Source organism: Sceloporus occidentalis, unplaced genomic scaffold, assembly GCF_023333645.1.
Source record: "Sceloporus occidentalis isolate IW3139 unplaced genomic scaffold, rSceOcc1.0.p SCAF_3, whole genome shotgun sequence".
NCBI lineage: Eukaryota > Metazoa > Chordata > Lepidosauria > Squamata > Phrynosomatidae > Sceloporus > Sceloporus occidentalis.
The window spans coordinates 74,797,931-74,870,019 of record NW_028316983.1 but is presented as its reverse complement, the minus strand read 5'-3'; the positions used below and the strand labels follow the sequence as shown (position 1 = coordinate 74,870,019).

Genomic DNA, 72,089 nt, shown 5'->3' with positions numbered 1-72,089 from the left:
TCATGCCAATCACTGCAGTGTGTTTCTACTGAGCTCCAATCTTTATTTTTAAAGGAACAGTATCCTGAAAAATCTTAATGAAAGTGTAAGGAGTTTCCTTCCCCCACACGCCCCTCCCAGGCAGTGAGGAGGGGGAATGGTTAGGAAATATGGTACCAACCAACTGGAACTGTAGAACCATATTGTCCCTCAGGACTGATTCCCACCCTTCTCGGTGGGAATCAAAGGTTGCTGCTAATGCTGAGAATTGCCACTAAATCTGCTGTGATAACACAAATGTCATCCATTTGTTTGTTTATTTATTTTTTTAAAACAACCCTACAAAATACAACCCTTCTCAGACGTTAAGTGCTATTGCACTCAATGGGGCTTACAGAAAAATATATTTAGCATTGCAGCCTTAGGTCAAAACCTGCCATTGTGGCTAGAAACAAATAAGAAAACAACTGTAATTCTTTTATTACTGGGGAGAAATGCAAACTAGCATACACCAGTTAGCAATCTAGCCAGGGGCAGGCTGTGGTTCAAGCCAGGGAGGGGAAAACTCATTCTGAAATGATGGGGTGAAGCACTCAGCCTCCTCGGACCACAGGCTACTGGTAAATCAAGCTGCCATCTTCTTGATGCTTCAGAATAGTTTTTGAAGGCAACCGGATGTTCAAAACATTACAAGAGTCTAACTTGGTCCTAATCAGAGTATAGATGGTGGTGGCTAGACCTCTTTAAGGAAAGGTCACATGTATCAACCTAATAATAAAAAGCTGGCTTACCATCGGGGCTTCCAGATATGTGGGGAGGATAAGCTTTCCACACAACTGGCACCCACAACTGGCCAGTACTGGGAGCAGTACCAACACACTCTCCAGGATACCTCTCTCCCTCTTTTCCCATGGCTTATGGAGGCGGTGGCCATTCTATTGAGTGTCAGTATGTTATACTGATGGCATTGTTGTGCACTTCTGCAACCAAGTTGTATGTCTGCAAAAGGCATGGTACTGGAGAACAGAACAAAAAATGGAGAACAGAACAAAAAATGGAAAGCACGTACTCACAGAGGAAGAGATAAAGGAAAGAAAGTTTCACATACTGTTGATGGTCCACAAACTTTAATATCTTAAAAAGCCCAATGCGTTTCAGCCTTGTAAAAAACTGGCCTTCTTTGGGAGCTATTGTAAAATGAATTAAAATACATTTATTATAGTTGTGGTATTGGGACAACACACAAATAATCTCTAAAAATATAATTTCTTAAAAATCAAATATCATCTATTGTCCATATTATTATATACATACCTATTACCAGAGATTTCAGGAGTTGCAGTCTATACTCTTAACAAAGTGGACACTCTGAGTATTAGAAGGAAGAGACTTGGATTACCAATGAGTTCATATTTATTGATTTTTGAAGTAACATCATCGAAGAGAACCAGTGAGAAGATACATGATGCAATCTGTTTGTAAAGTTACTCAGTTCTGATCTATCTAGCTGATACAATATTGAAATTATTTTAGCCTTTTATACCAAACTTTTATATAAGATATTGTATTTCCATATCTTAATTAAAACCCCTTGGTACTAAAGTTTTAAGTTTCAAAATCCATTCTACCTCTTTCTTCTTTAAACAATTCTCATTTTTATTATTTATCACCTCCAGTACCCCAAAACCTATGTCAGTTGCTGCATGTTTCATTTGCTCTTAAACAGAGATGCCTCTATTCTTTTATTTCTCAAACTGGACAGATGTTATGCTATTCTTTGTTTGATGGATCTCAGTGTTCTTCCCGCATATATTTTCTTTCACTTACATTGGATTGTATATATTACAAAAGTACTTTTACACATAGTAAAATGGGATAACTTATACCATTTTTGGTCTACAAAATTGTGAAATCATTTTATTTTGGTTGTTTAATTACCATATACACAGCAGCTTATCTTAAGAGCCAGCAACCAACTTGAATGAAGTCTGTTCAGCTGCCAGTCAGGTCAGAAAGAAAATGTCATTTCCAACCCCTTTCCACCACCAAGTGAGATTGCAATGAAGAATTGTTACAGAGGTCCTGCTTCTGATTGTTGGAGACTCGCTCACTGGTTGGAGGGAGACAGAAATATCATCCTTGCACGTTGATTTCAAGCTAAACAGGCCCATTTTGCCCAATTTGGCTGCTAGCTGTTAAGGTGGGCTTGGAGGCATTTACATAGTCTTACAGGAAGACTACAGACTTTATCACACACAGCTTTTAAACTGCAATTAAAGTTGGAAAATAGTGCCTTAGATTATACTGTTGATGGCAGAAACAGCTCCTGTCACACTAGTGAAGAGATATGTGATAAGGAAAGCTCCCAATCCAGTTAATATCCATTTCCTTTCACTAACACAATGGTGGTGAGAACAAGACTCATGTGATAAAGTCCAATGTAGTTTAACTGAATACAGAATAGTTACAGATCCATTAACTTCATTTTACAAATCCCTAAGTGCAATACAAAATGTCATCCATTAATAATAAATAAAGTTAAAACAAATGTCTGCTGAAATACAATTACTGTAAAGCAATACAAGAAAGAAAGAGTAGAAGAGAAATAAAACTCCAAAGAGGTTTTAGATACATTTTTAACTGATGTCTCAAGCACACGTGTGGGGCACAACCAACTCTCAAACCAAAAGAAATTCCATAACTTGGAAGGGACACCACTGAAAAGCACTGCAGTGTGTGGATCTCAATCAGTACTCTGGGACACCACAAATAGAGCCTCTGGAACTTATTTTAAATTGGGAATGTCCTGGATATGGCAGTTCTTATGTACCCAGGCCCTGAGATGTTCAGAGTTAGTACAAAAAAAATTGCTTGAACACACACAAATATATAAGATTGGAATTGTAAACCCAGAAATTCAGTATTCCTTTATGCCCCACACAGTTTTTCTACTGTCAAAATTGCAACAAAACAAGGTAACACCCAAGGTGGATCAGCAATCTGAGTATTTTTAGTAGCTACTGAGAAGCAGTCCCCAATTACCTGTCCCCAGGCAAGTGTGCATAGGATTGCAACATTGACATCTGAACCAAAAAAGGCAAGATTTTTATTTTGTTTTATTTTGAGCACCCATATAAGAGTCTAGAATTTGATTAGACTACAAGAGAATGATTTCGGACTCATTATGAACTCAGTTCAACCTTGCACTCTCAAAGATTCTCCAAGGCAGTGAGCCTGTTAATAAAGAATTATTTATAATGCAATCAAATACTTCTACAAATCTGACAAACTTCAATATTCTGTCCTTGCTATTATGGTGTGTGTGCCTCTGTGTGTTCCACAATAATGCCTCTGTGTCTAATACAATCCTTGTTTATGATAATTGATTTTACTTGTCCTGCCTTCCTGGGAATAATATGCACATATTTTCCTCCCCTTTTAAAGATCAAATGACATTTAGGTCTGGGTGATTTGAATCTGAGTTGGTCAGAGAATTTAATACAATAAGAGTGAGCTTAAGGGAAAAGCAGTTAAACCCTAGATATATTTCTTATTATTGCATAGAAAACCTTGAATTGAGAGGGAAGTTTGCATCTATTTTCTCGTTGCCTATTTTAAAGGCTGTCAGACTTGGTTAGTCTCTCTCAAAATTAGTCCTTTGGATCATCTTCTTACTAAAAACAAAATCTGAGCTCGCTTTTTTTTTCTTGAAGCGATAGCGGATTAGGGCGAGAAGCTTTGTTTAGCTAAAGCGAAGGATTAAAAGAGATTTGCCCCCATAAAGTTGTGGTTTGATGGTGCTTTTATCCCTGGATGTTGCTAAAGCTGTGTTGCTTCAGGATTAGGAGCATACAAAGAGTTTCCTTGTTCATTTTTAGCAGCCCAGGGAGAGAAGGATGGCAGGGAGGGGGGAGAGATGCAGGGAGACAGGGTACAGAGGCAAAAGAACTGGGCTTCCATGGTCTCACAAAGCCAAAGTTTAAATCCACTGACACAAACTTCACCAGACATGGTGTGAATATAAGATTTTTTAAAAGAAATGCTGGATGGCAGGGCAGAAGAAGATTGTAGTTTCCATAAGACAGTACAGGACAGTGGCCTTTGGTCATGTTTTTCCCTCAAGAAAGTAAATGTTTTATGCAAGATGTAAAAAAAAAATGAAAATATAAAACTCAAAGCAAGCTCTGGTGATGACTGGTTTTGGTGATGGTTCTTCTTAGATTACCTATGTGAGTTTCTTATCTAATTATATCAGCAGTTGTCAGATTTTGTAACTGCAGTTTTTCTGACTTTCTGAAAGCACAAGTGGACAGAGCAGAGCAGTTTATTATATCCTGTGCACATTTTTAATTTGTAGAATTTGTACCAAAGTAGACCATCTAGAAGAAAGATGGACAGAAGGTCTTTGGGTGGTATGCAGTAGCTTGACAAGGATTTCTGACTGCCAGTTGTTTAACAATGAGAGCAATTCTATTATTGTTTCACTCAAACTACACCCTTGAAATGAAGGATATTTGGGGTGATCGGGAGTGGGTTTTCTGGTGGAACTGAGCTCTCAGATTCACAACAAATTTGTGACTTAAGAATTCTTCAAATATAATTATATGTTTTTTGCCCTAGGCTCTGGTTTGTGGGTCTCATGATTGCAGTAAGATACGAAGTAGATTAGGCAGGCCTATACTCTGTCTACCTTTGTTCTAGGACATTGTCACCTACACAGTAGTAAACAGTGTCACCAAGACTTGGGCACTTAGTATTTTTAATTTTCTTTTTGTAAACAAAAACATGGGGAATATAAAATGTCCCAAAAAAATCTGTTGAGTTTTTGCCTTAGGATATTTTTCTTTTCTTTTTTTTTCTTTCCTTTTTGAGAGCCAGCATGTTGTAGTGGTTTGCATGTTGGACTATGACTCTGGAGAAAAGGGTTCGAATTCCCGCCCAGCCCTGAAAACTCAGTGGGTGACCTTGGGCAAGTCAGACTCTCTCAGGCAATGGCAACCCCCCTCTGAAAAAAATTGCCAATAGGTTCGCTTTAGCATCACCATAAATCGGAAATGACTTGAAGGCACACAACAGCAAAAATATTTTTTATTTTATCCCAGTCATATTATATGGGGTGGGAAACATATGGCAAGACCTTGTGACATCCCATCCCATCCGATCGATCCTTCTGAATTCCTTGAAATGGAGTGGGCAAGATTTGAGCGGGGGGGGGGGAACAGAACTCCCCGCGGCACATTGCGGCACCATGCTTGCATCAGCAACACATGGTGCACTCATGGCAGCGGCCGTGCACACCAAGTAGAACCTGCTAAAAGCAAAGCAAAAATTTGGTGCAGAGGGAGCTCGCGCAGTTTCGTTGCTGCAGGCTCCCTCAGGAGCAAAAATAGGTGGCTCCAGCCCACCCTTTCAGGGCTGTCTGTTGAGCCCCAACGATACAGATTTTTGATCTGATTTGACAAGCAAGTCCCTAATAGGCTAAATACTGCAGAGTTCAGCAGATATGGGGTGGGGGATAGAGAGAAAGAGACAGCTGAGAGACAAATACCTGACAAAAATCACAACATAAGTTGTAGTTTGGATCATACTATAGTGTATTTGGAGGAATATGGTTAGTTTAGTTTAGGGTATTTGGGGAAATAATGTTAGTTTATTTGCCAAATATTTTTTTTTAATTAATGACTAATGGCTATTTATTGTATGCTTCTATGGGGGTAAAAGGAATTTTGAAGCATTTGAAAAGTTGTTGTTGTTTTTTAAAAAAACCAGACCAATGGCTTACTTTTCAGACTGATCTTCATCTAATAATGAGTAATTTAAGTTATTTTTAAAATGTTACAGTAGTAATAATCAGTTACCTTTCAGGTCTCTATTATGAATTGCATTGCTAATTACTTTTAGAAAAGGAAACCTCCAACCTCTGGGCAATTCTTTGAGAAAAATCAGCAGTGTAGCTAGACTGGGACTGGAAAATGCTGTGGCACAAGAATAGGAGTCCAGGAGGAGTTCATAAATATTCTCATAATCTAATCCCTCAGACGTTTTGCAAATAATTGCCAGTATCCTATTAGTTGCAAAAACTGGCATTTTCCTCCACCATCTGCAACAACTGACTCACAGTTCTGCTGCAACAGCCTCACTGGATAGCTATTCCATGACTGGTAGAGAGCACAGCGGATCATGCATCCAGCTATCACAGCTAGGCGCAGACTGATGGCATCATCTGCTGAGACCCAAGCAGATCTAGGTGGAAGATATCGTTGATTTGCATTTCGCTAGAGGGCATAGCCAGACAGTTTGCTGAATCTTCACCCTCAATCTCCACCAGCCAAGGAATGGCCATTTGGGGGCTATTGCAACAAAAAACGAGTCCTGAGAGTGGAAAGTGGGGATCCATAGTGGCGTTCCCACCAATGGAACTCTGATACTATGTTGAACAATGCAGGATACTAGCCAATGTTTGAAGAGATCTACCATTTTATAATAAAGTTCCAGGGTATTTCTGAAATTTAAATAGATCTGGAAGAGCAACTGAGAACTCGCTGTACCATACATTGAATGCTATCACAGAATATTAGTAGGATGTAACAAAGAAATAATGTGCAGTGCCTGTCCAAGACATTTTCCTGCCTGATGCATAGCAAGAAATGGTGCCTCCTGCTCACTCAAACAGGATCTAAAGCCAAATAATTTATTTTAGCACATCCAGCAGAAACTCCCTCAAGCACCTCTCCTTTTCCCTTGCAGTAATATTTAAACAATAATTAAAAATAATAAAATGCAATCATATCAAAATGAATTACTAAGAATTTGCTGCCCTTTTGTGACACCAAACATCTACTTGTAAAGAGATGTTTACAATTATGTAATGGTAGGGGTAGCCTTGATTATATGTTACCTTTTATGTAATTTGTATTAACAGATTCTGAATTCTATTTTAATAAAATTAATGTGGTTAAAATAAATACACATAAGAACTACAAAAAGAACAAATTCAGCTCAGAATTACCCATCTGTGTTAAATCATCTTTGACATGAGATAAGGTTCACCATAATAAGGGCATGTAACAGGTGCAGATAGTAGCAGATCCAGCATTTCATACTGCAAAAAGGCTCTCCTGTATCCATTTAAAAAGGTTTTTGTTTTTTTTTTTGGGGGGGGGATTACAACTCCCTATCTCTCCAGACAGTGGCTTCTAGTCACACCAGTGCTAGGATTCTAGGAGTTTTAGTAAAAAGAAAAAGAAATTTGTCTGTTTGCTTTGTTTTTGACATTGCAAAATACATGCACCTTTGTACATAAATGTGGGCATGCATGTATGCATGAATGAAAACATGCAAAGTTATATGTTAAATTTAATTAAATTTAGACATGTCAGCTTCTGTGTGAGTGTGATATCCTTAACCATGGCTTTGTAGTCTGGCACTGCATGGATATTATAATGGAATTCAGTCATAAAATACATATCAAAGAAATAAGATAACAGTTCCTTATCATAGAATATAGAGTTGGAAGAGACCGCAAGGGCCATCCAGTCCAACCCCCTGCCATGCAGGAAATCCAAATCAAAGCATCCCCGACAGATGGCCATCCAGCCTCTGTTTAAACACCTCCAAGGAGGGAGATTCCACTATGCAAAGAGATTTTGTAGCACCTTTGAGACTGTGACTCACTCAGTAAGTGTCAAAGGTGCTAGAAGATCCCTTTACAGACTGATATTCCAGACCAGCATGGCTATGGCTGCATCTACACTGCAAAATCAATGGAATTTGACACCACTTTATCTGCCATGGCTCAATGCTATGGAATTCTGGGATCTGAAGTTTTGTGACCTATTTAGCCTTCTCTGTCACACCAAACTAAAAATCCAAGCATTCCATAGGATGGAGCCATGACAGTTAAAGCGGTGTCAAATTGCATTAATTCTGCAGTATGGCAACAGCCTACGTCTCTGAATTTAGTTCCCTATTAGGTTTGATTCAAAGGTTAAAATACTGGAATTCACAAATTTGTCTATAAACTAGTCATATAGTCTTCCACTGTACTGCATTCCCCTAACAGCAGCAACCCTGTGGAGCAAAAGGACATGGCCAAATGTATCTCTCTGCTGTTTTAATGTACACTATATATAAAAGAATAATCATTTTTGCCAACAGTAGGGGACCAGAAGCAATAGCAATAGCAGCTTCATTTATATACTGTACCATTTACAACTGTAAGTTAATTGCCCCCATCAAGCTGGGTACTCATTTTAGCAACCTCAGAAGGATGCAAGCTTGAGTCAAGCTTGAGCCCTTTTGCTGGTATTGAACTCACAACCTTATGGTTTTGAGTGAGTGGCTGCAGTACAGTCATTTAACTACTGTGCCACTTGGGTTCCTGAAATAGAGGACAGAAGCAGAAGATTCAAAGTAGCATTCTGGTAAAATAAAACCATTCCTTCTTGTTTTTAAGGAAAGAATTGATGTAGCAACTCAACCAGCATTATTGCACTTCTGGCCCCACAAAAATATTAACAGCTTTGTGGCATAGATCTTGCTACAGTAGGGTTTTTATTTTATTTTTATTTTTGTTTGACTGGGACTAGTAATATAGGAAACCCTAAGACATAACCTTGTTAGTCTGGAAAATCAGGATGCAGAGGGATCTTGTAACATCTTTGAGACTAACTGAAAGAAAGACAGTGGTAGCATGTGCTTTGGAAGACTTGAAACTTCTTCCTTGGACACATGCATCTGAGAAAGTAGGCTCAATTCTACAAAAGCTCATGCTACCAGCTTCTTTCTTTCATTTAGTCTCAAGGTACTACATGATCCCTTTGCTTACTAAATATATAGCAGTTATAGATCTATAACTCTGGATTCATAATTGGAATGCTAATCTTAGTATATGATACTACAAATGATACATGATACAAATGCTAATCTTAGTACATGATACTTATACATTATACTGCTAATTAGAGCCTGGAAAAGTTACTTTTTGGATTACAGTTTCCACTATCTCCAAACCAGTGTGTCTAGTGGCCATACTTACTGGGGGAATTGGAAATTTGTACTCTAAAATGTAACTTTCCCAAGCTTTGTTCTTAATGTAACGAACTGCCAAAGCAGTTTGTGTTGCAAAAAAATAAGAGAACTGTATAAAACCATACATAACATGGATGATTTTTTTTCTGCTCGTATACAGTACTAGATCCCAGGTCAGTCAATGAAGCTGAATAGTGAAAGATCCAAAGCAGACAAAATGAAGTATTCTTTTTCTCACACAATGCATAGTTAAATATTTTAAGTCACTACCACAAGACACATGCCAACTTAGAAGGATTTAAAAGGGGATTAGACACATCTGTGGGGGATAACTCTACCAATAGCTACCAGCTATGATGGTTACCTACTGGTTGGCTGCTGTGAGAAACAGGGGGCTAGACTAGAGCAGCTTTTGATCTGTTACAGCAAGACACTTCATATGTTCTTAAAAGCTCCACTGGGAGAAACTTGTTTGGGGGAAGAGTTTGTGGAGATAAACAGGGAGGCTTCTGTATAAATAGATGCTACTGAATTGCTGCAGCATAGCTAACTCCTGACAGCCAAGAGGATCTGAAGGAAGAGATATCACAGTTCTTTCTGTCCATGACAATGCTTTGGACAATTCTGAATGAGGAATCTGGGATCAGTATTTAAACAAAGAAATGAGTTACACCTTTGTTTCTGGTATTCATATTCTGATGCTCAGTCTTGTGAGCTACAGCACTAACACCTCACTATAGGATCAGTACCCTGGATAGCTCTTTTAAAGTTCATTCTAAAACCCAGAGCTGATAGATCCTCCTAGTGACATGGAAGCCTCCAGTTGCCACTGTTAGGAGCATCTGTGAAGGTAAGGCCCTAAAACTGGTGATGGATGACATTTTTCCAGAAACAATTTGAAAAAGGAATTGCTCCTCTTGGTGTTCACCCCAACCTTTTGCCTCTTATAAATAGTTTGCATTATATTAATCCCTCCACATCTATTTGACGAGAAGTGATAGCAGGACAATGTTTTGGAAAAAATTCAGATACAGACTGTCACCTTCCCACCATTCTGTACAAAAAAGTTCTTTCTATTAACATCTAATAGAACTCTTATTTCCATTTTATTAAAATGTCCGTTCAGTCTACATCTGGCATAAATCTTACAGAGATATTTACATGTGCAGTTTAATGATGTTTTAAGTATTCTACTCTAACTTTGCCCAGACTGATTGCCAAAATGTATTTGGATTCAGAGTTTGTTATACTTAGAGAAGGCCTAAATACCCTAAAGGCACCAGAACCTATTTGATCTTGGAAAGTAAACTAGGTCAGCCCTGGTTACTTGAATGGGAGACCACCAACAAATGCCATGTCGTGAAGGCTATATTTCAGAATGAGGAATTGGCAAAACCACCTCTGAGTATTTCTTGCCTATGAAAATCTCATGAAATTATTTGGGTTGCCATAGGTTGACAGGTAACTTGAACATTGATAGACAGACTAAAATCAATCAAGCTTTATCTGTCTAATTTGCTAATTTCCTAGTTCTGGCAAGGGTCCAGATGGTACAGAAAGACCGTATATCTCAATATGAACCTGCCTGCATTTTGAGATCTTCAGGGGAAGGCTTTTTGTTAAGACTATCACCTTCACAGGCATATTTGATGAGGGCACATGAGAGGGCTGGCTTGGTGGTTATTCCTGGACCATGGGATTACTTTCCATGAAAAACAAGGTTGACCCTTTCTTTGCTCAGCTTCCACCAGCAAGCCAATATCTTTTTATTTAGACAGGCTTTTGGCCATTAACTACTTGCTTAACATGTTTTAATGAGAAGTGTTGTACTTTTCTCTCATTTATTATGGTTTAAACTCCTTTCCTAGTACAAAGTGTTGGTCATTACCTTTAAAGCCCTACATGGCTTGGGCCCGAGCTACTTGAGGGAACGCCTCTCCCTACACAATCCGCCCCGCACCCTTGGAACAATGGGGAAATTGCTACTTGAACACCCTAAGGTGAGACTGGCAACAACCCATCAAAGAGCCTATACAGCGATAGCACCTACTCTTTGGAACGCACTCCCGGAAGAGATCTGCCTTAGCAGTACACTGGAAGCCTTTAAAAAGGCATTGAAAACCTATCTCTTCCAGCAAGCATACCCTCCCGACTCACTGTAGAGAAAGTATTCCCCAATTAGATCAATGATACTTCATAGCTGTTTTTAGATAATTTTATTGAATGATTGTAATTACAATTAAATGTTTTTAACTGTTTTTATATTGTATGCGATAGTCTTTGTAGATGTGCACCGCTTTGATCTCAAGGAAAAGCGGTATAAAAATAAACAGTTTATTATTATTATTATTTCAGCTAGTGCTGTTTTAACAAGATAGTTATTTGTTTTATTATTATTATTATTATTATTTCTTTAATGTTATGTTAAATTTTTAAAGCTATATTCTGTTTTAATCTGTGTTCTAACATACCTTGAATGTGGTTCTTGAGGAGGTTTACTTCTGAGCTAACCAATATTGGTTGGGACACACTCAAATCTTTATCCCCAGAGTTATAGTCCATGCTCAAACCACTACACCATGCTGGCTCCCAATGTCTCACTTAAGCCACTTTTAATCATAAAAATATTATCAGATGATTCCTGCATAATGTGTATGAGAATGGATCATGCTCTGAGAAGTAGCCAATTGACCAGGGCTAGGGAATAGTGGGGCTCTCCATGTGTTGGATTGTAACCCCCAGCAATTCACACTACTGACTATCTTGACAAGGGTGGCTGGGAACCACAGTTCAATAACATCTAGAGGAGCACATGATTCCCATCCTTGGAACTGATTAGGGCTGGGGTGATAGATGACTGTGCCAGAGGCATTGCAAGGGGGGTACAGGCTACACTAGGTGACATCCTAAGGAGTAGTGACACCACTGCTTCTCAAACATCTATGTTTTGGCAGAAACAGCTGTCACATTCACTTGCATCCCTTTAACATGCTGCAACAAAGCAGAAGAAATGGTATGAGTGGGGTGAGGCTCAGTGGGAGGAGGAAAGAGAAGCCTCATGGTTTCCATTAAAAATATATTCTTTTATGATTTTCTTTAAAATTTTCATCACACCTTACCAAATTTTCACTTTAACCACATGAAACTATGTACATGTAAATACATTTAGTCTGTGCCTATAATATTGTAATTTAAAGGTATAATTTTAATTTTGTCAGTTGTTTATGTCACAACTACTGACATTACATTCAGTGATATACAAGAATTATGATTTATGAGTAACATTAATTCAAAAACTTTACTAATAGTTCTGGATGGTGTGGTATGGAAGGAGTTCAATGGGGGTGACATCATAAGTTACTGAATTGGGTGATATCATTCCCAGTGGTGCCCCTGGGCTGTGATAAGAGCAGATGTTAAGGCTATACGGCTATATTCCAGCTTTCTCCAGCTTTCATAAATGCTGGACTACAAACCTCTGTTGTCTTCACAGACACAGCAATTGAAAGTTGAGAAAATTGCTATTTTGCATACCAGCAGGGCAGCAGGTAAGAGAAGAATTTCATACCTGGGACTAATCTCGAGGAGGTTTACTTCTGAGCTAACCAATATTGCATTATGCTGCAAAAGTAGCAGAATGGAGTCAATGTTTTGATGTTGTTTCTCCCCCTTGCAAACAATGAATATTGACAAATGGTTGAAGCATTTTCAACTGACCTTTGCTTTTGTCTGTTGATTTATCTTCCCCAAAATACAGTACTCCATAATACTTGTATTTTGTCTCTTTAAAGATTATCTCTGATTGATTAAGCTTCGCATCCACCCCAGCTATAGCTGAAAGACTTATCAAATCCCAGAGAGCAGATTCATTGTGATTTCAAAAGAGAATAGCTCTTTTATCCTGTATAAGTCTTTGTGGCATTTTAGATTTTGTATAGAAAGAAGAATGTGAGTGAGAGCTGTTTAAAAAAGTAGTGGGGGAGGCAAGAACAAAACCTGTATGTGACAATAAGGTCCATAGACAACAGAACACACAAATACAAGTGTACATTGAAACTATGTCAAATGAAAACTATCCCAGTCCATTTGAGTCAGAACTTGGGTAAGTTCCTTTTTTGGACTACAACTCCCAGAATTCTCATAGTCAAAATAGCCAACAGCCAGGGGGTGATTCTGAGAACTGTAAACTAAAAAGGATTTTTCCCCATGCTATAATCATAATTTTGCTGGTAAATTACCCCATCACATAGGGACCAAGTGAAATTAAAACTGTCCAAGTCCATTTTAGTCAGAACATGGGTAAGCTCCTTTTGTGGACTGCAACTCCCAAATTCTCATAGCATGGCCAAAAGCCAGGGGGTGATTCTGGGAATTGTACACTAAAAAGGTTTTTTCCCTCCATACTGTAATCATGGTTTACTAAAAGTGACCAATTTTTATCTGCTGCACTTAGTGTATTCAAGGCTAAAGTATTGCCACAACTGCTCTTTGGCATACCAATATGGATTTCAGTTTTCTCCTTAATATTGGAGTAAGTTCTCTCAGCCTGTCTTAGGAAACTGTTAGGTGTACCTATTTGCATTCCATCAGCTGTTTTACGACTTGAAGTCAGTTGTCCCTCAGAGGAATGCACTGCTTGCAGTTGGGTGTTAAGGTATTAGCTGAAAATCTTTTATGCAGGCCCAGAGTCTGGCTATCCATTCCATGTGTTGAAAGGCACCTATATTTCCCTTTGGCCTAAAAACATAAGAGAAAGGTTTCAGACTGAGTTCTCCTAGTATTGGATGTCCCAAAATATAGTGCAGGAATTATTTTTCAGTTGAAAATATTTTTTTCTGTACAAAAACTCTGTTTCTGTGCGAGAAACCTGTTTTCTGCAGAAAAACAAGTTTTCATTTGCAGAATAATTCCTGCAGAATGGTTGAATATGAGGAGAATACTGTGGAGGAATATTACCTTTCTCCCACAACAGGGAAGAACTACTTGAATTATTTGTTGAAAGCAACAATGAAATACTAGAGGATTTACATCCCTATTTTGTGCAGGAGAACTTCCAGGAGGCTGGGCTCATGGACATTTCCATGAAATGAAATCAACCCATACACCACATATAGCCAGAGCTATTTATGGCACAGCGATTATCCTGCCCCTTAAAAAAAATACAATTGAAAATACTGTCTGCCCCTGTAATAACACCAAGGCTGCTAAGTGGTGAACTAGACTGGGTCTGAAAATTCACACATATTTAATTCCATAAATAGCTCAGAAGCAGGGAGGGAGACTAAGCTAGAGCACCATAATTCTTCATTGTAGCTTTGCAGGCTTAGCAGCAGCCCTACTGCTGAAAAATGCTTCAAAAAACAAAACAAATGATCTTCTAGTTACGGATGTATTGATTTTGCCCACATCCAGTAATAAAGAGCAAGTCACCTGTAGGTAAAACTCTTGTAAAATATGTTTTATACTCTATTAGTTTTAGAGTGAGAGTTATATGCAGCTAAGAGAGAAAAGGGGTGAAGAAAAGATGACAAATATATTTTCTGATAAGGTATTTGAGGCATGTGTTTCCCTGGCATTTGTTAATTTATTGGAAACTGCATTTTTTCCTGTTCTTTTCCTAGAAACTATTTCTAGGCAGGTATTTGGGGAATGAGAATCAGTGTTCTAGATCCTGGTTAACAGACTAGTAGTTGGTTGTAAAATAATATACCTACAAGCATCTGATACACCAAAGAGAGAGTCTAAATATATATATATATATATATATATATATATATATATATATATAATAAAAATGAAACCAGAATTAGAGGCTTTCAGTATCATACATATCATAGACTTAAGATTACGAATGTGCATATCATCAAGTTTGCATATTTAGACGTCCTCCTTTCCATCTGTGCCAGTTTTATACAGTGACTGTTTTTGACAAGCAAAAGCTTTTCTCTAGTTTCAGCATACGTATTTTAGTGTCTGCATTTTTGTTTACATCCATTCTTCCTTTGACTGATGTATGCCTCTGCTGTATCTATACGCATATTTGAAATATTCCAGTTTTCCTATATACAAATAAAAATATGTGCACTTTACTGGTCCGGCAATATGCACATTCTGGAATTCAAAGTGTATCTAGTCTGTATTGAGTTCAAGGAATGCAAGCAAATGTAAGTCTGCCAGAGGAGATTCCTTACATGCACCCAGTCATGACAACAATGTTTTTTGCTGATACACATTAAAAGAATTTCTACATACAGTCTACATGAAGTCCACCTGGTTTCTTAGATTGTTTAGAATGTTACTATGTGGTCCACAATCACATCAGCAAACATGTTGGACTTTAGCTTTTAATACAAGATAAACAATACACCATAAGAGCTAGCATGGTGTAATGGTTTGAACATTGGACTACAACTTTGGAGACCAGGGTGCAAATCCAAATCCCTGCAGGTCCATGGAAACCCACTGGCCAACCTTGGGCAAGTCACACTCTCTCAGTTTCAGAGAAGGCAAAGGTAAATACCTCTCTGAACAAAACATGCCAAGAAAACCCTTTGATTGGTTTGTCTTAAGGATGCCATAAGTCAGAGATAACTTGAAGGCACACAACAACAACAACAACAACAACAACAACAACCAAAGCAGGGGGTGAACAAAATGCCACCCATAAGCTATGTGTATCCCCTGGACCTCTCTTATGTGTTCTCCAAAGCCCTGAAAGCCCTGATAGTCTTCAAAAGCATTCCAGTTCTCTCACTAAATTTTGACCAAATTATTTTGGATACAGTTTCCTGGCAGTTTTTGCCTCAAAGCCATGTGGACAGCACTCCAAACACGATAAAACACCATGGAAGAGACCACAAGGGCCATCCAGTCCAATGTCCTATCAAAGCACCCCACATATGACATCCAGCCTCTGTTTAAAGACCTCCAAAGAAGGAGATTCCACCACTGTCCGAGGCAGTATGTTCCACTGTCAAACAGCTCCTAATGTTGAGGTAGACTCTCTTTTCCTGTAACCTTCCAAAAAAAATGTCATGATAAAATTGCCATAGCATTCCTTGACTGCTGAAAGGTTTCCTGGACATGTACACTGCTATCATTAACCATATTGGATAGGTAATATAACCGCTTGCCATAGAGTAAAACCAGCCTGAAGATCCAATCTTTATCTGCCTGTCTTTCACAAACAAATTACAGCATACTGCTTTTCTGCATTAGAAAATACTGCATTGTTGAATGAAGCCTCTCACATACTTTAAAAACTTTCTGTAGATAGAACACTCACCCAGGAAGGATTTTTTTTAAAAAAATGTGGAAGATCATTTAGATAATTTATTCATGTAACTTCTCCATCAGCTTTCTATAGTGCTTCAGAGGTGAACCAGCCATTCAGAATGTTGTATAAGTCCACCTTCTCAGTAGCTGAGATTGGTGTTGCATGAGTTGGGCTATTTAATGAAGGCCACCTGTTTGATGAATGTAAGGGTATATTTTTTGGGGGGAGGTTTAAAACATCTCACAAAAACAAATGTTGACCAGCTGGGAATGTGCATGTAGGGTGCACATCTTTTTTGGACATGCATGATGTAAGTAGAAACAACCATATTCTCAGTACCATCCTAAGAGCAAGCTTATTATGCCTTTGCACAGGCACATCTTCCATTTTTTGGATAAGCTTAATACTTCAGTATCAAATTCAGATAACTGGGGGGGGGGGGGGGATCATCCCACCACGTAGGGACAAGGGAGCCTGGGAGAAGCCCACATATTGTTCCTCATATGTTAACATAGTCAATTCTGCTGGTTCGGTCTGAAACCATGTGTCATGGTCATCACTTCTGATAGGACTGAAGGTGATATACATGGATTCAGCAGAACACACTGAATGAACATGGTCATGATTGTACTAAACAAACACATCTAGCAAGCTTAACTCTCCCAAAGTTGGAGGGAGAAGAGAACCCATGTGCGTTTGCCCTTGCAGCAAACATTTTCCTTTTAACATGGAAGGTCACCATATACAACGTGTTTCTCTCAACACACTCCATTTTCCCATAAGTAAGATTATCCTTGTGATTACACTGGCTGGCTAGAACATACCATATATACTCAATGATAAATTGACCTTGTGTATAAGTCAAGGGCAGATTTTGAGGTCAAAATTATGAATTTTCATATGACTCACAGATAAGTCAAGGGTAACATTTAGGCGCATGTAACAAAGAATCTAAAGGAAAATAATGCTAAAGAACTTATAAAATGATGGCAAGCATACCTATGTTCACCCCAAAGGCTGTATGGATGAACTATGGTCAATCATGTCTGTGCACTATGTGGCAGAGGCGACTATGGGCAGGGCTAAGAAAATGAGCACATGTGGAAAAAGGTGAAAGGGTAAAGCAAAGAAAATGGTGAGTAGATTAGCAGCAATTATAGCCTATAACATTAATGTGAAACCTTTGCCTGATTTTAACCCAGAAAAGCTGAAGAAACATACACAGATGTCTTATTCAAGCCTTTCAAAGTCCAATTCCTCTCAATGCTCCTTTGAGGGGAAGCACTAAAGAGCCGCCGCCACCATCATCATTTTGCTGCCCAGTCATTCAAAAGGGTCAGAAGTGGCATTGCGGCAGAGAGAGTAAAGACCAGTAGTCCTTTTAGATGCTCCCTGGACAGACTAAGCCCCTCACCTTTTACAACTCCATTCAGAGAAGGGAATGGTTCATGTTTTGACAAGAGTATAGTACTTGCACTCACCCATGGATAAGTCCATCCAGGTTTTTTGGGGTCAGTTTTTGACTAAAATTTTTAGACTTATGCAAGAGTATATACAGTATTCTCAACTTGTGTTACACATCTACACATTGCATAATCCTCTTACTTTGCCATGCGTAATGATACCCTGTGAACAGCAGGCAGTTTTCATATAGGTGAGGTGCTGAATCCACTCTGTGTCCTAGTCCAGACTTTAAAGAAGCCCTCCCAGGTGCTTAACCTTAGTAACCTTGGATAATTGCTTTAAAGTGATCATTTAAACCAGGAATGGATTCACTGCCCCAATGACATGGAAGCCACCAGCCAACCCTGCAGCAAAAGTGACTTCTTTCATAAATGTGGCTGAAATGAACAGAAACAAAATCCTTCTCCATCTTTTGATCTTTATGGGGTGGTGGAAGAGGCAGAAAAGGGAAACACACACCCCACAATCAACACAGCAAGCACACTAACAACAACAAAAGATCCAGAAGCCCTGGAAGAACCAACATCTTCTCTAACTCCTGATGCCGGGATCACCTTACATTGGAAATATAAATCATAACACACATGACACAGCAGTCAAGGTGCCCACTCTGTGTTAAAAAGAGGGCAATCGGTTGCTCATGTCATAAATAAAAGGGTGTGTATGTTGTGGGGTTGTGATTCAGTGAAGGTGTAAAAGGAACAAGCCAGAGGAAAGGCCAGGGCCCTTTAAGGCAGGTACCTTGCAGGGGGGGGGGGGGAGAGGGAGACCTCTTTAAGATGAAGTCTGTGCTAATAACATGTCCAGAAGATGGCTTCTGGCAAATTGCTTTGTTATTCTTGTCAAAAGAGGGTTGGGGGGGGGGGTCTAGTCCCTTGGAAGCAGTCAATTTTAAACCATATATCAAAATGATTAATTGCCCTTAAATGAGCAGATGTTGAAGTACCCTTGAATAGAGGCAAAAAGGCTAAAGACCTCCCCCCCTCCTCACTGCAGCCCTTTTTGGGGAAGGGGGGTTGCAAGCCTAATATATTCATCGAGTTGGCAAAATATCATTAGGGCTATTAATTAGCTGTAAGCACCCAGGCTTTAGGAGAGTTTAGGTCCCTCCCCCCCTTTCTCCTCCTTCCTGCTTTGAAAGGACTTCAGGGGAAATGGGCTTCCTAAGATAAGCATTCTAGCCACTGGAGAGAATGCTTGAGAGACCCCGGCTGCGTTTTACTCCTGTATATTTAAGCCCAGCTTCAGCTTTGCCTTCTTATCCTGGCTTTGGATAGGGTCCCACCCTGCGATCCTAAACACCTTTGCAGGTGGAATGGCCACGATCTGCAAAGCTCCAAGGAAACCTCTTCATAAAGCCTGACCAATCTGGAGAAGTACATTAGTGTACAACAGAAAGGGGCAGCGAGGGAACTTTATGTTTTAATGGACACTTTTAAATTATCTCCAGCAAACCTCCCTCCCCCCCCCCCAAATCCACCCTCACACTTTGAACATGCCTGCTAGCTATATATTCTGGGTGATTCTGGGAATGAAACCTTTCTTGTTACAATGATGGCACACACACACACACACACAATGTGTGTGTTTGCATGTGTGTGTGCATGCAAAGCAAGTTGAAAGTGTGCGGGTGGAAGATATCAAGGGCAGATTTTTTTGGGGGGGCAAAATTATGAATTTTGATATGACCCATAGATAAGTCGAGGGGTAAAACTTAGGGCCATGTAACAAAGGATGTCAAGAACAAAGCCAAGGAAAATGATGCCAAAGAACTTATAAAATTCTGGCAGGCATAACTGTTTGTGCTCACCCTAAAGGCTGGATGGATGAACTACGATACATCACACACACACACACACACACACACACACATGGTGGCAAGACTTTTTGGACATATTATATAATCAATCACGGTTGCATTTGTGGGCATTTGACCATATATAGTCAACATATATTCATTGAGAGAGAGAGAGAGAGAGAGAGAGAGACTATATATGGTCAAATGCCCACAAATGCAAATGTGATTATATATATACACACATACATACATACTATATATGGTCAATTGACTATATGGAGAGTCAATTATATATATATATATATATATATATATATATATATATATATACACACACACACACACACACACATGCATACTATATATGGTCAATTGACTATATGGGGAATCAATTGCAGCTGCATTTGTGAGCATTTAAAGCCAAGCGCCTTGCCATCGTTGTAACAAGAAAGGTTTGATCCCCAGAGTAACCCTAGCAGCAGAGAGACAGGCAAAAAACAGGACAGACAGATCCACACTCCTTCACAAAATACTTTGACTTTCCTCGTAACTTCTCAGATAGGGGGGGGGGGGGGGGGTGTCAAATCAGGAGTTTCTCCAGCCCTTCAGATTTGGGTTTCAGGGTTGAAAAAATCCTTAAAACTCAAGCCTGGTCAGATTTTCTTTTGAAAGAAGGCTTCAGTTCTGTTTTTCAATGAATTCATGGAAGTGGGGTTCGCGTGGGGAAGGTGGGCAGAGATGGCGGGGGGAGAAACTTTTTTTTGGAGAAAAATCTGTTTAAGTTTATAAACAAGATTAAAGAAACAATGTCAAGGGTCTTATGGAAATGGTGATAGTGCCCCTTTAAATAACACAGCAAGCGGAGATTTTCTATATCACTGTGCAGTTTAAAGCTGCCTTGATGGACTGGACATTAGTCCTCCTTAAATCCTTCAGAAAGCAGCTTTAAGGAAAAAGGCTGAGAGGAATTTCTTCTCGCTTTAATTGCTTAAGAAACGGTTCCCACAATGAGCGCTGGCCTAGATTCGCCTCTCATTTAAGTTCTGATTTTTAAAAGTTCACAAGTTAATCCCCTTTCAGTCTCACACGAATGCGGCTGGCACCGGGGACAAAGTGAGGGACAATGTGGGGAGGGGACAGGTTTCAGACCAATTTGGGGGGAAGAGAAGGGGGGGAACTCATTTATCCCCCCAAAAAAATAAAGGAAGGGGGGGAGAAGGGAGTGAGAGAACCGGCATAGTATTGATTTGGTTAAGTAGCTATTTTAAGACCTTGTTATCATTAGAATATGAGGTGACTTTGTACATCAGAGTGAACTATCTGGTGGAAGGAAAGGAAAGGCAGGGTTTCCCCTTCTTTTCCTTCCCATGCCTTTGATGGAGAGACAGTCAACATCTGCACAAAAAGGGGTGTGAAGGAATATATATATATATATATATATATATATATATATATATATATATATTCTTATTAGTGGAAATTTACCAAAGAAATCTGCCAACTAGATAGAGAGAGAATTTGTTTTAACTGTTTAAAACTTAACCAGTGAGCCACTTCTTTGGCAGAGAAACCCAGTGTGTGTTGAAGCTGGGAAATAACTCTCCAAGAAAGGAAATAAGCATTTATTTCCCAATATCTCACCTATTTGTTTCCGAAAAGTACATGAGTTTAATTGTCGGAGAAAACGAAAACAGAAAAGGTTTTTCCCACGGAAAACTGAAGTTTGAAGAAGAAGTGTAGATTTGACTTGGAAAAGACAGCTTGATTCTACTCCATATTCAGACCTGTAATAGATTCTCATTCTCCTGGAAATCTTGACTCAGGTCTTGAATGTGAAAGGTTTTGTTGTTTAGAAAGGAGTGTCTAAAACTAGGGTCTTCAAAAGAAACAAAGCTGAAATGGTCTTTCAGACTTCACCATTATAATAAAGCAAACTCGCCCGGCCAGTTATTTGAAAAGTATCATGGATTGAGTACACATTTTATTTCCATACAACAGGTGGCAAGGTTAATTTCCTCTATGATTTGATTTGGAAAACTTTGCAAGATCGATAAGGGGGGAAGATTAGATAGATAGATAGATAGATAGATAGATAGATAGATATCCCGCTGAAATGTACAAACAAAGCACGTGTTTACACCGATTTTATTTGCATATTTATTTATTACAAACTATGCACGCAAAGTTTGTTGCCCGAGGAGGAAAACTGCCTTTGGTCAAACTGTTAGATTTTATTTTCAGTTCCCATAGGTTCATGAAAAACAAGGACACCAACAAAAGTTAAGAAACAACGGTTTTACTGAGATTCAGGGGAGAAAAGACCAGGTTTGTTTGGTTTTTAAAAAGCGCTTTCCGCATTAAACCCCGCCTTCTAGCGCCTGGAATTGATCGTAAAACAATTTATTGGAAACAGTTTGAAAACCAAACTCTGCCGGTTTTGTTTCAAAAAGTGGGTTTTATCTGCACGAAAGTCCACTTGAATGTTATGAGCTGTATATTATGATGAAATACATTCATGGCAGATTAATTGCAAGGAGAGAGAGAGAGAGCATAACAAAACTTTATATATGTTTTATATAAGACACACACACATATGATCCAAAGTTTTGTTATGCTATCTATATATATATATATAGAGAGAAATATATATATGCCTTGCAGTTATGCATATATATATATGCATAATTGCAAGGCAATTATATATATATATATATATATATATATATATATATATTCCTTGCAATTCTATGTGTATAGAATAACAAAACTTGAGACCATTGTAACCGTTTCCTTTTATTTATCTATTTTGCATGTACATAGGTGAATACTGTTTGCTTTTTTGGTACCCAGAATAAAAGGCTAGATCCCTCTTGGACGCCACAGGTTTCCATCCTGGGTTCTTACTCTTCATAGACCTACCTAAAAGAAGGTCTTAGGTGAAGAAGGCATGGTTAAAAGCAAAGGCCCTAGGAAGTACTTTTTGGATCACCTTTGCCAAAGAACCCCCCGCCCACCAGCGGCACACACACACACACACACACACACACACTTGCTTCTGCCCAATGGAAAGCAGGGCCGGGTGGGTTTTTTGTGGCAAGTGGCCACCAATCTCAACAAAAGGCCAGGGCTCGGAGTAGCCACAGGCTTCCTCGCAAGCCAGCAGACAGATCCCTCCAGGCCAAGGTGAGGACAAGGCATCGGCAAAATGGAGGACGTTCAAGGGGAAATGGAGGACCAGATCAAAGCTCAAAAGACGCTTCTATTGGTTGGATGTAAATTTTAAAATGTGATGTGTTTAATAAACTTTTTTTAAAAAAGACACTTCTAGAAATGTAAACCCATGCTTCTCAGTCAGGCTCAAAATGGAAGACATTCGAGGATGGAATGGAAAGCATGGCCAACTCAAAGCTCAAACACACTCCGAGAAATGTAAATTCCTTCTTTTTAGTCAGGCTCAAAATGGAGGACGTTCAAAAAAAAATGGGGGTCCAAAGCTCAAAACTCACTCCTAGAAATGTAAACCCATGCTGTTTAGTCTGGCTCAAAACAGAGGACATTCGAGGATAAAATGGAGGGCATGGCCAAATCAAAGCGCAAAACGCACTCCTAGAAATGTAAACCCACGCTTCTTAGTCAGGCTCAAAATGGAGGACGTTCAAGGATAAAATGGAAGGCATGACTTAATTAAAGCTCAAACCACATTTCTAGAACTGTAAATTCCTACTTCTTCGTCATGCTCCAAATGGAGGACATTTTTGAATCCCTCCTGGGCAGAAATGTAGGACGTATCCTGGAAAAGGAGGACCACTGGTCCCCTGTCCAAGGCGCCCTTTAGGGAGAGACAGGGCGGTCAGAGGAAGGTGGAAGCCAAGCGCGGCCTTTTTGCGCTTCCTTGGGCTGGATTTGCTATGGAGGAAGAACCCAGTTTGGCAGCGCTTGAAGCTATGGAATTCTGGGAAGGGCAGTTTGTTGTGGCACCAAAGGTCAAACCAGGTGGGCATAGTTTTAGGGAGAAGAAATAGGCGAAGGAAAGGATTTGGGGAGGGGGACATCATCACCTTAAAAGGCTTAATGTATTTTCTCCTTTTGAGACTTGATTTTATTGTATTGATTGCTTTAGAAATACATTGAAAGCAGACTTGGTCTTTTGAGGAAACGCATCCTTGCCTTTCTTCATTTAAAATAACATTTAAAAAATCAAATTTAGATTCCTCTCTCCTTGAACTCTCTCGGTTCTACAAGTTCAAAACTTGAAAAAGAAATGATCTCCCGGCTTCGATGGAGAAGTGCGGCTTCTCTCTACCTCTTTTTTCCTTCCTTCCTTCCTTCCTCGTCGCCTCTTCCATCCCCGCAACTTTCAGTCTTTCTTGTTCCCTTAATTCCTGCCTAAACGGTTTTGCTCTGGGAGAAGAAATCTTTTCTAGAGGAGGAGGAAGGGGAGGGAGAAGAGGGAGGGGGAAAAACCCTCAAGAAGAGAAGGGTATTATTGTTTTAATCCTCTTATCCGCAGTCATTTTAAAACAGGGTGTTTTGGGAACCTGAAATGGCGTCTCGTCCTCCCCAATCCCATCCTAAATCCTTCTGGGATGGGAGAGCCTCGAAAAGGCAAGGAGGACCCTGGCATCTATTAGCGATCCCTGCAAAAAAGGCTTTCAACAACTGCCCCTTTCGGCTCCAAAGGCATGACAAAGCCGAAAAGCAAATAAAACCGACGCCGCAGTTTTAGTCAACTCTTCTGCCAAAAGGGAAAGGAGGAAAGGGGAAAGAAAGGAGAAAGAAGGGGGAAAGAAGGAGGGAAAGCGCGATCTCGGCTGCTTTGCAGAGGGAGAGGGAGAGAAAAGGTTTATAAACCAGGTTTATAAGGGAAAGGAAAAAGAGCGTCACAGAAATTAAAGGGATTTCTTTTCCCCAAAAAAGAAGAAATCCTGTCCTCCACCAACGTGCCACTCCTTTTAATCCCTCGGATTATGGAGGGATCCAATCTTAATCCCAGGCTAACGCCTTCCCGCACATCGCGGCAAGGGGTCAAACCGGGAGGAGGTCACCTTTTGTCCACACGAGCCTAGCAGAGACAGAAGTGCAACGGAAACTACCAAAGATGCATCCGCACGGTAGCAATAATCCGGTTTGACGCCACTTGAGCTGCCATGGAATTCTGGAAAGTGTCGTTTGCTGCGGCACCAAAGGTGCGGATGTAGCCTAGAACCTTAAATGACTTTCCATAGTCTCTTTCCAATAACCATATAGATTTGCGATGGAGTGGAGTGTTGCAACTATAGGTCTACTCCGATGCATTCCCAGACAATTAAGTCTAGGACAAGTTTAAACCTGGGGTGTATGTCAGGGGGGGAGGCGGATTAAGAGTATATAAAACAAAGTACCAGAGTTTTACATTTCTGAAAAGCATGGCACCAGCGCTAGACTGATATTAAATCCGCAAAGGGGCTCAGATAGATAGATAGATAGATAGATAGATAGATAGATAGATAGATAGGCCTGTTACAGACTGCCAAAATAAAGCTGCTTCGGGTCTCTTTAGAGGTATGCTGTTTAAATGATGCATGCATCCTAAGAATCCGGAAGCTGCACCAAAGCTGCACTCCAGTCCTTAGGAATGGAGTGTGGCTTTGGCGCGACCTCCGGACTCTTAGGACCCATGCATCATTTAAACAGCATACCTCCAAAGAGACCCAAAGCAGCTTTATTGTGGCAGTCTGTAACAGGCCATAGATAGATAGGATGGACAGGCTGACAGACAGATACATAGATAGATAGTGGAATGGATGGATGGATGGATGGATGGATGGATGGATGGATGGATATCTAGCTAGCTAGATAGGTAGGTAGCCTTCAATACCTTTCCATAGACTGCAGAAAACCCTTCTGCAGAAACTTGCCGACAAACCCCTATGATAGGATAGCCTTAGGGTCGCCATAAGTCAAATGTAACTTGGAGACACCAACAGCAACAGGTGGATGGATGGATGGATAAATATATAGACAGAGAGAGAGAAATAGACATGAGAGTTGCATTCTGTTCAGAGAGAAGTAGACCGGTGTGTAAATTGTGCTTTCAGACACCAGGGATTTGGGGTGTGGAGCGTGTCCAAAGGAGGGCAACTAAAATGGTAAAGGGTCTGGAAACCATGCCCTATGAGGAGAGACTTGGGCCTGTTACAGACTGCCAAAATAAAGCTGCTTCAGGTCTCTTTGGAGGTATGCTGTTTAAATGATGCATGCGTCCTAAAGAATCCAGAAGCTGCACCAAAGCTGCACTCCAGTGCTTAGGAATGGAGTGTGGCTTTGGTGCGACCTCCGGACTCTTAGGACCCATGCGTCATTTAAATAGCATACCTCCAAAGAGACCCGAAGCAGCTTTATTTTGGCAGTCTGTAACAGGCCTTGGAGAGCTGTTTAGTCTGGAGAAGAGAAGGTTAAGAGGTGATATGATAACCCTGTTTAAATATTTGAAGGGATGTCATATTGAGGAGGGAGCAATCTTGTTTTCTGCTGCTCCAGAGAACAGGACCCGGAATAATGGATGCAAGCTACAGGAAAAAAGATTCCACCTCAACGTTAGGAGGAACTACTGACAGTAAGGGCAGTTCGACATCTGTCGGGGATGCTTTGATTGAGATTTCCTGCATGGCAGAATGGGGTTGGACTGGGTGGCCCTTGTGTTCTCTTCCAACTCTACGATTCTATGACTCTTCTTCCCTTCCATGGAGTACTAAACTACAGTAGTTGCGCTGATCCTTCTGAAGATCCGAGTGAAGGCAAGAGAAGGAAGTGAGGATTGTTTTTCAAAACGCTCAGGCCTTTTGCAACCTTGGGTTTAAATGAACCTGGACGCTCAATAGAGACTCAAAGCGTGTTCAAGCACGAAGGTGTCTCTGCTCTGGGCCCCACAACACACTCTAACTCCCAGAATTCCATAGCCTTGAGCCAGGGCACTTAAAGCGGTGCCAAATCGGGTTATTTCTCCAGTGTGTATGCAGCCCCAGAGGCCTTTTCCAAGAGAGGTGGCCCAGGACCCCCGCGATGTGGGGTCAGGAAAACCCCTTCGGAGGGGGGTCGAAATTGGGGAAGCTTGGGAAGGAGCCCTCTTTGTGGGAGTGTGTGTGACATAAAACAGTGCCTATCTTTCTAAAGAGAATGTTGTTTGACTCTGGAGACCGAAGTCTCGGCCATGGAAAGTCACTGGGTGCCCTTGGGCGAGTTACACTCTCTCAGCCCTGTGAGGGGAAGGCCAGGGCCAACCTTTTCTGAAGAAAGTGGCCCCCGAAACCCCTTTTGGGAAAGGGCTTGAAGGCACCCACCACACACACACACACACACACACACACACACACACACTTTCCCAGAAGACCAAGAAGAGGCCAACATGGGAGCCCTTAAGTCTCCTCAGTTTCCAGCTGGGCTTCCCCTCTGCCTTCCTTTCTCCCGCCAGCCCTGACCTGCCAATGAGAGACTTGGACACCTGACTGGGCTCAATATCAAGAAAGGTAGAAGCAAAGGTCCCCTCCCCTGAAAGAGACCCAATAGGAGGAGGAGGAAGAGGAGGAGGGGAAGGTCGCGGCGTGATTGACAGGCGGCAGGGCCAATGGCAGCGTGGCTGGGGGGAGAGCCTGGCTCGGTGGGAAGCGCCTTTTAAAACTCCTCCCTGCCTCCTCCTCCCCCAGTTCTGTGGCAGCTGGGAAGAGAGTGGGGCGGGGGTCGGAGGTGGCCGCAGGGAGGCCGAGCTTGGCTCCCCATTCCTCGCTGCGAGGGGACTTTGGCGCCTCTTTTCCCTCCCCTGCTGCCCTCAGAGGCCTACTCCCCCCAAGGCGACCCCTTCCCTCGGCCTCAGCTGGAAAGGTAGCCTCCCCTCCGACCTCTTTGGCCCAAACTTCTGACAGGAACAAGCCGCCCAGCGACCCCAAACTTTGCCCAGAAAGAAGGCGCCCAGGGAGAGGAGCAGCGGAGGAAGGTGAGGAGGAGGAAGAGGGGTGTCTTCCCTTTGGGTTGCTCTTGGGGTGGGGAAAGGGCTCCCACAACGCCCTCCGCGGTGAAAGCGGGTCAGTCCCGCAGTGCGGATGCAATTTCACCTTAATTTGATCATGCTTGCTGTCTCGTAATGGTGTAGGTTTGTTTTAAGGAAGGGGAATAATGGGGTTTATTTGATTACGTTATATGTTTTTTTTAATTGAAGTAAGCCGCCTCCATCTAATGGACGAAATAAATTTTCATATGATGATGATGATGATGATGATGATGATTAATTGCTTGCTCCTCCGGAAAGTTTCCAGACTTGCTACGTAACGCTGGCGCCTCCGCGTCCTTTCCGACATTGGCGGAGGGGTTTCCTTGGCAAGGGTTCTTCAGCTGCTGTTTGCCGTCCTCTGAGGCTGAGAGAGTGTGACTCGCCCCCAAGTCACCCAATGCCTATGAAAGAGTCGAGCCCCGCTGTAGGCCGACGCTGAAGCCGATGACTCTTTCGCTTGCTGAGTCTCCGCTGTAGTACATAGAAATATATTAATGCCGTTTGATCCCTGCTTGAACAGCCTTGGCTCCATGGCTACGGCATCCTGGGATCTGTAGTTTGGCGAGGGCCCGGGTTCCCTGGGGGGAGCTTGGGAAACTACAAATCCCAGTCTGCAAAGGCATCTTGCCGCACCTTTGGAAGAGAGAAGGTGAGAGCATGAGTTTTTCCTAGTCTTGAGCCTCCGTCCTCAGAGGCATTATAGCAAACTCCAGGTTTCAAAGTGGCGTCAGACTAAACGATTTCTATCGTGTAGACGCAGGGATGAGGCAGCCTTTCCGATTCGGCCGTGACTCTTCCAGCCAGACTGCTTTCTTTCGTTCTTTCCCCCTGTGCTCCCTTCTTTCTGGCTTGGTTCCGTTTGGAAAACATTAGTTCTCTCTCTAAATGTTGTTTTCCGTCCCCTTTCCCCCTCTTTACTGAAAAGGAGGCAAATCCAAAAGAAGAGATCATTTTTAGCAGATGGGTTCCAGGGATAGAAATAAAATCAAATTAAATCCCGGATTTAATAGATTTGATTCGATAGATTTGAAAGATGTTACTTTTAATGTATGTTTTTCCTCTCCTTTAGCGAGGCGGCGACGAGGTTTTAAATAATCATGTTCGATCCCCAAACTTGTTTGCACTGGGGAAATAATCCGTTTTGACCCCGCTTTAAGTTCCATGGCTCCATGCTATGGAATTGTGGGAATTGACGTTTGTTTGTGGTACAAAGATGGGTCAAATCGGATTATTCCTCCATTGTGGATCAAGCTACAGAAGCGTTATGAAGGGAAAGTGGAGGAGGACGTCCAAGTTTGGTCTCGGGGCTTTTTTGTGATCATTTTAACAAAATGTATCTTTCTTTATTTCCTCTTAAAATGCTCTCGCCCTCCGTCTGCTCCGCGCATCCCAAATCGCTGGCCGGAGGGGCCTCCGTGGTTTCCCTATTCAGGCATCGAGATGGTAAATTTCACCCCTATTTCCATAATGATGTTTTAATAAGCTAAACAGCCCCAGGAGCCTCCAGGCGGAGAGGGAAAGAGGGGCCGGGGAAAGCACCGGGATGAGATTTCAAGCCAAAGACAATATTCCCCCAGCAGCTGAAGGCCAGGAGAGTTCACTTTTGGGGTCTCCTTATCCCAGGGAAAGAGAATTGAAAGCCCTGGGGACCGCGGCTGCAAAGGTGAGAGGCACGACTAAATGCCCTCGAGGGACCCTTCCCCGGCCCTGAATGTCAATCCGTTTAAAGCGCTCTTTGGGGGCCGAGCAACCTCCCTATGGCCCCCAAAACGCACTGCAGAAATAATCCAGTTTGAGACTGCTTTAACTGCCCTGGCCCAGTGTTAGGAAATCCTGCGGATTGTAGTTTACTGTGGCACTAGATCTCTCTGACAGAGAAGGCTAACATGTCTCGCAATGTCCCAGGATTTCCTAGCACTGAGCCAGGGAGGTTAAAGCAGTCTCAAACTGGATTACTTCTGCAGTGTGATTTGGACCTATAAAGAACAATTTGTTCTGGAAAGCTTCTTTTTTATATATATTTTAGGATGTGGGTCCTTCATAAAGGTAGAAACCTGCGCACCAGGTAATTTATGAATGCGATCGTTGCGCTGAGTTTATATGTGGCTAAAATAAATCCGAATACTGGATTCATTTGGCTTGGAGGTGGCACGCAGGTTTGTTGACAGCTTCTTCCTCGCTCTCAGGAATTTGGGCTGTCACTTATTGCCGTTTTGGAAACCTAGCAGTCCTGCTCCCAAAGTACCAGACTCGGTGGGAGCTCCGCTCTGGGCCCCACAACAAACTCCAACTCCCAGAATTCCATAGCCTTGAGCCAGGAAAGTGTTAAAGCGGGGCCAAACCGGGTTATTTCTCCAGTGTGGATGCAGCCTGGCCAGTTGCTGCTCCTAACCGGAGTAGACACATGGAATAAATTCCTGAATCAATGAATGAATGATAAAGGATGACTTAAGTAAATCCCGTTGGTTCGATGGGTCTACTCTGGTTGAGACTATCTGAACACACTCGGTTCGGAAATCCATGGTCCAAAACACCCTGCAGAAATAATCCAGTTTGACACCATTTTAACTACCATGGCTCAGTGCTATGGAGTTCTGGGAAGTGTAGTTTGCTGTGACACCAGAGCTCTCTGACAGAGAAGGCTAAATGTCTCACAAAAATACAGTTTCTAGAATTCCGTAGCACTGAGCCGTGGCTGTTAAAGTGGTGTCCAACTGGATTATTTCTGCAGTGCCAATGCAGCCATAGGGTTATTAAAAAAGCTGCTTGTAATCAGAACTTTGTTATTCTTCGAACAGTTGAGAGAAGTTGCGTTTTCAAGCAACTTCAGATATAAAAACGACAACGGGGCTTTCAAATATAAAGGCGTCCTGGTTTGTCCATCACTGGTTTATCCAGTGGCTCAACAAGTAGTTTAGGCTCGGCGATTCGTTTCTTTCCCCGATTAGTTAAAGCAATGCCCCGAGGAAGATTTGGGAGAAAGTTTGGAAATAGTTTTCAAGTGCGTGGGGGGACCCCCCAAAAGTTAGAAAAATGCAGAAAAACATGCATAAACACAAACACATTTATTGAATGTAAATGTGGCAGCCTGATGTAGTAGTTTGAGGGTTGGACTATGACTGGAAACTAGGGTTTGAATCCTGGCTCGGCCATAGGAACCCACTGGATGACTTTGGGCAAGTCACACTCTCTCAGCCTCAGAGGATGGCCATGGCAAACCACACACACACACACTGAAGAAGCTTGCCAAGAAAACTCCAGGATAGGTTCACTTTAGGATTACCATAAGTCGGAAACGACTTGGAAGCACACAACAACGAACAATTTACCTGAGAGTAAGCCCTTTGGTTGCTTTGAGACTACTGTATTTTTACACGGTTCTCAAAACTCGGTCTGTTCCCAGCTCAGCCACCCCCAAAACGAAGCAAGCCCTGCAGACTTCAGCAGGAGTTTGTTTTCCCAGAAAATAGGTGTTAGGATCGCATCCTAAGCATCGGAAGACCTTTCTTTTCCATTGACTAATTGTGGAATGCAGGAGAATATATATATATATATATATATATATATATATATATGCACAGAAATATATCTTTTCCTGCATTCCACAATTAGTCAATGAAAAAGAAAGGTCTTCCGATGCTTAGGATGCGATCCTGATACACACACACAATATATATATAAATGCTCAACAGCTGTAGCGATTTCTTTTTTCTTCTTACGAATATAGTTGACTTTTACACTAACTGTGATACCTTTAAGACCTCCCAAACGAAAAAAAGGGAAGGTTGTGATATCATTATTTGGAGATCGAGGGGGAAAGGTTTGTCCCTAGCCCACTTAAGCCGAAGCATTTGATTACAAACCGATTTCATTGTTGTTCCGTAGTTTTATAGGACACAATTCTAATCCCGAACCCGGAGTTTTGTTTGTTTAAGTGTGTGTGTGTGTGTGTGTGTATTAGTATGTGTCAGGATACTATATGTATTAGATTGGGTTTTTTCAGTAAGATTATTTGTGTAAAGTGAGCGTCTCTGTCGTGAACTTTTCGCGCCGCCCTTCTCCCCGATCTTCATTCAACAGGATACATTTTTAAAATCCCTTCTTTCATTTCGTTTAGATGTGAAATGTGAAATGTGCGGAAATAACTCTCCTACCCATTTTTCTATCGGGTTTGTCCTCCCTTTCCCCGAAGCTGTGGTTTTTTTGGTCTTTACCGCATCCTTCACAATCTTCCAGTTGAGGTTTACAGCCGAAGTTCTGTAAACTTGGAAGGAAACGTGGTTGTTATTTCCTTTGCAAGGGGCCAGGTCCAAAAATAACAGGCCCTCTTCTCCTCCTTAAAAGCTCTTTCTTAGCGGGATGCAGAGGCAACGACCTTTAAAAAAACACCATTATTTTCGAACAACCTGGTTATTCTTCCTCACCTTAACACGGGAAAAAAACAAAACCCTATTCCTGAGAAACCCTATGGAAGTCGACTAGAAAAGCAGAGGTTGAGGGCAAATCCCCAATCGCGATTAGGAACCTCCATCGCAGTGGTTCCTAATCTTGGGTCTTCCAGCTGTTTTGGACGTTAGCTCCCAGAAGCCTCAGCCATCGCGGCCGATGGTCAAGGATTCTGGGAGTTAAAGTCCAAAACACTTGGAAGACCAGAGTTTGGGAATCACTCTCAAACCTATGCGATTCGCCTCCTCTTTCTCTACAGGTTTTTATTTATCCATTCGCCGAAGAATCCTGTGCGTCTCGAAAGCTTGCCTTGAAGTCAGCGGGCTTCTTTTTTTTCTGGGTAAGTTAGGTGTAGGACTTAAAATCCTTAGAGAGTAGGACTTTAAAAGCCTCTACAGGACCCTTGGGCTGCAGCTCAAGTTTTTAAAAGTTTGCGGTGCGTGTATGTGTGCTTTTTGAACAAGATTTTGAAAAGCGAGAGAAAAAAACCTGGTGGAGTATCATGCTAACCCGCGCACATAGTTCCCATTTCTTTGAGTGGGATGAGCAGTTTCACAACGCCTCGGTCCACACCATTTATCCGTAGGGCGCTTTCGTTCCGCTTTAATTGTCTGCTCCATTTATTTTGTCCCCGGGACTTCCCCGCTGTTCCTGTCACTTCGTCCCAGCTGCTCCGGTAACGACACCAGGACCCCTTCCTTGAGCTTTTACGCCGCATGTGTGTGTGAGTGTGTGTGTGTGTATATGTGGGTCACCCCACTCCCTTTGGGTTCCGCTCGGTTGGCTCTTCAAATTTTCCATGTAAATGACAGTAATAAATATCTAATCATGTCCCGCAGCTAAAGGCGGCTTTCTCAGCAGCCCTCATTAAAGAAACATCAAGCTGAGGAAAGGGGGGAAATAGTGTTTTCCCTTTTTGTTCCTCCCCCCCCCTCGCCTATCCTCCAGACATCGTCTGCATACACATTGGAGAAATAACCCGGTTTGGTACCGCTTTAACTCTTTCTGGCTCAAGGCTATGGAATTCTGGGAGTTGGAGTTTGTCGTGGGGCCCAGAGCGGAGCGGAAGTCCAAAGGCTTTTTCAAATAATAATAATAATAATAATAATAATTTATTATTTCATTTTTATGCCTCCTTTCTCCCTAAAAGACGGCTCACGAGATTAAAAAACACTTTAAAAACATTTTTGGGGGGGTGAGGGGAAAACATTTAAAATAACCTAGTTAAACCAATATAAAATTAAGATTAAAACATACAAAAGTTTTAAAAAAATAACATGAATCCTCCTCCTCATCATCACTATCCGATGCCAAATCTCGAAATGACAGGAAGAAATTAACTGTGTTTTGGTTCAACTGTAGGTTTTAGAGTTACTAGGAACTCTTAGCCAACTTGCTATAATCCTTCAGACACCAAGAAAAAGAGAGAGAGAGAGAGAGAGAGAGATCCATGTAAGATGGACTCAGCACTGGGCATTATATATCCACAACAGAAAATATAAGAATTTCGAAGTTCTTTTATCTGGAAAGTGAAGCAAAAGATCCAACACTAATTCATATTTCTTACTGTCTTTATAAAGCTGTTTTTCCTCCCATTACTTTGTTGAAATAAATAGCAGCCGAACAACAAAAGGGAGATGTTAATAATAATATAAGAGAAAGTAAAAGATCGAATATGACTTAAGCAATAAAAAGGCAAGTAGGGGCTGCTTTTGGACCAACCAAATCCGCCCGCCTTCCTCTCCTGTGCCAGATCCACTGAGGGAGAGATGCTTAAGATGAATATTTGCAATACAGCTATTCAGCTGCTCTTGCTTTTAAGATCCTGACGGGAAATCTTTCTCCCGTGGGGTTATTTAGTCTTTCTGGAGAGAACTGACTTAGGGCCCTTAGTGGCCTGACTCCCAAACAATTAAACTGAACCCACAAAGTGCTCTTTAATGCCATCGGGAGAAGCGGGGCTGAAATTAAAGCATACGAATTTGATATTGTTCTCCTAAAGCTAAACAAATGGAGTGATTACATTCGCTCCAAACGCATCAGTCACGCTACATTAAGCAGCGGAGAGCTAATTATCCCAATTAGGAGGCTGATTTATAATTAATGGCTTGGACCAAGTGATAATTGGATGTTAATGGATAACAGTTTTGTCTGGAAGTAGCCCCTGGCTTCCCTCAAGGCAAGCCCAGCTCTTTCCCCCTTTCCCTTTGCTCAGAGGGATTGGCCCTGCTGCCATTGGAAGCAGCGAAAATAGTAAACGGTGGGAAAGGAGATGCGTATTTGGTTTTTAGTCAGTTTGGGCAAAGTTAAGGAGAGCTGGTGAATGGATAAGATTGGAAATTGATTATTCTAGTTGTACAAAATCCCTGGATGGGAATGGACTATTGCTTTTTTAGTTTAATATATAGTCCAGTTGTTTGTTTGTTGTTGCTATGTGCCTTTAAGTCACCTAACGTGACCCTTTTCCTGGAGGTTTCTTGGCAAGATTTGTGGGGGTTTGCCATTAACTTCCTCTGAGGCTGAGAGGGTGTGACTTTACCAAGGAAAGTTTTCTCTGGGTTTTTTGGGCAATGTGGCCATGTTCTAGAAGAGTTTATTCCTGACGTTTTGCCAGCATCTGTGGCTGACATCTTCTCTAAAACGTCAGGGATAAACTCTTCTAGAACATGGCCACATCGCCCCCCAAAACCTACAGAAAACTATGGATGCCACCGGCCATGGAAGCCTTCGACTTCACCTTGCCAAGGAAGTTTCCATTGGCCATACTCACTCAAACCACTACACCACACTGGCTCCTTCCAGCTGTTGTTGATGTGTGGCTGCTAGTCATTTTCCGACTTATGGCAACTCCAAGGTGTGACTCTTATCACGGGGTTTTCCTGGCCAAATTTGTTCACAAGGGGTCCGTGTGTTGCCTTCCTCTGAGGCTGAGAGACTGTGACTTGCCCAAGGTCTCCAGTGGTGTCCATGGCTGAGCAGGGATTTGAACCCTGATCTTTAGGGTTCTAGTCTAATATCCGAACCACTACACCATTCAGGCTCTCACTATACCCTTTCAATATTTTTTTTTTATCCTTTTCCTTCATTGTATGTCTAAAGTAGCAGTCCTGTACTGAATTACTTTGTAATCCTTTCCTTCTTTTTCCCTTTTCTACTTGAACTAAGAGGATGCCTTTCAACTTAAAAATAAAATCTTCCAAAGCAGCTTTTGCAGTGAGATGAAAACTATTAACACACAAGTATGGCTTTATGAAACAATAACATTTGAAACAAACAAACAAACTGACACAATTAACAAGTTAAAAGTTAAAAGCCAACCAGTTAAATGTCTGGGGCTTGCTTCTTCTGAAGTGGTATGGAAAGGGGATTGTAAAACTTACTGAATTAAGAGTTTGTGTTGGGACACAGCAGTTTCTAGCGGTTCTCAAGAAAATGATAATTCCAACAGTTTGCCTGCCTGCCTACCTATCTGCCCATTCTTTGCTAACCCAGAACTGGTTTTCACAGTCTTGCTGGTGTATTCAAGTGTTTGAAACTGGGACTCTTTTATTACTGGTGGCAGTGGGTGAGGGAAGGGGAGAGCAATGGGGACAGATAGTGGTGGTGTCTATGGAGCAGTGAACATTTCGCTAGGTTTTGTACCCACATCTATAGGTGTTATACAAGGTACTGAGTCTATTGGTGCAAGGATAGTGCCTTTCAGGTTTGGACAAAACCCCAGAACAGATTCCCTGCACCACTGCTGTTGAGACCCCATCCTCCTCTGGGAATAAAGTGTGATGAGAAAGTCAGCACAGGTATAGCCATAGCATCAGAACTGGAGCAGAAAAAAAGAAAGAGGACAGGAATTGGCTTTTTAAAATACACAGTCCAGGCATTTTGTGCTTTCCTATTATACTACTAGACGGTCAGTGCAGTGGTGTGGCTTGAGCACTGGACTATGATGCTGGAGATCAGAGTTCAAATTCTGGCTCGGCCATGTAAACCCACTGGGTGACCTTGGCCAAGTCACACACTCTCCGCCTCAGAGGATGGCAATGGCAAACCACCTCTGATAAAACTTGCCAAGAAAACCTCATGATAGGCTTGCCATAAGTTGGAAAGGACTTGAAGGCACACAACAACAACAACAACAACAACACATTATATTACTCTAAGCATCTTTCTCAGGCTGCAGGGTGAGGAGGGAAGTGCAGAATCAAAGGTAAATGAAGACAGGAATTGATATCTGAATGGTGCAGCAAGACTTTTTCAAGCATTGGCAGGACTGGGGGGGGGGGGCTTTTAAACTGTGCTTCAGGCAGCAAAGTATTTTGATATGGCACTGATAAATCTCCTTTCAAATAAAAGAATGGCTCTCCCTGCTTCTTTTTGCTGAACCTTGGACAGTATGGCATAATACTCCCATTTGGCAAGAACTCCTTCTTCCACATTAAAAAAAAAATACCCTAAGTATTAAATGTATGCCACAAACAGGTAAAAAGACCCCTACATAGGTGTTGGAAGGCAACTCTAACTATCCCCAGACTATGTTGTCCATTGGACCACAATATCTGGGAATAATGGGTTATCAGCCAACTCCTATGGAGGGGCTCAAATTGGAGAAGGCTTAGATCAGAGTTGGGAATCACGTCACTCTCCAGATATGATTGGACTGCATGTCCCATCAGCCCTAGGCAGCATAGCCAATGGTGAGAATTGCTCAGGGATGTAGTTCAACAGTATAGTTTTCAGGGCCACATGAATTCCACTTCTGGGTTAGATAGAGTCTTGCTTATTTACATATGTGCCTTTACAATGAAAAGGATAACAATTACATCCAATGACATTACGGTTTACACATCTTTGAGTGGCAGAATGTAGCTGAATGAAACCTTGACCGGCTGTAGATTATGAGATGACAGTCTTGGCAGGATTTCTTGTTGATCATAATATTACATTTTTGCACAAAGAGATTGACTTACATTTAGTGTACCTTGTGGGATTCATACAGATGAAGTCATGTGACACAAGAAAAAATCCAAGATCATACAATAGTTAGAATTCTGGATTGGAAGCTGGAAGAACCTGATTCTAAGAGAGATATCTGTCAGATTGATCCAACTCAATATAGTTATTGTGAGGAGAAAGTTGAGAGGAGGAGAAGACCCATATGTATTGCCTTGAGTATATGTAAGGGGATACACACATACACACACACACACACATTTACTTTGTTATTATGCATCATATGGTGACCCTAAGGTGACCCTGTCTCAAGGATTTTGTTTGGCAAGAAGGGGGCTTGCCTTTGCCTTCCTCTGAGCCTGAGAAAGTCTGACTTGCCCATGGTCACCCAGTGGGTTTACTACTTTCTATAAAATATTTGGGTGTTACGTTTTGGAGTATTGTTGTTTATTTCTATGCTGCCTTTCAGCCATGGGGGTTGGGGATGAAAACAGTGGTGGCTCATTAATCTCTAATGACCTCTCATCTTTAAAATGAACTAAGCAATTCAAAACCTCAACACATCCTTCCCCTGCCTAGAGAGAAAAGTCTCCCCAAAATGTCAGTAGTAAGTAACCTCACATAGGGCTGTTGCCTCTTAGGCAAACAACTAAAGGGGGGCACTGTCCAGATACCAGCTCCTTATATAAAAGTCTCTGCTGGGCTGGAACAGAGCCAGAAGGCAGAAAAATTACCTTTTGCCTGTGGGCAGAGCAGTTGGAGAGGTGCCCCCAGATTTTTCCAAAGAGAAGTGTCCCTTCTCATGTTGAGGTATGAGTGTGGTTGAGAAAGGCAACATGTGCGTCTGCTTTGGCATGTAAATGAATGTCTACTAATCTCTGACTGCCTCTGATAACTTGCCTTTAGAGTAGTGTAAAAATATTCCAGAAAATCTAGTCTCCTTCTGGGCTTTGTTTACTCAGACATTTGTGAAAGTGCCATCACAAGTTCCACAAACTGCAAATTCACACATAGAAACATGGGCAGGAAAGCAAATATTGCTCAATTCTGAATGGCCAGATGACAGTATGCTAAGGTAAATACTGAGGTTCATGTATAGAAGTAATTCCATTATATAGGAAAATACACAATGCTGTATACAAGATGTATTTGCCTAGTCTTATGTATTATTATTATTATTATTATTATTATTATTATTATTACATGTGCGTATGTGCCCTCAAGTTGTCTGTCAGCTTACGGCAACCCCATGAATTTCATAGGGTTTTCTTAAGCAAGGACTACCCAGAAGTGGTTTTGCCAATTTCTTCCTACAGCACCTGTATTCTTGCACACAATTTATCAATTTCTGATTGTGCGCTTTATAGCATATTTTGTGGTGGTGTATGCAGCTGTTGTCCTTTGAGTGTGAGTTGGCATATATGAATGTAGTCACACAATGCCAGTATCATGTAAGAAGATGCAGTTACTGCCTGACAGAGCAAGCTTCTGTCCACTTTGCATACTGTTATACTTATCTGTCACAATATTAGTTTCCCATGCTTACTTGCTGTACCCAGAAGCGATTTCAAAAGAAGGATCCTTCTGGGTAAGAAGAAGTGGACAGTGGCAGGAGAATCCTGGAGCATTTTTTACTCTTTCTTTCTTTCTTTCTTTCTTTCTTTTCTTTTCTTTTCTTTCTTTTATTTCTTTTTACTTTCTTTTTCCTTTTTAACATGGCATTGGTCTCTGTAGCCTGTGGATAACTGTAATGGGTTTTGTCCCTAGAGTCATCAATCTCTCGTAAACACCAAGCACATCATAACAAAAGCCTGAAAAACAAATTCAACAGTGTCCAAACCAAAATGACGACTTCTGGCTATAGTAGCTCCACACGTTCTGTGAGAGTCAGGATCAAATTGATCAAACACGAACAAGCAGCAAACAAGCAAATGTATCTGCATGAACATGACTGCTGGAGGAAAGTTCCAGATGAGTTGCCTGAAGTTAAGTCCCCAAAGCTGTGTGCAAAGAAACATAACCACACATGGCTAAACTTTAGCTATTTATCATTCAGTTAGTTGCTCTTTGTGTTGCTTACTAGGCTTTGCAAGCAAATGGTGTTCTTTTAAAAACTGTAATGGACTATGTTGCTAATATATATAAGGACAACAAAGCACAAACATTAATAATATATGCCTTCTGTTCATGGGCCTCCTTTTCAAAGGTGTCTCCTGAATTTCACTTGTTTAGCAAATCTATCAGTCTTTAGGTTTTATTTTTGTTTGCTTTTTTCTTTTTAAAGGGAGCAAACTCACAGTTTTGTAGCTCTTAAAATTCCAGATCTTATGGTTCCAATATTAATATGAACATATGGTAAAAATTAATAAAAAGAAAAAAAGAATATATCAATTATTTTTGAAGAGGGATTCTGAAGTATTGAAAATATTTTAATCAATGTGTAGCTTCCTTTTTTACAGCTGAATTGCATTTTCTTTCTTTTTAAGGCTTATTTGATAATTAAAGAAAAATATAATATTTTAAATAGCCAACAGCCTGACCCAAAACTCTGTTTTTGGGTTGTTTTTTTAAAGCATGGACTTAATAGCTGATTTACATCAACTTGAGTGACTAGGGTTAGATTTAAAGCACATGAAAAGGGCTCCACATATGTAATTAATATAAAATGTCACTATTTCATGGTGCTCCCCCATCATGCAGAAGCAGATACATGTATGAGTGTTTATTACATGTTGCTGTGTGCCTTCAAGTAATTTCTGACTTATAGTGGCCCTAAGGTGAACCTATCATGGGGTTTTCTTGGCAAGTTTCTTCAGAGGGAGTTTGCCATTGCTATCCTCTGATGCTGAGAGTGTGTGACTTGCCCAAGGTCAGCCAATGTGTTTACATAGCTGAGCTGGGATTCAAACTCTGGTGCCCAGAGTAATAATCCAATGCTTAAACCACTAGTGGTTCTCTATGGTGCTTATATCATATGATTATAGCAAAATGCTTCTGATTCACCAGTATATAAGGAAGTGCTGGTCACCAGCTCAGCGGATGATGGAAAGAGGTATGTTTCTATAATAGCATGGCATTGCATATGCTCCTTTTTAGTACAGACTGATATATTTTACTCTCCTAAAGACACATTGTGACTTAGGCTGCATCTGCACTGCAGAAAAAATCCAGTTTGACACCCCTTAATCTGCCATGGCTCAATGCTATGGAATTCTGAGAACTGTAGTTTTGTGAGACTTTTAGTCTTCTCTGTCAGAGCTCTAGTACCACAACAAACTACAATTCCCAGAATTCCATAGCACTGAGCCATGGCAGTTAAAGTGGTGTCAAACTGGATTATTTATGCAGTGTGGATGCAGCCTTGTTGTTTCTGGAACAATGTTGCTCTAAGTATACTCTAAATATGCTTTTTGTTAAAAGATATAGCTAATAGGAGTGTTTTGAGCATTAAGCGATAACTCTGGAAACCAGGGTTCAGGTCATGCCATGAAAACCCACTCTATGACCTTGGGCTAGTTACATTCTCTCACTGGAAGACAACGCCAATCCCTCTCTGAACAAATGTTGCCAAGAAAATGAAGAAACTGGTTCACCTTAGAGCCATCATAAGAAATGTCTTATTAATTCATATGTTTAAAGGTACACAATACAACAATTCTGGTTGAGGATATTCAGAGCTGTAGTCTAATGCATTTGGAAGACCAAGTTGGGGGTAGATGTTAAGCACTTTGTCATTTTAGATCCCAGACACTTGATTTAATTGAATTTTGTGAACCAAGATGTAAAAAATGAAAAATAGTAACCCCGATTCTGTGTGTGCCTTGTTAATAGGTTCTAGGAGACCATGTTTACAGCAAAATAGTTGCAGAAGCATCTAGTCACAATGTATGAGGATAAGAGCCACTTTAATTTGCAAGAATAACATTGAAGCATCTAGTCACAATGTATAAGGATAAGAGCCACATTAATTTGCAAGAATAACACTGAGCTTCCTTAGTGTGGAACATAAATATTTTATAACCACAAGGAAGCAAACACTTTAAAACTGAAGTGGGTAAAATTAGTGTCAGAGGCAGTATAGCAAACAAGTATATACTGGCAGAGAAGGTATCATTTTCATCTGAAATTGCTGCATTGCTGATAAGTATACAGTGATAACAACACACAGTTTGCTTCTGTCTAATTAGCATTCTGTATAAGGGAATCAAAATGATGATGTCTTATTAATTCATATTTTCAGTTCCTTGCTTCTAGGTATTACTTTTTTCCATAAGTTAACTGAGTAGACCTACTGTTTGGCCATATAGGTGTATCTAGGCATAACCAGGCTTTTGTTGCACAGCCAGGAAAAACACATAGCACAGTGAGGTACTGGATATCTTCTTGCTCAGTGCCTGAAAACCTATTTACACCAGTACAATGCAGTGGCTTAGTGGTGAAGGTGCCAATTCTGGTTATCGTAAGGTCAGAAGGTTGGCAGTTTGATGCCCAAGTGCCACATTCGGTAAGGTCACGACCACCAGAGTAGTCCTTGGACAATGCCAGCTCTTTGGCTTCGTAACGGAGATGAGTACCAACCCCTGCAGTTGGTTATGACTAAATATTCATGTCAAGGGAAAAGCTTTACCTTTATCTTTAATGTCCAATTACACCAGTATAAGTCACCAAAAAGATTCCAGTGCCTGTCCATGGCCCTGAGATACACCTTGTTGTCTTTTTCTACATACTGAGATGAGACTATAATCAAGTTTTAATGGGAACTGTTGAGAAATAAATTGAAATGGGGCAGATTTGAGACAGCCCAATAACTAATCTTCTGAAGATGTTGCAATAATTATATTAATGTATTACTATTATTAATAATTTTATCCCAGTTTTCCCTCAATGATGAGACTCAAGATGACTAATGGCATATTTAAAACAATACAGACTTAAAAGTTATAAAATATTCAATGAAAGTAAAAATATAAACATTATTTATAAAACAATTAAATAATTTATAAAGTTAAAAACATTAAACATTAAAATTCATTAAAAGAGTACATACAAATTTTAAAACAGCTCCACACAGCATTAAAAGCCCATTCCAGTCATTAAAAGCCTCATGGCATAAAACTGTCTTGTTGACAGAAGAAAAGCAAGGATAGGGCCATCCTGGCCTCCATAGGAAGGGAGTTCCAAAGTCTGGGAGCAGGCACCAGGGAGGCACTTGTTCCTATCAAATGAGCCTGAGAAAGTAATGGGACAGAGAGAAGGGCCATTCCAGAAGATCTTAGAACTTTATTGTCTCATAAAGGGAGCTATGGCCCTTCAAATAGCCTGAACACAAGCCATAAGGGGCTTTATAGGTCAAAAACAGCACTTTGAATTATGCCTGGAAATAGACCATCAAGCAGTAGAGCTGTTGCAACAAGGGAGTTGTGTGTTCCCTGTAGCCAGCTCCAGTTAACAATCTGGCTGCTGATCTTTGGATCAAGTAAAGTTTCGGAGCACTTTGCTAAAAACAGATGCATGTAGAGTGCATTACACTATTCCAACTGAGATGTAACCAAAGCATGTACCACCGTGGTCACATCTGATTCCACCAGGAATGGGTATAATTGGCACACTAACTTTAACTGTGAAAATTCATTCTTGCTCACCGCTGATACCTGGACCTCCAGGAGCAGGACTGAATCCAGGAGTAACTCCCAAACCACGAATCTGTGTTTTCAGTCAAGAGTGTAACCCAACCTAAAACATGCTGAATCCTTATTCCTAGACGGGTTTTTCAACTGACAAGGAGTACCTCTGTCTTGTCTGGATTAAACTTAAGTTTCTTTGCCATCAGTCCATTATAGCTGCCAGGCACCAGTTTAGCACAGAAACACCTTCCTTGGAATTAGGTGGAAAGGAATAATATAGCTGCGCATCATCAGCATACGGATGGTGCCTGACCCCAAACCTCCAGGCAACTTCTCCTAGCTGTTTCAAGTATATGTTAAGTAGCATAGGGGACAAGATGGAACTCTGGGAACCCATCCCAGAGAGGCAACTCAGAAGGGTACCATAGTTTATTAGAGTAGCTAGTTCACTTCTGCTGCTGAGTGTGGCTAGTTCATCTCAAATCTTTTATATACCATTCAGTCTGTGGAGGCTGGAGACTCCAATTTTGGTAGGGTGGTAAAGCCACAGCTCCTCTAAGGTTTGAATAAAAACCTGGAAGAGCTTCACAGCATTGCTGGCACCAGATCTGTCAATCCCCAATGCTCTGAGTGTCTGTTTCTCAGTGGTAATACTTCTGAGAAGACATCCATACAATTGGGCTATAAAACACTGGAACTGCCATCATGTCAATGCCACTGTAATTAGAAAATACCACTCTAAAAGTAATGTGTCTCACCTTTTGCAAGCTTTTACACTGACACAAGCAGAAATGTTTGAGACGTGAAACTTATGTTAGATCAATCCTTGCTGCCTCAGATGTTGTCAAATTGAAGTGACAGTCATATGAAACACTTAAAAAAAACTTTCCTGAATAATTTCAAAATTAAAGTAATAAATAATTAAAACCATTAGAATAAAATATCAACAAAAATCAGGATACAATATCAATAAAATCTGTACATAAATGTATGCCTATCTACATTTCATTCATAGTGCTTTTATGCTGGAGAACATTTAGAGTTGAATCCTCTCAAAAGCAAAAGAACAGTAAATATACACAATGAGTTTTAAACGCATTTCAGACTAATTTTCCATTGCAAAGTTATTTAGATATTTTCAAGGAAATCTTTTGTGCCATGATTTATTAAGCATATAGAGTCAACATGTTTTTGAATGTATCCATGAGGAAAATGGCAATAAATTCATATCTTCATCAATTATAAAAAAGAGAAATTTGTACTAATTTGTCTACTTGCTCTGCCCTTCCTATTGTTTACACTCTGATTTAATTAAATATCGTTAGTTGCCATATCTCAAATGGGATATTGTGTTTTCATGTCAGTTGACTAAGAAGTTTATCACATGGCTTAAAAACCCAACTTACCCCTGCCATGTTGAAGCCTCTTTCAGGATAAAGTAAGGTATTATCACATGCAAAATGCTGCCAATTCTGCTGCCTAGCTGAATCCTAGCTAACTTCCAATGAGAAGCCGTGCTCAGCCAGTCACTTTTCAAAACCGGGAAGCTCTGGCTTTGCAAATCGGCTGGCTGAGCACAGCTTCTAGTCAGAAGTTAGCCGGGAATTGCCAGGCGGCAGCATTAGTGGCATTTTGTGTGTGATAATACCTGACTTTATCCTGAAAGAGACCTAAATGTGGCAGGGGTAAATCAGTTTACTCCTATTAAGCCATGCAATCAAATCCTAACTAGGATTCTAAACCAGCTTCTGATTGTTTTTAAGATCCTGAGGTTAATGATATTAAACTATACTACCTGCTAATTTTAGTTTAATTAAACTATGAGGTAATTACCAAACAGGGTCAACCCTGATAATAGGCAGATCAGTTCTTAATTTTCCTCCTAAGCCACCTTGTCATTTCTTTTTAATCAAGGGTAGAATGCCACTTAGCCTCTCTCTCCCTCTCTCGCCCCAAAACTGGCTTGCTGTCCTCAGGTGTGGCAGAAAAATGTCTTGGGCCACCCTTGGCATCAACAACGGGAGGAGAGAAGGGAACTGGAGGAATGGGACAAGGAAGGAACATACAGTCTCAATACTTGCTTCTGTCTTGCTAGTCTAGTTTGGCCAGCTATGACTTGAGCTTCTGAATCGACCCACAATATATGCTGTTTTGCTTGTTACTGATATTGAAGGGAGGGATGAAGGCTAGAATGAAGGAATAATGACTAGTTTTTCTTCAGTACAGTGCTCCCTTTGTTTTAGTGGGGGGTCTATTCTGGACCCCCCCTCCCCACATAAATGAAAAAAAAAACATGTTTTTTTACTTGAATGGAGGCACGCGCCTGCGATGGCATATGGTTATGCACTGTGGGAGCGAGCCTCATTTTAACTCCCTCCGTTCAGCCCCCACAGATATTCAAGGGGCGCAGATCCGAAGTTCATGAAAACAAAGGGAGTACTGTACATTGTAGGGATACTGTAAGCAGCACCTAGGTAGAAAAGGGGCATCACACTTGTCACAAAGAACTTGCAATATAAGTTCTTTCTTCAGTGGTTGTGTAAGTGTGTGTTGTTTGCCTTCAAGTCATTTCTGACTTATGGTGACCCTATGGCAAAACTCTCACAGGACTGTTGAAACTTATTGGCAAGTTTCTTCAGAGGTGGTTTGTCATTGCCATCCTCTGAGGCTGAGAGACTGTGATGTGTCCAAGGTCATCCAATAGGTTTTCATGTCTGAGTGGAGTCCAACGCTCAAACCTCTATACCATGCTGGCATTTGTGAGGAGATAAATCTGATGGCTTGACTCCTATGATAAAGGAGTGACCATGTACCATATTTGCAATACTAAAGCCAGGCCCGAAGAGAGGTTCAAAATAAAACAGGTCAAGATCATCTTCTTTCTCTAACTGGAATTAAACTGTAACCACTCTTGGACTCTCCATGACCTTGTCCAAATAGGAGAAATAATAAATGATTGATGGTTATCATTGTTAGTCCCAAGAATAGTAAACTCACTGAATAAATGGAAACATGGTAAGTCAATATATATATAACTTGTATTGATTCGATTGATCTACTTTAGCTGTAACTAATAATAAGATTCAGATCAATCACTCCAATATCTTCAAAGAGGGTTTTAAAAGAAATGTTGAAACAATAATTCCTTTCAAAGCAGCTGTCACTGCCCCTTTTACCAAGGAGGCATTGACTACCTCTTGGCAGTGGCATTCCCACACTGGGTGTCCCCAGGTGTAGAGGGCAAGACTAGCAGGGGGTGGGACTTCCAGTGGATGGGAGGTCTGGGATGTCATGTGCTCCCTCTCCCCATGCTGCCCCCCGTGCATGCTGGTCTGCTTCTGGAGACAGAACATGTAGTGGGTGGTCCTCATTCTTGGGACAAAGCAGCTTGCGCATGAGGCATGGAGCGGCACATGTAGGACAGAACAGCATGTGTGGGTAGCAGAGTATGTGCATGAGGAAGGAGCATGGGGGATGGTGGGGGAACTGACTGCATGTTAACCCTCCTCCTGGAGTGTTACCTGGTGCTGTCTGAGCCCCCTCACCCCCTCCCATGACACTACTATCTCTTGGAACAGCTTATCTGAATCACCTATTCACTGATTCCCCAATGTTAATAAAAATAATGACCCAAGAACAGATTGTCTGCCATATCCCCTTCAAATGTTTTGTCCAGATTCTCAGGCCACATTCATTGAAATGAGCACAATTACTGTCAACTCTGACTGACCATGGCTCCCTGCCGGAGCACTGCAATTCAGCCCACCATGTGGTTGTGTAGACAGCATGATGTCGGCTTGGGGGCAGCATTGGGTCATGCATCATCTAAACACCACACCCCCATGCTGCCCCCAAGCTGACGTATTGTGCTGGACTATTTTGCCTCATAGTTTACTTCCTAGCTCACTTAAAGACACACCCTTGATTATCTAACTGCACTCATCCAAAGGATTGATCTCTGTTCTGGGTCATCCCAGCCAATGATGGTCAGTAGGCCTAGAACATAAATGCCCTGATACAGAAACAGTGTGTGTGTGTGTGTGTGTGTGTGTGTGTGTGTGTGTGTGTGTGAAATCTCTCCTATCCTGTGGAAAACCCAGGAAACCAGAACTTTCTTAACCAGAAGGTTGCAGTTTTCTGACATATAGTCATCTCCACACCTCCAACTATTCTGCAGGGTCTCTGCAGTGGCATCTTTAGGACCTATGGCCAAGATGTTAAACACAAAACCGTGTTCATCTCCCAATTGCTGGATATTCCTTATCATCACAGCATTAATCCTAACCTCATGAAAGTTTAAATGTAAGTGCTTTGTTTTCTGTTAACTTCTCTTTTACAAATGTTCCTCAGTCTCCAAAATCTTCAGCAAAGGGCACATTGGAGCTACAACTGTTATTAATAGGAGAGGGTGAAGGTCAATCCCCTGTTGTATCAAGGACAACTTAAGATGTGCTCTATTCACTGCACAATGTTAATTTATATCATATACCACCTAATCAAACTCCACTGCTTATTCTCCGATTGGCTGCAGCATTACCAATGCCCTCCAGCCACCAAATGACATAAAAGATGCATTTGCAGATTTTGAAAATTAAAGCCATCTATACAGCCAGTGGGGAAGATCAGCTTATTTGGTTGCTTAATGAAATATAAAGATTATTTTAACCAATGTAAGCACAATTCGACAGCTTGCAAAACACTGCTGCAGCTTGACAAATGGCCTCTACCACTTACAGTATCAAAGAAAACTGCTGCATACTGTCTTTTAAATATTTAATTTATTCTACTTGGAATGTGCAGGGAAGTGAATGGGAAGTTAACTGTATCTGAGTGTGATTCTTTTAGCTGCTATACCCCCCAACAAACCAGTGGAAATCTGCCATATTCCTTCTCAGCAGAAGTGCTATTAAGAGAAGGAACTTCATGAGTTTTCAAAGTGTATTTCTTAAACATATGCAGAGAGAATAAATACATGATGTCCTTCTTCTGGTTTTTTAGTCAGGAAATATGCATGTGCTCATGTACGTTTGGTAAAGGCCTACTTTACTTCAGTGCCAAGGGATGACTCCCCTGTTAATGGTGTGGTGAATCAGCTCTAAGCAAATTATCCAAGGTGCTGAAACTATGGGGAGATTCAGCACCTTGGATAGGTCCTTTAAAATCCATGTGGAAATGCTAAAATACCCTTAGGCCTGTTACAGACAGCCAAAATAAAGCTGCTTTGAGTCACAGTGGAGGTATGGTGTTTCAATGATGCATGCGTCCTAAGAGTCCAGAAGTTGCGCCAAAGCCATGCTCCAGCCCTTCAGGACTGGAGTGTGGCTTTGGTGTGGCTTCTGGACTCTTAAGACGCATGCATCATTGAAACACCATACCTCCACTGTGACTCGAAGCAGCTTTATTTTGGCTGTCTGTAACAGGCCCTAAATTCTGAAATAGAGTCACCATCCTAATGACCTGTAAGTCAGCAGATGCTGCTGCTTTACTGAGGACAGTCCCCTGTTTGTAGCGCTGTCAGAGGACAATCTTCTGATTGCATCTTCTCTTTGAAATGCTGCAAAGGCATCAGATCCTGTATGATCTTGGAAGCTAAGCAGCGTCAGCCCTGTTTGGTACTTGGATGAGAGATCACCAATGAATACCAGGTGCTGCAGGCTGTATTTCAGAGGAAGGAATTGGCAAAACCATCTCTGTTTATTCCTAGGAAATTCATAGGGTTGCCATAAGTAGATAGATAACCTCAGGGTATATACACACATAATCCAAGTCCAGTTTAAAGATAGAAACATAAAAAGGGGCAGCAAGCGCTCTGAAGCTGATTATGAAAAGTTAATAAAACAGTGAAAACTGTTAGTGTTTAAAGTATTACTATCAGATTCTTATTGTTTTTGTGTAACAGATGTTGCGTTTATTCCCAAACTTGTATGTATATTGGATAGAATTAGCATAGGGAAACTTTATGAACATTGTTGTGATCTTCTGTTGTCTATTTGAAGATGCATTTCCTCTTTTTGTCAACATACAACTGGAAGTAAGATATATAACTTCTTTGGGAAACCAGTTCCACTCAGTATGTAGAGAGATCTTGTAGCAGCTTTGAGACTAACTGAAATCTGTTACAAGATCTCCCTACATACTGATTCTACAGACTAACATGGCTATATCTATGAACAGTTCCACTCAGAAATATTTCAAAATTGTGACATATTTTCCAATTTTGTATTTGAAAGTTATTCAATTTTCTCATGCTGCCTATGGGAAGATGTTTTTATTTCAACAGTCACATTTCTCCTGCAAGAATAGGAACCTTGTTCTGCCAAAGAAAGAAAGTATATCTTGTTTGGCAAGATATTTTCCAGTAAATTCATGTGCTTTTAAAGCATTTTTAAAAATAATTTTCTAGTGGCAGGGCAAGCCACCAGTCCTGTCTCTGCTGTCTTACGCCTTCCTTTTTCAGACAATTTGTTTGTGTTCTGCAAGATAACCATATTACAGTTTTGTGTAATTTTAGTTTGCTTTGTTTTCAGTGGATTTATCTTGTGTTGACTACTTTTCCCTTACATTTGCCTTCCTTTCCCCCTTTCCTGTCTTCTGAAGCCTTGCGTTGTTTTTCCTCCATCACATCCAAAATTTCTTCATCTCTGATCTGCTTATTAAAGAAAATAAATCTGGATTTGGGCCACGTCCCCTTTCCATTCCTGTACCACATGTATCATAGTAAGAACCAATCTGGTGGGATATAAATGTGCTGTCAATATTTCAGTAACTTGAAACTTCAGATGGGCATTAAGAAAGAATGGCCAGCATCTTCTATCAGTCTATATGACATATCTTTACATATCATTAGCTATGTAGCTAAGAAACCCTGTTAGTGAATTGCAAAGAACTGGACACCAGCAATTGTATATTGGAAAGTGCTGATGTACATCAGCCTTGATGTGACTTGGTCCTGTTGCACGTAAGTCCTATTGCACATCAGCTCCTTGCTGAATCTGAAATCTGCTTGGGATGCACATGAATCATTATATGAGTGATCTAGGACAATTCATAACCTCTCAGCAAGGACAAACTTCCTTTGGATAAATCTTGACAAGAAAACCCCAGGATAGGTTGACTTGAAGGCACATAACAACAGCAGTTTTTTCATTTTATCAGTGATTTGTGATTGTAAATGTTCTGTGTCAATAGATAATTGTTATTCTCTTGAGTGGACTGTCTATTTTATTTCATATGGATGGGACCCAAAGCAAATATTGTAGTAAGTTACGGTCTTGCTCAGAATAGTAAATTCTCCTTGGCCTTCCCCCAGTTTTCCATCAGTCCACATTTCACACCAGATGAGCATGTTAAATCTTAACTGATCTCTCCCTATGGTGTAAACTTTTGCAAAATCTGTTTTTTCTCTAAAACTGTTAATAATTTCCCTCTTGTGTATGGATCATTCTGATTTAACTACATAAGGACCATAAGATCATTAAGACTCCTTTCTTTCCACAGGGTATGTTTATAACCATCTTACTCTTAATGATGTGTGTGTGTGTGTAAATTTTCATTTCTTTACAAGAGTTCTTCAAAAGCTGAAACTTCCTAATGTAAAAGTAGAAGAGACAATAAAGACAGGCCTGTGACAAAACACAATACTGGGAATAACATTCTGATAGTTAAAATCTAAATGGAATAAACAAAACAAAAATGAATAGAGATCTTTATTTACAACAAAGCTTTAGCATTTTAGCATTATACAGATGGGATATTCTACTACAGGCTGAGTCTTCCTAATCCAGAATTCCAAAATCTGAAATACTCCAAAATTGTCCATATGGGAGACAATGGGGCTGTACAAATGAGGAGAAAGGGGTGGACAGAGGCCGCCACTTTCTCCAGATTGTGGCCGCACCAACAAAATGGCGTGGCTATGATGCGCCTGGAAAAAGAAGCTGTGAAACACTGCTTTTTTCTCCACCGCTGCTGAGGTGCCATAAGCGCCCTGGAGTAGAGCTGTAACAGCCTTCATGCGTTGTGCCATTTGGATGCAGTGCACGGGCATGTCATCGTTGCACATAAATAAATAATAATAAATAAAAGTTTTATTTTTATACCGCCCTTCTTCAATCAGGGCGGTGTACAACATGCTGTGTAAATGGCAACATGCCAAAATGGCGCCCATGGCACGTGGTAGGGCTCGTGTGCGGACACTCTGCTCTCCACAGCCCTACTTTTGGCCCCAGGCCAGCACATAGCACCAGTCTATACTGGGCCAATAATACGTGGTTTTTGTAAATAGTTCAATGTACATAAACTTCGTTTCATGTGCAAAATTATTACAAATTTTATATATAAAATTACCTTCAGCCTATGTGTTTAAAGAATATATGAAACATAAATGAATTTTCATGCTTAGATTATGATCTCATCTCTAAAATATCTCACTATGTATATGCAAATATTCAAAATAAGAAAAAGAAAATCTGAAATCCAAATATTTTGGATGAGGGATACTAAACCTGTATAACCACCCAAAAGGATTAATGAGGACTTGGAAAAAAATTAGTTGTGTTTTATTTTATATGATTTGTTCTGCAAGAATGCTATATGCTAGATTCTGGAAAAGCAAAACAGTCCCAAAGGTTGATAACTGGTTACTAAAGCTTCATGAATTATCACAGCTAGATAAACTGACAAGGAAATTGAGCTATGAAAAATCAGACAAATTTCTTGAAAGTTGGAAACAGGTGTTTGAGTTCTATGAAAATAAATGGGGTTTTTTGACAACTATTTCTTTAAAGGAATGGTGACTGTGCAATTATTGGGTAGTTCAGAGTAGTTATGATGGTGTTGTAAATTGTTTGGACATCACAATTTTGACACAATGGAGTTTATAAATAAAGCAGATTGAAATCTTTTCCTTTTTTGGAAAAAAACAACTATATCAGTCGATAGGCAATACTCACATGAGGAAATAATATAATACATATTACTCTCTGTATTGGTTATATTAAATTTAAATTTTTGGTGGGTAAATAGGTAGAAAGTTGAAATTAGAACAGGAGAGAATAGCAATAATGACAATACAATATTCAAACAACACTGTTGGCAGGTACCCTGATGGAGTAGGAAGTTTTATGTTTTATCTACATTTATATGTGTAGTATAATGTGTATTATGTTTGTCATGTTTGTATTTCCTTTTTATGTAATAAACTTAAAAAAACCACCCCAAAGTAGGTGTATCATTTGAAAGCTATCTTATGGTTGGGATAACTGTTGAATGGCATATGCTATGGCAGCTTCCACTGTTTGTTCTTATTTTCTTTTTATATCCTGTCCTTTCTCCATTGAGATCAAGGTGTTGTACTGGAATTTCAATCACCCCAGTTTTATCATCATAAAAGCCCAGGGAAGAAGGTTAGACTGAGAAGATTAACCCAGTGAATTGATGACTATTCAGGGATTTGAAATTCAGTAACTAGTTGCAACTAAAGTAAGCATTAAATCAGATGTATTTACTTAAAGTAAGCATTAAATCAGATGTATTTACTTAAGAGCCAACTTGTTATTCAGTTATTTATTCAGCAATTCTTCTTTAGTTGGTACCAGCAATTAGATTTATCCCCATATATTTCCAGTCCAAGTCTCCATTAAAAATATAAACATTACAAGACATGCTGACTGAAGAAGTCTAGGAGTTGTAGTGCAAAAACAAAACCTTTTTTTTTTTTTTTTTAAAAAGCCTTGCTCATTTTCCAAAGAGTTTAAGATTAAGTGGATGGTAGCTGAGCCAGATATGACTGAGGGAGAAAATTCATTTGGTTTGCAATTGAATGTAAAGCTAGCTAATTTCACACTTCTGAACTAATACACAAACTGAAACTCAGATAGCAAAAAAGGTTTGCTTTTCTGTTTTTTAAATTTTTTCACTCATTCTAGGGTCAAAAACATGTGTTAGGAGAAAGCAATCCAAAACAATGTATATATGAGTGAAATACATTTTAAATCCTTTGTATTAGAGTTGGCTGCAAAAATGTATTTATTAGGCAAAATTTGTGATGAACTGCATTTAAGCTTTTTTTTTTTTTAAGAGAAAAACAAAATTGAGGATTTGTCCATTCACAGCCACGGTTGGGCAAGAGGTTGAGTTTACAGCTGAGCAGGGACTGAAATTAAACATCCCTTCAGAAAGCAGAAGAAAGTGTATCAGATGGAATTCCATGTGAAATAAAACTCTGGGTTTTTAAACTTTCTTGTTTATTTCCTATCAAAGGCTGAATATTAATTTGAAACTCTAATGGCCCTCTCTTCATTGTCCCATTGCTGCAGGTCCTGTGTCACCATGCAGCATTATGGAGTAAATGGTTATTCTCTCCATGCTATGAATTCCTTGAGTGCCATGTACAACCTTCACCAGCAGGCAGCACAGCAAGCTCAGCATGCCCCAGACTACAGACCATCGGTGCATGCCCTCACACTGGCTGAGAGACTGGCTGGTAAGAACAACTTATGGATTTTGTTCTTGCACTGGGAAAATGCACAGATTTGTGACCTACATATTACTGGAATGGCAACTAAGTTATGAACTGACAATTTTTAAAAAGCTCTCTGTTATTGTTGTTAGCACCATCAAGTTGACTTGGACTTGTAGTAACCCTACAAATGTAAGACATCCAAGTCACCCTATCATCAACAGTCCTGCTCAGCTCTTGCAAACTCAAGGCCATGGCTTCCTTGATCGAATTTATCCATCTGGAATACAGTTTTCTTCTTTTCCTACTGCTTTCTACCTTATTGTTTTCTCTAGTGAGTCGTGTCTTTTCATGATAGGGCCAAAGTACAACAGTCACATTTTATTCATCTTGGCTTCTAGGGAGAGTTCAGCGTTAATTTGCTCTAGGACCCATGGATTTGTTTTTTTGGCAGTCTACAGCATGGACTGTTCTCCAGCACCCTATTTCAAATGAGTTGGTTTTCTTCGTATCAGATTTCTTCACTGTCTGGCTGTCATAAACATACATAGAAACTGGAAATACAATGTCATGTACCATCCTAAAATTAGTATTCAATTATGTATTTTTACACTTCAGGATCTTGTCTAGTTCCTTCATAGCTGCCCTTCAAATCCTAATCTTATGATTACTAGACTGCATTCTCCACTCTGACTAATAACACCTATTAAAACTGGAAGGCCTCTTGCAATTAGTTTTCCTATTTGATCCAAATGATGCTGTACCTATGTTTGGATTTTACACATTTGAATTTTACTCTCTGTCATTATGAACATATACTGGACAGTGTGTAGTAGAGGTGAAACTTGGAGGGTGTGACTGCTGGGATGATGATGATGATGACATGATTAGGGATGAAGATCATCTGCCACTCACTCAAGCCTCCTTATTTAGTTGACTTTTTACAGCAGTGTAGCAGGCAGGGAAGTGATATTTTAAAGGCAGTAGTATATGATTGGGAGCTTCCCATCCAGGAAGCAAAATTAAATCCATTAGCTTTGCCAAAGACCCTCTCTTTATGGAAATGAAAACTGCAAGATGTGGTATGCTGCTATGGGGACTGTCAGGATAAGAACCTCCAGTTCAGCATTTGCCACTACACCAGTATATGGCTATCTTGTTTGTTCTTCAAGGAGGAGGAGGAGGAGATAGAGAAGAGGGAGGAGGAGAAGTTGTTGTTATCAAAAGAAATGAGTGCAGATTTTAAGAAAAGGTCTAGGGATTAAAAAGAAATCAAAACAATTCCAACATTCACTTACAATAATATCAATCAAACTCTAGAAACAATCTAGTTTGACACACAATCTAGTTTGACACACTTTAGGAGCCATGGGCTCCATCCTATGGAATTATGGGATTTGTAGTTTGCTGTGGCACCAGAACTTTCTGACAGAGAAGGTTAAATATCTCACAAAGCTATAATTCCCAGCATTTCATAACACTGAGCTATGTATGGCAGTTAAAGTAGTGTCAAAGCTGATTATTTCTTCAGTGCAAATACAGCCTTATACACTTTTCATTTTTGTCTCTCCAGATGAAGAAACTGAAGCCTAAAGAGGTTTTACCTCACTGTCCAAGGGTTCTCAATAAATCAGTGATACAGCCCCAGAGTGATGTCGTCTTAGGCAAATTTGAAGCTTACCTTCAGTCACTTTGTACCATAGCAGCCTCCCCATTCATTATTTTACCAGGTTTTTTTTTGAAAAAGCTGTCCTACTGTTTTTCTTTGTATGATGCACACAAATTACACTAATTAAATTGGCCACTTCTCTTCTCTTCCAACGGCTGTACGTTTCAAGACATCATTTTGGAGGCCCGTTATGGCTCCCAGCATCGCAAACAAAGAAGAAGTCGTACCGCTTTCACAGCCCAGCAGCTGGAAGCCCTGGAGAAAACATTCCAGAAGACCCACTATCCAGATGTAGTGATGAGGGAGAGACTGGCAATGTGCACCAATCTGCCAGAAGCAAGAGTACAGGTACCTACAATATTAACACTTCTCATGTTAGTAGTCTGGATATTGAAGACAAAATGGTAGGATATTTTAAAGTATGATGGAAAAGATTCCTGAAGATGTTTTTCTTCTTGTCCTGATTGCAAAATATCAGAATGATGTAACTATGGGCCAACAAAGAAAATCAAGCTCAAATGGATTAAATAAAATATTTCCATTCCATGTAAAATATTACACTTGTCTTTGCCCTTAGTCTTCATGTAGATGTTTTTTATTTGAAAATTTTTGCTGGAATTTTAAAAATTTACGGGTAATGGTATTTAATGTGATGTTTCCTTCATTGGGTTTTAACTTTTTTATTATCAAGGTGTGTGAGGTTTTTTCCAAACAACTGATCCTGTTTTCAGCTTTTATAAGCTGCTTTAGGTTCCATGTCAGGTAAAAGCCAGAATGCTAAATAAACAAATAAATGGTTCTCCTGTATTTTTATTTATATATGCAATTATTTTTATTTTTTTTATCCCAACTTCCCACTAAAAATTTGTTAAAGTACAGTACAGGTGTTTTGTAGGTGCACAAGTACCCTGCAATGTTTCTGAAATCATCTATGCTGCGTTGTGCACTCTGGCTTCATGCATTGTACTGTGCGTTGTGCTGTACTTCTTAATTCCAGCATCACCTTTTTGACCGTGCTGCATTTCTTTTCCTACTTCTACAATTTAATTTTAACCCTAATGTTCCTGTGACATTTGGTTGCAGCACAGCTGCATAGGATTAGTTTGCAGCCCAATTTAATCATAGCTTTGAGAATGGGGTGGCTGCTTCCAAAATGTGACCAAGTAGTGGCCCTCAGAATATTCATATCTGGATCTCTACATTGCTCTTAGTGACACTGCACTTAAAGTAACTGGTGTGCAGATTGAAAACCAGTCCTGATTTCAAACCAAGAGTAAAATCAGCACCATTTTTGCTTTAAAGTATTTTTAAGGCCTTAACTGAAAAACCATGAGCTTTCCATGAGATGGTTCTCTAAACAGAGCAGTTCAGATATCCATTTTGACAGCTTCTGAGAATAAAGAGATGATGATTAAAGTGTCTAAAGTCAGAGCTGGTGTCATCACAGTTTCAAATGTATCCCTTAAAAAAATCTAAAATATATTGTGGTTGCCCTCATCCTCTGGAACTCCATTCCAAGGATGCTAGTCTGCCCTTCTCCTTGCTTTCATTTTGCTGGCAGTCAAATACTTTTTATTAAAGAAGACTTTTAATATGTAATTGTTCTCAGGGAGGCTTTTTATTGGGGTGTGTGCTTTATTTATTTTTTAATTTTTGCATCTTTTAAAAATAATTTTAAACTGTTTTAACACATCTTATACTGTTTTAAATGTCATGGTTTTAATTGTGGCTGGTTTTAACTAATTTCCTCTGTAAGCTGCCATGGGCCCCATTCTGGGAGAAAGGCAGCATATAAATTAAACAGATAATATATTGCACAGAACAAGGTGTTGGTTATTCCCTATAAAGCCCTATATGGCTTGGGTCCAGCTTATTAGAAGGAATGCCTCCTCCCATATAATCCTTCCCGCACACTCCCTTCCTCAGGGAAGAATCTCTTACAATCAAGAATCAAGACTGGTCATAACTTCCCAGAGGACCTTCTCTGCCGCTGCCCCAAAAATCTGGAATGATCTGCTGGAGGAGATTCGCCAAATATCCTCTCTCGAGGCCTTAAAGAGAGCGATAAAAACGATTCTCTTCCAGCAGGCCTTTCTGGACTGATGAGGTCCAGAATGAAGAAATCTGTTCATTTTATTATGCTCCCGTGCTAGCCGTCACTTGTTAATGGTCAATATCCTTTTATATGTATATATGTATGATATTATTGTTATAATTTTATATTTTAGGGAGGGTGGGTTAGGGGGTGGTTGTTTTATTATCCTTGTATTATTAAACTCTGTTGTTACCCGCCTCGATCCCCAAAATGGAAGAGGTGGGCTATAAATAAATAAATTATTGTTGTTGTTATTGTTCTTGTTATATTACATTTTCCTCCTCTTTCTTTGCCAATTGAAGGTTTGGTTTAAAAACCGACGAGCTAAGTTCCGGAAGAAGCAGCGCAGTCTGCAAAAGGAGCAGTTACAGAAACAGAAAGACTCTGAAGCCAACCACAGTGAAGGCAAGGCAGAGACACCCGTCTTAGAAACACAGACTCCAGCTCCTGATGCAGACAAATCTCTAAGCTTGCCCAGTGATGTAAACACAGAGCTCAATCTAACCCTGTCAGAGCAGTCAGCCAGCGAGTCAGCAGCTGAGGACCAAACAGACAGAGAGGAGGAATTCAAGATATCATTAGAGGAGAACAAAGCAGAGAAGAGCCCTGGAGCAGAAAACAAGGCCCTGAATAGCAAGAGGGCAAGTCCAAAAGCAGGTGAGGAAAAACTACTTCTTGCTTCTTACACTTGTCTCTGTGTCAGCTGTCAAGGGTTTTGACGTATATGGATCATAATGATAGGCTATGCATAATAGAATTCTGAGAGCCCATGAATTGGTTTGACTGTTGGACTATGACTTTGGAGCCCAGGGTTCAATTCTCAGGCCATGAAACCCACTGGCTGACTTTGAGCAATTCACATGCTCTAAGCCTCAAGGAAAGGCAATGGTAAACCTTCTCTGAACAAATATTGCCAAATAAGATTTAGGGTCGCCATAAGTCAGAAATGACTTAAAGGTACACAACAACAACAACAATAGATTTCTTTCATTATAAAATGACCTCCCTCCAAATTAGTTCATTCAAGGATCAAATAAGCATTTTTCCTTTAGTTTCCCATTCCATGCACATACACATACTCAGGGAATTTGGTTAAGGAAGCACCTCCCATCTTATTCCATTTGTAAAACCCAGTTCCAGAAGAATCTCATAGTAAAAGAACAAACTAGTTGTAGTGAGAGAGCAGTGCTCATGAGAATTTGCTGTCTTCCATCTTTCCATCTGTGCCGCCTTTGATTATGCAGATACCTCATGTGTGTAATACATCTGCAGGTAGGCAAGCAAGGAGTGGTGGAGAGAGGGAAGATATCAAAATAGCTCTTAGATTAATAACTGGTTAAAGTGCCAGCTGGCTAATTTTGAATAATGTGTAGTGACAGTGATATCTGGGTGATATCTTTTCTTGGGCAACAGTTAGAAAAGAATTAAAAGGTTTTGTACAACTTAGAAGCAGCTAGTATGCTCACTCATATGCCCTACTTTATTGAACATAGTCCTCTGTTTAAAGATTACTTGTACCTGTAGGGCCTTTCTGGTCCAAATCTAGTGTAAAAAATGATAAGAAAGGAAAGGAAAGATCTTTATGTTGACCTCAACAGTGAGCACCTGGGCAGCAGACTGAAAAGGTATTATGTCACAGTCTTTATGACTATAGTCTGGTGTATTTTATTTCTCTTTCCCTTTTAGCAATTCTTGTACCTATACTTTTCATTTTCATAACTTATAAAAAGCATACTGCTTTGTCTTCTTGCCTGGTGAATCACTTCTCGTTTCAGAGATGCATATATGAGTGGTCACCCTCATTCTTGTTGCATGTCTTTGAGTCATTTCTGGTTTATGGTGACCCTATCACAGGATTTTGTTGGCATGATTCTTCAGTGAGGGTTTGCCATTGCCATTTTCTGAGGCTGAGAGAGGGTAATTTATCCAAGGCCACATTGTGGGTTTCCTAGACCAGCAAGAAAACATAGCTTTACAACCTGAATGAATGCATGGAAAATTACCCCACAATAAATGAGAATAGGAGATTATTCCCACAATAGAACCTTATTCATTTTGGTTCCCAAGTAGTACTAGTTACCTCTGACTACTAATATGCATGGAATTCTTAACTTTCTGGTATACTGCCCCAAACCTTTATTCTGTGGCATTTGTGGATGTTTATTGAAATGCCATGGCAGGAAAGAGGCTGACCACAAATTCAAAGCCACTAAAAATCATACTGCCTCTGATGCCACATGTAGAATATAGCAATCATAACTAATAGATCACTCAGTCAGTGGCTTAAGACAGTCAACCATGAGGCAGAAAATGAATTACAACATCTGTTAAAAATCAACAATTTAAAAACATCTTATAAATATATAGTGAATTTACAATATGAATACACAAAATGCAGTATGTAAACAATTAGCACCTTCTTAAGAACAGAATATCATCAATATAGCTATATAAGCAAACTACTAATATCCTCCACATTCTACAAAAAAGTTAAAACCCAATGAAATAAACGTAATTAAAGTACCGTACATTACATTTTTAAAAATATAAAATTGCTTTAAAATATAATGATGAAATTAAAAATACAGCACACAGAAAACTCCTTGCTGCCAATTAATAATCAAAAGGTGGTTTGAATGAAAACATCTTTATCTGCTGGTGACAACTTTTGATAATGAGGTTAAGACTATAGAAAAGTATGTATAAACCACCTAAGTCTGGAGTCATGAGGACATCCATTATGTCTCTTTTTCTGTCTTCAACCCCTCTTTTAAACAAATTTATTCATTTTATATAATTATGAGTATAATTTAGTGCTGATATCTGCCATACCTTCCTTGCCTTGAGTTTGGGGTGACCTGGGCATAAGATTTTTGTTTGTTTGTCTGCTTTTGAAATTCAAGATTGAACATATTTCCTACTGCAGAGACGGTGCTATTGCTTTTTTAATGGATCCTGATTTTCCTGTGTTTAAAAATGCAGATTCCCCCATCAGTGCTACAGCCACACCATCTTCCAGCAGCAGCCTGTCTCAGACCCACTCCTACTCTTCCTCACCCCTCAGCCTCTTCCGCCTGCAAGAGCAATTCCGCCAACACATGGCAGCCACAAACAACTTGGTCCATTATTCATCCTTCGAAATGGGGAACCCTCCAACCATGCCGTACCTGGGCATGAATGTCAACATGGCACCCCTAAGCTCACTGCACTGCCAGTCTTACTACCAGTCACTCTCCCATGCTCAGCAGGTGTGGTCTTCTCCTATACTCCAGGCCTCCTCTTCCCTCCCAAGCCTGAACAGTAAAACAACCAGTATTGAGAACCTACGCCTGCGAGCCAAGCAACATGCTGCCTCTCTGGGGCTGGATACTTTACCAAACTGAGCCTCAGGAGGCAGGCAAAGAAAAAACAACAACATGGTAAGAGCCCCCAAACAGCAGGTGACTACAAGGAAACACGCTATGTCTTTGCTACTTGAACAGGTTGGTTTTTGGCATGGGACATACAGCTCTCAGTGCTCTCCCTCATTAAAGATCTTCTCATGAGGAAACGTTGTTCTGGTTTCTACCCTGGGCATTGCTACCATGTGTTTCCACTGGCCCATTTTAAAAAAAGGAAACTACTAAAAGGACATATGTTTTAAATGTGGAATTGTCTTCAGAACTGTGAGTCAAATATATAATATTTGGAAAGATTTGTTTGATGATGCTACAATAAATGTTAATTGCTTTGTTTCTCTGGAGGAGGGAGGAAGAGAAAGCCCTGCTTCATACTGTATATAGTTTATATGATACTGAAGATGTTCCTTCACTTGTGTGTTAACGTCAGTGTTGCCTTATGCAGAATTGTGAAGCACTTCCCTTCTCATTCCTTTTACAATTATACTTATATAGTAGATAGAACCAACACTGTAATCAAAAATTACAAAAAAAGAAAAAAACTAATCTGTTTATCAGTTGATCTCATGTGGTCATCCAGGTTCAGTTTAACATAAAAATATTCTGAAGTCCTGGTGCCATCATCTCCTCAGGTCCTTTGTAACCACCACACATTCCTAATGCCAGGTCACCATTAAGATTTAGCTTCTCTGTGAGCAGTCCCATCTTCCAATAGCAAAATATCAGCTTCCAAAACACTTCTTCAAATGAAAGGTGTGAAAGCAAGGAAAGCACTAGAAGATCTTTTCCACACATTCCAAACATCTTGTTGTTTTTTTCCAATTTCATTTTTTCTTTTGGTCCACTGAAGTGTACAATGAAAGCATTTGAGTAGGGAAATTGAGAATAGTTAAAAGGTTGTACACACACCTAGAAAGTCCCTTGTGCTTCTTTCATCAGCTGACTCCAGGGTTGGCCACAATGTATCTGCTGCTTTTAAGAAGAAGGAATAGCAAAAGGCATGCTTCTTCAAATGCACAGTATCCAAGACCTCTCAAGTTGTTTTGGGCTCGAACAGACAGGCCAAAATAAAGCTGCTTCGGGTCACTTTGGAGGTATGCTATTTAAATGACACACACATTTTAAGAGGCCAGAAGCTGCCAAAGCTGCACTCCAGTCCTTAAGACTGGAACGTGGCTTTGGCATGGCTTCTGGCATCTTAGGACGCCAGCATCATTTAAACAGCCTACCTCCAAAATGACCCAAAGCAGCTTTATTTTGGCCTGTCTGTTCGGGCCCTTAGATATATGAGACAGAAAATCATTGAACAGCTCTCCCTGTTGCTGGCAATAAAAATAATAAGAGTAAATTAAATAATTAAAAATGTGCTGCCTTTTCATGACTTCCAAACAGAGCTGCCTCAGGGGAACACCCCCGTCTGCCTAACTGCCTGATCAGTTCTGGATTCTCTGTAGGAAGAGAGGGATGAACTGAAGAGAGATTTAGCTATAACAACCTCACACTCCCCCAAGCTAATTTACTGCTGGCTTCAGATGTCAACAGTAACAAGAAGGAATGGGATACACAAGAATGTGGATGACATGAACAGAAATGAACATCTAAAATTTTAGAGGTTTTATTTCAGTTTATTTACTATGAGAAAATCTACATCTGGAGTCAACCCACTGAATTTCTTACAGCATTGGCAACAGAAATTTGCTGCTTGCATTTTTACAGTTATGCAGTTCAGTTGTTACATATTAAAGTTATTAGACTTTCATATTAAAATTATTAGATGAGCTAGGATCCAGCAGGCCAATGGTCACAGTTATTTGTGGACCAGTCTCATTTCTCAGAGAAGAGGGATCAGCTTCCAGAGTTATTTTATTTTAGAACTTTGCTGCTCAGTCTTTGACCCTCCAGATATTTTGGAACTCCCAGCCAGTATCGGAAATAGTTAGGAATTATGGGAACTGAAGCCCCAAACCTATACAGGACCAACATTTGAGAACCACTATTTTAGAACTTAACCATCTATTGTCCCCAGCAATTGGAAACATGGATAACTTGTTTATCATTTTGTTTCTTATTATACTTTTATCTATTCAACATGTAGTGTCCAAGTCATTTTTTCCCTTTGAATGCCAGTGTCTCCTCAGTATCTTAAATGGTACTGAGAAGAACTAGTTAAACTGGATTTTACATAAATAAAAAAATACTTGTTGTTTGAAAAACTTATATGAGGGGGATCAGTGTGGACTTCAGTTTCATTTTTTATATCCAAAGGTCATCTTTCATAAAGATTAATGCCATATAACTGATGCTATCTTTAAGACTTTGGTCTCTGCACAAATTTTACCCTAATATTTCACAGCACAAGTTCAAGAAGAAAGATCTTGGCTCAATTTCATTGTAATATTTTCCAGATTTGTTTTAATGCCAATGACTGGATGGGGGACAAATCTTAAGAACTGCAGAACAACTACACCATTGTTTTGTGTGTTGCTTTAAAACAAAAAGCTATTATTATGCCTGCTATTACTGGAGTTTAAGAATAAGAATAATCCCCACAGTGACTAGGAGCATTAGATGTGACCACCCATGTCATAAGTCTTGATCTCTGAAAACTGTTTTTGCTCTCTTTTTTTCATATTGACTCATCTCACTGGTCAACATTAAACTGTATGTCTCTGATGATATGCAAAGGGATTTTGTATCACCTTTTAGACTAACTGTGTGAAAGAAGTTGTAGCATAAACTTTCATAGACTTGGCCTACTTCCTCAGGTGCTACAACTTCTTTCACACAGTTAGGAGATTATTGCATTGACAGATAACCCAACTGTTCCATAACGGTATGCAGCTGGGTTGCAGGATGCATGTAATTTGTCACTGCTGTTACCAGGCAGCTGCATCCCGACTGCATCTCAGGTCCCAGCTGCACTTTGGAGGCCGCTTTTCAAAGCCAAGAGCTTTCTGACTTTGAAAAGTGGCCTCTGAAGCGCGGCTGGGACCCAGGAGGCAGCTGCTCGTCAGAAGCAGCAACAGCAAATTACATGTGATAATACCCGACTGCATCCCGCAATTCAGCTGAGAGCAGTCAGGTTATGGGTCAATGCAACAATCTCCTTAGTCTCAAAGGAGATACTGCATACTGATATTCCTGACTAATAGGGCTATGTCTCAAAATTCTACCCTTTGATGATGAAATGGCAGATAACATCTCTACTTGGGAAGAGATGGTAGAAAATTTAAGAGATGTACAGGGGGGTGAAACGAAGAGGATTAGATGGGGGGGGGGAATGTCTATTTTGTAGGTGAACATCTGATCATTGGCTATAGGCTTTGGATGGAATCTAGGCATAATTACATCAAGGTGACTTTATAGGCTGAACAGGCACTTTTGTCACAACTGATGGTGCATAACAAATTCCTTTTACTGTTTTGCACTCTACAAACGTAACAGACTGTGGAAGATATACGTTCTACCCAGTCTTATTTATTTTCATGATTAATGTTTTTATTTTATTTTGTCTTCAAAATTAGCATAACCAGATGTTCCTTATTTTAAAAACTGCCCCTAATTTCAAAACATGACAACCCCATAGAACTCATTTCAGGTATTCCATTTTAATTAAAGCTGAGCTAGAAGCCTTAAAAAAGAAAGAAGGGGGAAGATATGATTGACGCTTCTTAAGGAATTCAGCAGAACTGGAGGGGGGTTAGAATTGTCTGCTAGCGAGTTCTAGTTCTTCTCCAAACTACAAACCCAGAGGTCTATTCTCATTACATAGTTCTAGCAGTATGGTTCCACTTTAACTTCAATGGTTGTATCCTGTAGCATCCTGGAATTTGCAATTTAGGGAGGGGCATTTAGGATTCTCAGCCAGAATTCTCCAGTGCCTCACTAAAGTGGTGTCAAAGTGCATTAATTCCCTAGTTACCAATAAACATATATTTTCAATGGAGGTAATGGAACAATAGTTAAGTGGCCCAGACTAAGATATTCTGCTGTCTGGGGCAGGGCAGAGCAACAAATGAAGCCCTCCTTTCAAATCTAAGACAAGTTATTTTGGTATCTGAAGCACCTCTTTCCCCACCCAACACTAAAATTTCAGTAAGAAGAAGTTAAATAACTTACACTCTGCTGCCCTTTCACACCGATCAGAATATGCTGCCTCATTCTGCTTAATGGTAGGGCTAGTCATGACAGTATACTTGTTGGGACTGGCAGCAAGATCTCTGCCATTTGTGCTATAAAAGACGGAAATGAAATGCTTTGTAGGAGGAGGCTGTAAGTTCAGCTATATATGCACTGCAGAAATAATACAGTTTAACACTGCTTTAACCGCCATGATTCAGTGCTATGAAATCCTGGGATTTGTAGCTTGTTGTGGCATCCCAGTTCACTGACATAGGAAGGGTAAATATCTCACAAAACTACAAATCCCAGAATCCCATCATGTTGAGCCATGGCAATTACACTGCATAATTTTTGCAGTGCAGATACAGTCTTAACTGAGCAGTGTACTTAATATCAAATTTCAATTATTCTCTTTATCTTTTGAAACCTTGTTAGCTAATGAGGAGACGATATGATCAATTTAGATATAGCTTGGGGGTTTAATAAAAATTATAGAACCAGCCATGTGGAATCATTTTATGTCACCAACCCTCTTGACAAATGCAGTTTCCACTCACAAACATGCACGTCTAACCTATCTGGATAAAGAAACAAAGCATTTTAAAGGGGGCAAACATCAAAGCTATGTATCATATGCTTTTCTTTTTTAAAAAAAACCACTGTAATGTAACAGTTTTGTGCTGTAGGATCCACTATCTGGCAATGCAAACTTGTATAATATTTATTTATTCTGATAGTTTAAAAGAGAAATACAATTGTGTTCATTTGAAGCAGGCTGCAGCATGATGCCATGTATCCAACTTGTGTCCGTCTTACTTTATGTAATATTGCCTGTTTTCATATTCGGATAATTAAACAAAATGCAAGGAAAACCAGTTTGTGTGTTGTTTATACATATACAGCTGGATGGTGTTTTCTGCTCAAAACAGGAAGAAAAGAACCTCTCAGTTCAGAGCTAAATGAGATGTGACATTACACACATTTTAGGCCCTTCCTTTTTAATAAGCAACAGACCCAGAACAAGCCAGATTGCAAACATAGAATGGGGCGAGGGAACTGAAACACTTTATATCAGCACAGCCACAACTGAAAACACACCACTGGCACCATCACACATGTCTGGTATTTTAATTTTCATCACACTGTGGCTGGCATCCTGTCAGTGACACACAAATGTGTAAGTTCAGCTATGTACATGGGGCACATTATTCATCACAGTACAGTAGATGTACCATATATACTTGACTATAAGTTGACCTCATGTATAGGTTGAGGACAAGTTTTGGGGCCAAAATTATGGGTTTTGCTATGATCCATGGATAAATTGAGGGTAAAATTTAGGGGCATATAGCAAAGGATCTAAAGGATAATGCAAAGCAAAACAATGTCAAAGAACTTACAAAATTCCAGCAGACATAATTTTTTCTGCTTACTCTTAAGGCTGGATGGATGAGAGAATGGAGGGGGTCAGTGCTTTCAGGAAAGATTATACTCTTGCTTTTCACCAAGGGATGTTCCTTCTTTTAAATAAGAGTTAAGATACAGTACTTACACTGACTTGCAGATAAGTCGACTTAGTTTTTTTGGATAAATTTTTTGACCTAAGTTTCTAGATTTATACATGAGTATATACAGTAGATGTATTCTACTGACAGTGGTGGAAGCACAGCCACACATATAGCAATGTTGAATGCTGCAGTTGTACTTTATGTGTTACAATTGTGTATTGTGCATGTATACTGCAACTGTGTATTGTGCATTGCAGTTGCAATGGAAAGACACCAAAATGCAGTGTGCCCTGAGTATCAGCTGGAGTTTGGTCCAGGACTCCCCAGGGATACAAAAATCCATGGATGTTCTAGTTTTATAAGGCATAGTAAAATGGCATCCCTTATATAAAATGGTGATCAACTCAAAATCATAGTTTACTTTTTGGATTTTTAAAAATATATATATTGAAATCATGGTTGGTTGAATCTGTGGATGCAGAATCTGTGGATACAGAGGGCCTACTATGTCAGAGCTTGTCCCAAAGGATAGAGAGGAAGATAGTATGAAGAGAGAAGAAAGCAAGTTAAAATTTAGAGGGGGGCGGGATGGTATGAAGAGTGAGAAGAAAGCAATGAGAATTAAAAGCAGATGGGAGAATTTTCATACAGGTAAGCATAAGATCATCTAAAGTAATATGAATATTATTGGTAAGGCATTGAGTGTAGGGAGGAATCAGCATTAATACTCTTCAGTGTACTCTCAGCTTGAGATTACTCTACAAACTGTGTAATTGGGTGTCCTCAGCAACACGATGAAATGTGCCATAAACATCAGAAAACTGGTGCTGTATTAAATCTGCTTTTCATAATCTTCTCTCATTTCCCAGACCTGAGTTGCTTTTATTCAATTTCTCCTGACTAACTTGATATGTAAAGCCATATAAACATAGCAATGCATAAAGCTCAGGAAAATGCACTTATTACTGATGTTTTCCTCCAGTGGCTAAGTTGCTGGTGCAATTCAGAATAATTCCATTATTTCTAAAATGTTGCATTATTCCTAAAAATGCTTAGTGGGATGCAGGCCACAAATTTGTTTTTCATTGCCAGCCCTGGTGCATCATTTTTCACTTTGATCTGCATCAGACCCATTAAGCTCTTGCCAAAGGCATGAGCAGCAAAAATAATAACCAAATGAAATCCATCTCATGTTAATGCTGCAATTAAAATAAAACAGGATCTTGCTGTGAGATTTGAATTCACTGTGTTAACACTGAATGGGTCCAAGTTTCAGTTGTTGCTTTCCCCCATTCATGATCTGCTACTGCACTTTAGTACAGAAAACACTCCGATCACTCTCTACTTCTGCTCCAATGCACTCACAGAAGATTTCTGCTAACAGACAGAGGCTGTGAGTACAACAGTACATAGGATCAACGCAACATTTCTCCTGAACTCACTGTTTAGCTGCTTTTCCCCCCCCCCCATGGCCATTATGAGGCTGGTGGAGAGTTGGGGACCAGGGATGCATCTAACTCTGGACTTTCCAGAATATTCTGGGCTGCTCTCAGAGTATTCTGGCTCCAGATTTCCTCTGAATCACCTCTTTATTGCCATGAGTTTTAGGTGAATGATGGGTGGCTGCCTTCCTATGTGGTCTCTGAGAGCCAGACAGTGTTTCCACTGTGGACGTGAGTCACTCTCAGTGGCTCATTTTGACCTCAGGGTGACTTGTACTCACAGAGTGACTTGACAGGCACACACACAAGGGCTGCATGGGAAAAGAACTAGCTGACATCGTTGTGTTTTGCTACAGGTTTTGTGGAAAACCCAGAACAAACGTGTTTTTTTTTTAATGTGGGAAAAGGGGTGGAAACCCCAAATCAGGCCCAACCTGGAAATAGCCCAGACCTGATTTGAATAATGTAAACAGTACTCAGTGAGCCCAGGAGGAATTTGGGCTTTATTAGTCATGTAGACAAGTGCTATGTCCAGATAACCAAATACAGAATAATTGCATCACTCACTGAGATCTAACAGGGTCCTCCAGAGGTCTCAGCAGGTGATGTAATCATTCTGCTCCTGGCCTTGGAGACATTGTCAGATGTTTTTCTAAACCCCCCCCCCCCTTCACCAGCCACTGAATAGCCATGGGGGTGCTGCTGCACTGCTGAACAGAGAGCCAGAGGGATTTGTTCACTGTAGAGGGTGGAAGAGAATATTAACCTCTGCAATGACCAAAAAATGGCATATGCAGGATTAAAATGGACTTATTCCTGTGTGGGTCACTAACAAGATGCCAACCATGCAGTGCAATCGTCAGCATCCCTCACTATTGGCAATGCAGGATTGGAGCTCATGAGATATTCATCCAATAATGTCTGGAGAGCTGCACAGTTCCCACCCTTTCCTAAACATACATCAAAATGTAATATTCCACCTAGGTTCTTCTGATTTTATGAACATCACAGGGACTCATGCCATAACTCTTTCAATGTCTGTCCAAACCTGACTGCTGCCAGTAACTCACCTGGCATGGTGCCTAACTTAGAGCTGCTACAAAATTACTTCTACTCTATAGGAAGAATTGAAGGAGAAGTCTGAAAATGCTCCTGTCCTTAAGGGAGGTAGTGCACTGATTGCTCCCTGTATCTGCATACAGTGTATCTATGTAGCAGGGCCAAGTCTTCCATGAACCAAAGTGACCCTCTTGACTAAATATATAAAATAGTAATATAAAATATAATATAACTAAACAAGTACTGGAACCTTGGCTAGGAAATTAAGAATGTATCTACTTAGGGTTGCCATAAGGCAGGACCTCCAAACCGGGACAAATGTAGGACAATATTTTCAAATGTAGGACACATTTATAAAATGGAGGACACATTTTTTAAAAATGGAGGACACATGAAAAAATTTGATGGTTTTTTAAAAATGTTAATATAAATGCATGTTTCTTAGGCATGATAAAAATGGAGGAGGACAAGCCTAGATCGAGGACGCAGGCTCCTCAAAGGGGCTTGTGTGCTCGGCCCAGGCCTGTCCTCCGAGGCCACTCTCCTCTTCCCGGACCTCTCCTTTCCTCCAAAGGGCTCTTTGGAGCTCTTTGAAGGGAAGGGAGGCAGGAAAGGAGAGGAGAGACCTGGGCATTAGCCTGCTCCTGCTCTTTCCAGACCTCCCCTTTCCTTCAAAGGGCTCGTTGCATACTATATGGCGGTTTGTAACCTGCCATAGAGATCTTTTTGTACCTGTGAGACTAAGCTGTGACAGCCTCCCTTTGTTCCCTTGGGGCCCAGCCAGTTGGGGCCCAGCACCTTCTTTGGGGCCCAGCAGTGGAGGCCCCACTCTCCTTGAGCTCTCCTTGAGCCCAGCAAGGCCTAGCAAGGCAGCTAGGCCTTGCGTCATGCTGCTAAAAGTATGGCAGCAAAGGAGGAGTCAGAGGAGAAGGAGGAGGAAGCAGGTGCTGCCGGGAGCTGGGACTGGCTCCAAACTCGGGATGGGACTTTTCAAAACGGTTAAAAACCATGAAAGTCCGGCAGAAATCAGGATATGGCAAGCCTAGCTGCATCCACCCTTGTTATACACTGGGGTTTGGTTCCAAGATCCTCCATGAATAACAAAATCTGTGGATGCTCAAGTACCATTGAATATAATGACATAGCAAAACGGTGTCCCTTACAATAAAAAATGGAAAATCAAGGTTTGATATTTGAAATTTATACTTTTTTTTGTGGAACATTTTCAAACCGTGGATGCTTGAATCCATGTATTAAAAATCCATGTATAAGAAGGTCTGACTGAATTCTGACAGTTGTACACTGTTTTAATTACCAGGGATTCCAAAAATCCAAAATTGTTCATATGGGTGACTGAGAAAATGACACCTTTGTTTTATGATAGTTCAATGTAAACAAACTTTATTTCATGCTCAAAATTATTAGCCATCTTGGCTCATGGCCTTGGATAAAAGCATCTAAACTAACTAACAAATGTGATGTAGAAGGTGTATATAAAACATAAATGAATATCATGTTTAGACTTCAGCCCCATTTCCAAGATATCTTATTATGTTGAAGCAATCATTTCAAAATCTGAACAACTCCAAAATTCAAAACAATTCTAGTCCCAAGCATTTTGGGACGCCCAAAGACAAATGTGTGGCTTTGATTGTTATGATTTTGAGTCTATCTATTTTTATTTTCTTGGTTTTTTGATGATCTTGATTGTTGATGTTATTCAGCTATCTAAGAAATCTGATTTTAAAAGAACCCCATAAAGGATAAAGGGTTTGTTTCTGATTCATTGTTGAAAACTGGCACTATCAAAAGAAAATTAACATGCAGTGTGGAAATTTACCAGAACCAAGAAATCTAATACTACATCAGAGTATGGCAATGCAAACATTCCAGTTCAGTTTCTCCCACAAAGAATGTATTTGTGGAAAATAAGGATGCATATACCTATTGACTAAATTTGTTACAAGTTAAAATATATGGTATTAAACTAGACGTATTATAGCATTCAACTTATTTGATCACATGTAACGGAGAAGGCAAATAAGTGTAATTTACAAACACTGCTTGTAAATGTTTAGCTTACTGTTAAGAAATGTAAAGGTGCTGCTATACTGAATCAATTAGAAACAAGGTCACAAATCGTTTGGCATTGTTACAGCTCAATCTTTAGACATTGTCCATGCTCACATTCTTTTCCCATTTCAGTTTTGAGTCTTGAGACCAAAAATTTATTTATGTTTCTATATACACGTTTCCCCCTCAAACATGCATGTTGGAATTTTTATTTTATCAAACTGTTGAATTTGTATACTCACACCCATGTGCCTTTCAGTTGTCATTACACTAAAATGTAAAGGAAAAGATGGAAGTAACTTTAATGAAACAGAAGCTGACAATTCTGATTTGTGGAAATCTATGATCCAAGCTGTTAACATGCTGGAAGACAAAATGAGTAGATATATGGGTAGAATGCTAAAAATTCACCAAGGAATGCTAAACCTTCTTCTTCTTCTTGGCTTTACTTCATGAACGAAGATTCAGGAAGGACTCATCCGTGCTTTCTACAAGCGCGTTGATGACATTGGATGTATCCTTCGAGCCTGTGCAATGGATTTTTCTGGTGGAGCGCAATGTGCACAGAACTGGTCTCACCCTTTAAACCAGAGGTTCATCTGCTGAGGCCTTGACAAGCATGGACGGTGGCAGCGAGGTCCTCGGTTCGTAGGTTTGATTAGAGTTTCCTTCTCTTAGATGGTTGACCTTACAGGGTTAGACGAGCACCATCTGCCCTGGTTTGGGATTAGAGTTTTCCTTCTTCTAGGATGGTTGGCATAAGGCTAGAGAGCCCATCCTGCCCTTTGGTGCTCTTGGTCAGACCCTTCAGTTGTGACCTGTCTGGCATGGGAGGCCCTGCCGGTGAATATTATACCACCGCCAGCATAGCTCACAACTTCATTAGGGTACGCAAGCCTCTCCCCCACACAGTCAGAGCATAGCTGGAGGGGAATGGGAGGCCAGAAGATGACAGTTAAGGAGGGAGGAGCCTCTTCCTTCAGGCTAGCCCTGATGGAGCTGGGCCTGCCTGATCACTCCCTCTCAGGCCAGAAGATGACAGTTTCCTGTTCTCTGTCTAACTAAAGAGATATGTGTCTCTCTTTATTGAATATACAGTCATCCCATGGGAGATCCATTCTGGGTACCTCTGCAAATACAAAATTTTGCGGCTATTCAAGTCCCCTCCTTTCTCCATCCTCCTCCCCCCTATCCATCCTCTTCCTACCTTCCCTCCTTCCTTCCTTCCTTTGCACCCCCAGCCTAGCTTTGCCTTAGGGACCAGCCAGGGAACCTTCCCTCAGCCCGGGGGCACTGAGCTGGGGTGCAGGGGCTGCCAGGGCCTGTAATTGTCTCCCTGCTGGCAAGCTGCTATGGAAACCCCCCTCCCACCAGGCACATGCCCTGCCTCCCTCTGCCACTGTCAGTGGCTGCTTCCTTTTTGGCATGATTGTCTTTCCCACTAGTTTGTGCTGCTTCAAAATGTCTGTCAATCATCTACTCGTCATCGGAGATGCAACCGACAACACATTCAAGAAAACACGGGAGGGAGTCATGGGTGCCATGGCCAGAATTCTCCCCTGGGATGCATGGATCTATGGGTGCCATAGAGGACTCTCCCCAGGGTTGCATGCATCCATGGGTGTTATGGAGGATTCTCTAATCTCCATCCCCTGAGGCTGAGAGCGTGTGACTAGC

At 40.5% G+C, this 72,089-nt stretch overlaps 1 protein-coding gene across 1 annotated transcript; it reads left to right on the top strand.

The window, feature by feature from the left end:
- The first annotated feature begins 27,426 nt into the window (after window positions 1–27,426).
- DMBX1 (diencephalon/mesencephalon homeobox 1) lies at window positions 27,427–60,327 on the top strand. Its single transcript, XM_089518645.1, has 5 exons — window positions 27,427–27,516; window positions 52,904–53,070; window positions 54,885–55,063; window positions 57,113–57,467; window positions 59,793–60,327. The coding sequence occupies exons 2-5, from the start codon at window positions 52,917–52,919 to the stop codon at window positions 60,191–60,193; spliced, it is 1,089 nt and encodes a 362-aa protein (XP_089374771.1). The 5' UTR covers window positions 27,427–27,516; window positions 52,904–52,916; the 3' UTR covers window positions 60,194–60,327.
- Window positions 60,328–72,089: the final 11,762 nt, after the last annotated feature.

What these genes read in the sequence shown, in the direction of transcription:
- DMBX1 (XM_089518645.1), top strand. Translation starts at nt 52,917, where the DNA reads ATGCAGCATTATGGAGTAAATGGTTATTCTCTCCATGCTATGAATTCC. An exon ending in TGCCAGAAGCAAGAGTACAG is followed by an intron (nt 55,064 to 57,112) that starts GTACCTACAATA and finishes TGCCAATTGAAG; the next exon opens with GTTTGGTTTAAAAACCGACG. An exon ending in GAGGGCAAGTCCAAAAGCAG is followed by an intron (nt 57,468 to 59,792) that starts GTGAGGAAAAAC and finishes TTAAAAATGCAG; the next exon opens with ATTCCCCCATCAGTGCTACA.